Genomic DNA, 72,089 nt, shown 5'->3' on the forward strand with positions numbered 1-72,089 from the left:
CATCTTCTACCCATCAATGATAATTAGGATCAATGAGAGACCCAATCTTAAAAAATAAGCTGGAGAGTGACAAAGAAACACACCATACATTGATCCCCAGCTCCCATATGTACATGCATGGTTGAGTGCACACATGTACACACACACACACACACACACACACACACACACACACACTAATATACACCACATGCACAAAAATCAAATTTGAATTTCTAAAAATGCTAAAACGTTTTTGTAAAACGTATTAAGAAGTAAAAAAGCCATTTCTAGCCAATTACATGATCAGAAAATGATTTCCATCTTCTGAGTCTGATTTCAGCCTTGCCTAACTGATGGAAAATAATGATGCATATACTCTTTACACTAATCTCATTTTATTGCTTGCTACAGATGTCAGTTACTTGAAATCGTCTTATTTGTTGGATGACTTCAGTGTTGTGTGTTTATTGGTAAGAGCTGGAAACATAACCAGTGACAACCTCTGTAGGACTGTAGTGTCCTCAAAAGAGTACACTACATAGGGTTAGCAGTTATGTTTCAGAAAGGCTTGCTTGTTTATTTGCCTCACTACCTTTTTGAGGGGTTTAAATGTCGTCAGTTGATTATAAAAGGGCATCTGGTGTGATGATATTTTATTTGTGCTGAAATGTGGTGATATTTTATTTGTGTGTTAATAAATAAAGTTTGCCTAGAGATCAGAGGACATAGATAGCCAGCCATAAACAAAAGTCAGGCAGTGGTAGCATGCACCTTTAATCAGATGACATGGCAGGCAGAATCTCTGTGCATTCAAAGACACAGCCAAGCGTGGTGACACAAGCCTTTAATCCCAGTACCAACCATAGAGATCTGGAGGTCTGTACAGACAGGCAGTGGTGAGGAAGTGAGGTGCCTGGGCTAAGAGCCAATGAGAAGGCAGAACAGCAAGGCAATAAAGGTGCAGGTTACACAGGAAGAAGCTTGTTTGCTTGGGAAGCTACAGCGGCGTGGTGAGCTAAGGTTAGCTGGTGGCTATTCCTATTTCTCTGATCTCTATGGCTTTCACCCCTGTATTTGGCTCTGTGTTTCTTATTTAATAAGACTGTTTAGAAATTTGTCTACAAAATGGCCTCAGGACACATAAAAGCTTCATTAGCTTTTTGACACTGCAGTTCTAATCATGTATACAGGAAAATGCAATGACTACACAGATCTCCCAACTAGCATCCACTGGGTTAGACTGAAAGGCCATGAAGAGTTTCAAAAGAGACACACTGCCCTGCACCTCAATGGTCAGTAGGAAACAAAGCTGATTCTCCTGATTCTAGGCATAAGTGATTTTAGTGAATGACTTACAAAGCTGTACAATGTTAGTTGTGTGTGTTAGCATATTATGGAAATACACTGTGGAGATGTAGTGCTTAATGGGAAAGCACCTGTGGTTTCTGGCATAGATAATTTAAACCAAGGAAAGGAATCATAATTAATTAACTCTATTGTCCAGGTCTATCACATCTTACACATGGTGAGATGCCACAGTTTAGTGACATTCCACAGTAGGTATAGACTGATGCAGAGATCAATCTCTCTAACTGTTATAAACAGGTGCACCTGTCTGTCAACTCTTCTATGGAGAATTGTGACTTGAACATGGAGTAACTGCTTTCTCAACATCATATGCCTGTGCTGGACAGATTGCTCAGTGGTTAAGAGCATTCACTGCTCTGAAAGAGGACCAGAGTTCGTTACTGGCACCCATATCAGGGGGACTCACAACTGCCTCTAATTCTAGCTCCAGAGATTTCCAATGCCTCTGACTGACCCTGCACTCACATGCACATACTTTGATCCTCATAGTACATATACATGATTAAAAATAAAGTGAATCTTTAAAAAGCTTATACTGCTGAATGTCAACCCCACTCCCCACAGGTATATATTTTTCTATTTTCCCATATGTTTCTTTAGAACAGTCTTCAAAACACCATTCAGTGGCAACGTGGAAATGATGCTCACTCCTCTCAGGTATTGCTACTCCTCTTAGGAACACTGTCATTTTGTATTACCATTGAAGCAGGTGATAGTATTTCTATGGATAAGCTGTCACACTATGCCATTTCTCAGCATTCAGTTGGAGAATGAGTATCTCTTAACTAATGCCATTAATATACTCCTTTATGTTTTTCCAAGTTTTTCCCACCACCCTTCTCTTCTGCATCCCTCCCCCCTTAAGTTCAGGTTCAGGATAAACTGACATAGTGGGTGCTATCATAGTGTTTCAGCTTACAAGCTACCAACCTTTGGATTACATCCCTATCCAGAGCATTTGTCCTTTTGATGGCCTTCTCCAAACATGGATGTCTATATAGGATTATTAGAATGGCTTGCAAGCTGTGGCCCAGCTAGCCCAACAATGGCTGTCTACCAATGGAAGTTCCAAGAATGGTATCCAGTAGAATGTCTCAGCTGGTCTCCAGTATACATGGGAATCCCAAAGAATTAGGCTCTAATGACAGAAAAGGAACAGACTTGCCAGTGAGATGAGAGCAAACAGGCAAAAAGCAGAAATTTCCTTCTTCCATGTCCTTTATATTAGCGGGAGCAGGAGGTATGGCCCAGATTAAACATGTAATTTCCCACTTCAAAAGGTCTAGATCAAAAGTGGATCTTCAGGTTGGGGATTTAGCTCAGTGGTAGAGTGCTTGCCTAGCAAGCGCAAGGCCCTGAGTTCAATCCTCAACTCAAAAAAAAAAAAAAAAAAACAGAGTAAAAGTGGATCTTCACACTTCAAATAATTTAATTAATAAAAGAAATCCATCACTGGTATACCCAGCAACTTGGGTTTTAGTTAATTCCAGATGTAGTCAACTTGTCAACCAAGAATAGCCACCATAGATGGACAGTCTCCTACAAATATAGTCATTTGAAGGAAGGGAAACAGAAAGTCAGCATGACCCCGGGTTAGCATATCCTTTATCTCTGATGTTGTACGTGAATAAAGACTTTTGCACATTCCCGATGATACTCACCCCACAAACCTCACACCTCACACCTCAGAAAAGTTATAACCTGACTCAGAAGCCAGGGAGCACAAGTGTCTGCAAATTTCAATATCTTTCAGGAAAAAAATCTAATGCTAGCATTTCTTGTTCTGAACAGGAAGAGAACCTATGGCAGCCCTGACCTCGGTCCACTTTAGACTGTGAAAGCCCCTTGCTGTAAACACAACACCCAGAATATCAGAGAAATGTGGTGTAAATATTGTTCCCTGGAGAAGGGACAAGGAGAGAAAAATTAGACTAAAAACTCCATCTGTAACTCAATGCTTCACCCAGGCTTCAACGGTCCTGGAGTTAGAGGTTCATCTGCAGAAACAGAGGAGTTGGAAGGAAGACTTCACTTGATAAGGAAGTCTGGCACCCATACAGTATTCCCTCAAACTTGCCTTGATAACCAAAGATTACCAAAAGCATAGAAAAGGTTGTCATTGTCAAAGTGTTTCTAGATTGGAGGTAGGCTAGGGTGGAACTCCAAGGTTCCAAGAAAGGCTACTGTTATCATATCAACTTAGAAATGTTTTAAAAAATAAATGAAATCCATGTTATGGTGGGCCATTCATCACAGATGACCATTCAGACATGAGTTTAAGTCAATAGAAAGTCTTCATTTGTTGGCTGAGGACTACACTGGGTGTTCAGGATCCCAATGTAGTCCCAAGCCTTTCTCAGAGTTTTTTTTTTCTTTTGTGGTTTTTTTTTTTTTGTTTTGTTTGGTTTGGTTTTTTTGGGTTTTTTTTTTTTTTAGCACAAAACCCACATCCTGGGTTGACATACTTAGTTAACAAGAACAATTAGCCAGAAGTGGAACCACAGAAGCAAAAAAGCAAGGTTAGTACATGTAAGGACATTCCCAGCACTATGATTTTGGTAAATAGGCCCTTGTTTTCATTTTGGCATGAAATTTGATGTGCTGCCTATGTGATAAGTTTTGTGGTCTGCATGGTAATTCTGAAATGGCATCAGTCTGGGGGCCTGCTACAAAGTTAAAATATATATGAAGATGGAGAACTTTAAAGACTTGGTGAAGCAAATAAAAATTATAGAAATATTAGCTGTAATTGTTCAAATGTGCACGAGAAATCTAGCAGTGAGCCATGATGCTCTAATTAGAAATAGATGTTCCCCATATTAGTTGAAAAGTACATACGAATCTATGAAACAGTAGGTTTTTAGACCTTAATTTTTTAGCCATATTTTACAAGTAAGTTTGAAATAGTCCTTGAGATTTCTTGTGTGTGGTGTGTGTGCCTGTGTGTATGTATGTGTGTATGTTGTATGAGTGTGGTGTATTTTGTATATGGCATATGTGCAAGTGTGTGTGTGTGTGTGTGTGTGAGTGTGTGTGTGTGTCTGTGTGTGTGTGTGTGTGTGTGTAAGTACGGGTGTGCCTGTTCATGTATAGAAGCCAAAGGAAGATGTCAGGTATCTTACTATTTCATACTGTGCCTTCCTTATTCATTTGACGGAGGGTCTCTCACTGAACCTGGAGCTACGCTCGTGGCCAGAACACCTTGGCATCTCCTGTCTTCACCCCTTCCCCAGTGTGGCCATGCCGGCCTTTCACCTCCTTGTAGTTAGTCTTTGAACTCAGGCCTCATTGTTTTGTGGCAGACACTCTAACCCAATGACCCATTTCTCCATCCCATTTTCTGAGATTTCCGAGGGACATAAAAAGTGTTATTATCACCTCAGCCATAGGAGTGATTAGAGAACAATGAGGACAGTGACAAAATGAAGAGAGGGAGGCAAACGGGAAGCATGATGAGGTGCAGTTGTGACAGGAAAGTCACCAGAAGGCTCAGGATTAAGACACCTGCCTCTATGCCTGAGGCCCTGAGCCATACCCCAGAAGCTACAAGGTGGAAGAAGAGACCCAACTTGTTATGCATTCTTTTTATCCGTAAACAATGTTAGTGATGAGTGTGCTTTGTGAACCCGAGGAATTTTGTAAATGTATAACTGAGAGATAATAAGCCAGAAATGGAAAATAGTATATCCTCATTTAATTAAAAATATGCGAAGAAAGGAGAACAGCCCCCAAAAAGAAGAAGCAAGAAAACAGAAAACAGTAAATTGGCAGACATAAGTATAAACATATCAATAAATATATAAAATGTAAATGGTTTAAGAAGTCCAATTAAAATGTTAACTTTGTTGAAATGTATTAAAGAAAAAAATCAGAACTGTTCTATTCCCAGTCTACAACAGAACCACTTTAAATACAAGTATAGATCAGGCTAAAGTAAATATAGAACAAAAATACTACACAAATATAACAAATAAAAATGTAAAAAGATACCACTGCAGGTATAGAGTGTAATGGATCACAATTGATATGTGTGAAAATCACAATGAATTCCACTATGTTGAAGAATTAATGTGTATTAGTTTTCACTTATCATAACTGCATCGAGTTAAAACAATGCAAGATTATTTCTCAGCAGTTCTGGACATAGAAGTCTGACTCACGTGTCTCTAACGTCAAGTGTTAGAGATTCTCTGGATTCTCTCTCTTTTTAGACATTCTCTCTCAGGAGAATCCATTTGCTTGCTTTGCTACCTTTCAGAAATCATCAAGGTTTGGGGGTTTTGGTTCCTTCCATCATTTTCAAACCGTGAGTGCTCTAATTGTGCAACCATTGTTTAGGATTCAGGCCCCACTCAGACCCCTTCTGTTTCCCTCTTCTACAGGTAGGGGGCATCCTATGGCTGAGCCTAAGGTATTCCCAAAGCAAATCCATTGCTCAGCAGCACAGTGCTGTTGGGACATGGTAGGACCTCTAAGTAGTGGGACAAACTAAGATTTGGGATCATTTTGGGTATGCAGTTGAGGAGACACTGAGACCTAGGCCTATTTCTCTTTCACTCCTCTGGTCCTCACCCATGAGTTGAGTGTGTGTGTGTGTGTGTGTGTGTGTGTGTGTGTACGTACATGTGTGTGTGTGTCTGTTTCTGTGTGTGTGTGGTTTCTGTGTGTGTGTGTGTGTGTTTCTGTGTGTGTGTGTGTGTGTGTGTGTGTGTGTGTGTGTGTTTTCCTTTCATGAGTTCTCCACACTAATGTACTACTGCAGGTTAATAGTAATGGGGCTATCTAATTCAGAGACCACAAACACTGAAACTGTAAGCCAAAAGTAAACCTTTTTTCTTTGTGGGATGATTATCTCTCTGATATTTATTACAGTAACACTAAGCTGATTAACATGAGGCCTCTGGGTTTACAGCATGATAATCCAGAAACTTCTGCTTATTTCAAGGCAATTGATTAACAAATGTAATCACATGGTCACCTTAAAGGTTCTTTTTCATTTGACTGAAAACCTTTACTAGTTTCACAGATCAAAACTGTAGATGTATTTCTTTTAGCGTCCCTACCACAATAGGATAATACGAGAAAATGTCCAGTTCACACATGACAGTAAATTGGACATTAAATCAGCAATTATTTGAGTGGTATACGTTTTCAAAATGACTCTGGAGGAAATAGACTACTCAAACAGTCTTTGGTATAATAAGCAGATTCATTAGTAAAACTCCAGGCCTAGAAATGTTTGCTCCTTGAGATGTGTTTTAATGTTATATTCTCTTGGTTTAATTTTGCTAAGTTATGTATCTAGAAGTTTCTCCATTTCCTTCCAGTTGTCCAATTTTTGGAATATAGATTTCAAAGTACTCCTCAGTTACTCAGCTCTCTCTCTCTCCTTAGTACCTGTTGTAAAGTTCATCTTTTCATTTCTAATTTTACTAATTTCTATCTTCTCTTTTTCTTTTGATTAGTTTGGCTAAAAGATTGTCAATTTGGTTTATCACTCTGAAATACCAAATCTTTGTCTCCTAGGTGTCTCCAACATTTGGTAATATATGTTTACAAATAATTGTTATGTGTTCTTGACAAATTGTTGCTTTATTAACATACAGTAGCTTTCTTCATCTCTTCTGACCTGTTTCAGTTGGAAGTTAATTTTATCACAGAATATCTATGTCAGGTTATTTTCAGTTTCTGTTTGCTTCAATGATATACCACCCTCACCATGTTTTGAATCTGAGTAGGTGGATATCTTTATCAGTTAGGTGTTTCTCGATGACAATAGGAAGTTTTTTAATTAACTGTACTTCTGTGGTCAACCTCAAGGCCTTCTTCCCATGTAACATTTCATACTTACAAGTTCCAAAGACTTAAATGTAGACAAACTTCTAATCATCTGCCTGCCACAAAAGGGTAGTACCAAAAAGAAAAAAAAAATCTTGTTTCCATTTAGGATATCTCCAGCAATCAGTATGGAGTGAAGAGTCTTCATAGCTAGTTGTTTTTTTATGCACTGGCTGGTAGTAGTAAACTTTGTTCATTTCATCTGTGCCCTCCACTGCAGGGCACTTTATCAATTCTCTCGGTATCCATCAACTCCTTTGTGCTTGACCAAGGTGTACAGTGGCATGGAAGGCTCTCTGTCCAGGCAGGTTGTCCTCAGTACAGTTTTTGTTTCGAAGTGTTTGCTCCTGGAGGTCTTGCTTTTCTTTAGATTTAAACCCTAGAACAAGGGAGGAGTGGGGCTGAGGGAGTCTCCCTTCCCTAAGACTTTCTGCAGGGATCTGAACTGACATCTGTTGTTTCCTTATTAATCTAAGCAGTGGTTTCCAGAAAGGTTAGAATCACTCCTGTGTGGGAGGGAGACCCAAGAGGAGAGAATTTACACAACTGTATTGTAGGGATTTCGACAAAGCCTGGGGTCATTTCTACTGAGATTGAATGATATTCTGGACTTATCCTGTGCTGAATAAATTAGAATGTGTCACATGCTACATAGATGGTCATGTGGTGTTCATTGATATTTGTCCAGTTAGGGATGGATACATTTGAAGCTCCCTGATGTGATCTTGGCTCCTCTACTGGCCATTAGCCTGGCTTGTCCTGCTGCTCATCAAGCTTCCAAATGTTGCTGGTCTCAGACCTTGGCACCAGATGCTAGCCATTCATGGCATTATATTCTCTTTGCCTTCAGGTTACATGGCCAAACTGTAGTTTGAGCATGGGCCCTCTTTCCTTCACTGTCCATGGGGAGTTAACTCTTATCACTGTTACCAAGACATAGCTGCAGTTTTCCTCAGTCACCTCACAGTTAGCTCCTTGTCCATGGGGTGGACTGTGAGTGATCTTCCTGGAGTAGATGGAAGTTTTTTGAAAATTATTCTTAATCAAAATTTAGTTAGTTACAATTGCCTTCATTAGAAGGCAGACTTGGTGAGTGGGCAAAGGTGCCTTGCCAATGTTTCTCACTGTTTGTGGCTTCATGGGAGCCAGCCAAAGCCTGCCAAGATGGTAGGAGCCTTGCCTTTTTTTCTTTCTGGCCATCTTGGGCAACTCATGCCCAACTGCAAGCCCTTTTATTTTCCTTCCTAAGTGTTCCAGACCAGCCTTTTGGTCCAAACATTCCTGTCTTTATCATCAACATTTTCCTCTGCTTCCTGATTCTGTTCCTCTTTGCTCTTAGCGGTCCCAGAACCCTCTTCTCCATCCCTAAAGCTCCTCTGTTTGTTTTTCTTTTGTCAGAGTATAGCATATCCTAGATACCCTGACTCTTCGTAAAGAGACACTGAGGAAATGATTCATCTGTTATACTATTCCTGAAGCCTAAATTGAAGTTTTAAATTAATTCAATTTATTTAGATACAGGATTTATGCTTTTTTAATACATAAAGGATAAATAGAAGATATTGTGCTTCTCTGGTGACATAATTTGTCTTCCTTTTTTAATATTCATCGTGTGTGTGTGTGTGTGTGTGTGTGTGTGTGTGTGTGTGTGTGATGTGTATCCTTGTTTGAGCACATTGCACAGCACAGGTTTGGAAGTCAAGGACAACCATGGCTCCTGGTCCATGGGATTTTTCTTGTTTGAGGCAGGGTCTCTTACTGTTTGCACTGCATCTGAAAGGCTAGCTGCCCACAAGCTTCTAGGAATTCTCTTGTCTCTGCCTGCCATCCACTGCTGTGGCACTGGGTTTACAGAAATACAGTACCACATCTGGCTTTACTTGGTACGATGGCTATTCTTGGTTGTCAACGTCATCATATCTGGAATTAACTAAAACCCAAGCATCTAGGACCATCTGTGAGGCATGCTTTGTAATTAAAGCATTTGAAGTTGAAAGACCCACACTAAATCTGGATCTCTTGAGATGGGAAGATCCAGCTAATCTGGACCACACCTTCTGCTAACAGCCAATGTAAAGGACATGGAAGAAGAAAGTTAATTGTTCTTTGCTTGGTTGTCCTCACTCTCACTGGCAAGTTAATTCCTTCACCAGCATTAGAGCCTAGTTCTTCAGTATTCCAGGCTATACTGAAGACCAGATGAGACTTTCAGCTTCATGGACTGAGCAACTGCTAGATTCCTGTTCTTTCCATTGGTAGACAGCTATTGTGAACTAGCTGGGCCACTATTTATAAACCATTCAATATATATCTCTGTCTATATCTGTCTGTCTGTCTGTCTGTCTGTGTAAACTCACGTCTTTGTGTGTGCAGAGCAAACGTTTTGTCTATTAACCTCCCTAGCCCTACAGCATTTTGTAAAAGAAAGATCTCTACTTCATTGATGAATTTCTCATTATTCATACAGTGAATTGTATTAATAGTCTCAGTGTAATCATGCTATATATTCCCTTTATAATCAGGCAATTTCCTTAGAATTACTCTTTTCTTTTTCTGGCATTTACTCAACTTCCTTTACAGTGTTCATTGATAGAAGGTTTTGTGTTTCCTTGGTTGCATCATTTTGCCTTGTGTTTCCATACTGCTTGATCCTCTTTGATACATCTGGTACATCTGGTGTGCCAGTGTCTTACCAATTGGGCAGGAGAATTAATCAGGAAAATAATTTCTACTGAAGACGTTGGGTATTATGTTAGAGGCAACATAGGCTTTGGTTTTGTTTGGATACCTATAGTGTCTCCACAAATTGCAGCTGATGACTCTAAGGACTTAATGAGTGTGGTAACAATCAGACACCCTAATCTGAACCAAGTCACACAGGTGATGGCATTCTAATAGCCAAAGAGGTACATATAATTTTGGGTACAGTGATTGAGACACTAAAGCACCATTTGAGTGTGTGCCATACATGGAAGTTGGGGTGAAGTGTGGATAGATTTGGTCTAAAAATGGCAACATGCACCAATATCTTACAAAGGGGAGGGAGCTATGTAAATAGAGGTACCCACGTGGGACAGTGTGTACTCATTATAACTCCTTGTGGAGCTCGAAACCATGGATGGCTACAGTGTTGCCTTACAGAAAAATCCATGCCTCTGTGGTGCTGATATGGACAACTCAGGCTCTACTCTGTTCATTTTTGAGCTGTAAGAAGACTTATCACATGCAAACAAGCCCAGGCTGGGAATCAAGAGCACTCTATGCAAGGTGCGCTGTAATCTTCTTGACCTGACTATCTGGAGCCTCCATTCTTCATAACTCTCTTTCATGTTCCAGCATTCTCCAAACATTCTCAGCAAACATCATCTGCTTTTTCTATGATTTTTATTTCTTCAGTGGAGAAGGGGTTGTCTAGTGTCTCTAGTTAGTCATCATTTTGGTAAGTCTGCATCTCAATTTATGGTTAAAAATAAATAAATAAAATACTTTGGAGTATTTAGTGTTGGTATTTGAGTGCCATAGCTTCCATTAAAAAAGGAACTTAAGTTTACGCATAATTTGCATAACCTGTTATAGACTGATTGTTTTTTCCTCCTGAAATCATATGTTAATAGCCCAACCCCTCAGTGGGATTGTGTTAGGAGGAAAGGCTAGTCTAGGCATCTATGGTTAGGTAGGTCATGGAAATGGAGTCCAAATGATAGGATCATGAGAAGAAGCGACAAGAGAATCATTCTCTGCACACATACACCATGGAAGGCCATGTGAGGCATTACCAGGAAGAGTGCTTTCACTGAATGTCTGCCCACACTGGCATCTGAATCTCAGACATCAGTCACTAGAAGTATAAGAACAAAATTCTATTGTTAACCCACATACTCTATAGGATTACAGCAGCCCAAACCACTCCTCACCATGAATACTTTTCCCTTACCTCTATGTCTTTCTTTCAGTCTTAGTAACAAATGTACTGGTTATTTGAATTTTATTTCATGGAAGATAAAGTGTCAGCCAGGTAATGGACAATGAGATAATCATCCAAAAATAGTAATACTAAAGACAGTCATTGTGGAGCTATTATGAGTTCGTGGGAATATCAAGTAGCAACAAATGTCTATATTTTAACAAAAGAATTTATTAAATGTTTTTTATTGATATGGAGTAAATCAGTATTTTAGTAATCACAGCATTTAAAATCTATAAAGTAGACGGATCTATTCATCTTCACTGGTTCTGGCACATAATTAGAGAGCTTCTTTAACATATTCTCAAGTATTCTGACTAAATAGTATATTTAGTAATCTTAGGTATTATTAAGACTATTGCAATCTCTATGGTTATTGTTTCTCTTGCGCATATGTTAGCTCTTTATTTAAACATATATTTAAATTTTTTTCTTTACTTACTTTTATTTTATGAATGTTTGCCTTGCATGTATATCTTTTAACACATCTGTGACTGGTCCTTGTTTAGGTTAGGAGAGGGTATTAGATCCCCCGGAACAGGAGATATAGTCTACTGTAGCTACTATGTGGGTCCTATTATGTGGGAATTGAACCTGGGTCCTCTTCAAGATCAGCCAATGTTCTTAACGTCAGAGCCATCTCTCCACTCCACCTTTTACCCATTTTCAGGAGTGGTAGGGATTGAACCCGAGGTCTCATGCATGTGACTCAAGTATGATACCATTGAGCTACTGCCCCAAACCTTCCTTCTTCTTCTAAAGAATAAACTTTTGGTTTGTGTGCATTTACACATGTGATTGCAGACATGAACATGACATGGCATGTGTGCAGAGGTCAAAGGACAACCTCGGTGTTGGCTTTACCTTCACTTCCTTGTGTCAGGGTCTCTGACTCACTGCTGCATGTGGCAGGTTAGCTGGCCTCAGGGATTCCAGGATCCTCTGTCTCTGCCTCCTACCTCACCACAGGAGTGTGTGATTACAGATGCTTAGCTGCCTCTATGTGGGCTCTAGGGATCTGAACAGAGGTCTTCAGACTTGCAAGGTAAGTGCTTTATCTACTGAGCCATGTCTCCAGCCCAGGTATGGTTTCTCCTTGGGTACTGATATCAAGAAAGGACACAAGTATCAAATTGAAGGTTACAGAGGCCATCATTACCAAGAAGTCACAGCAACAGCTGGAGGCGGCTAGTGCCACTCCACCTACAGTGAAAAAGCAGAGACCAATGCATGAATGAAAGCATGCTGCTGATTAGCACCTCTCTCCACATAAACACTCAAAGATACACACTAGCTAGGGAATGATGCTATCCACAGCATGCAGGGCTCCCGACATCAATTAACATAAGCAAAATAATTCCCCGAATCAAGTCCAGAGTTTCATCTCCCGTGTGATCTAGAGTCTGTTCAAAACTATAACCATCACACTGTTAAACTTAAAAACGGATGCTGCTTTATAGTAAACTAATTTAAATAAGTGTGCAATTACTCCATCTGAGGGTTTATTCAAAGTGAGTAGATAGCTTTTAGATCTCAGCTTATTTACATACATCTGATTGATCTTCTTGCTAGAGCTAATGTGGATATATGAACACTAAGGATAGATAAAGCCTGGATGGCATGAATTAAACTCAGTATGTTGTTTTGCAATATCAGTGTCCTATGTTTCTGTCATTGATTCTGATTTTTGACAGCTACAGGATTTCAGCCTAATCAGAAACCAAGTTGTTTCTTGAACATATCTCTTTGAGAAGAGCATTAGCATCATCTGTCACCATGTCAACAAAATATAATTTTAGGTAGTATAATTCCTTAACATAAACATTCTTATTAAACAAATGCCCATTAGCCAAACAGAACTCCTCATAATATCTTGAAAGCCTTTCTTGTACGGTTTCTTTCTTTGTAGTCTCGAACACATTAGGAGATTTCATCTTTGACTTGAGCTGATCCACTGACATTCCCCAGTCCTTAGCCAAACTCTGCAAGGATGCATCATCCACTCCAAACACAGTTCGATAGAAGTTCAGGCATTTCTCAAGATTCTCCACATCACTGCTCATGAAGAGGGTCAGGGAAGGGATGATTCTCAGGAGGTCAGTTGTAAAGGCTTCCAGCCAAATCCTCTGTTTCAGAGATTGTTGCTTCTTTTCAATGGCTGCACCTGAAATATTAGGCAAGGAGAGCATAAAAACATGACGTTTGTGTACAGGGAGAACACTCATAACCTTGTCCATCAGGATTGGGAAATCATAATCAGACAAATTTCTGTTAGAGATCAAGAAGATTGGTGGTTCTTCAATGTTATTCTCCTTAAACGTTTTCACACAGCTGTTGCGGATCTGCTGCAGGACATTTTCTCTGTTAAAGGTGCGTGGTTTGAATTCCTTTTCATTGTTTAAATCAGAGTCCACCTTGGTTCTCACAAAGTAGAAATCCTTCTTCATCATGCTGATTGCTTTGGCGAGGTCTATATCATTTTTCTTAAAGCGTGTGGCAGAAACAATAATGAAGAAGTCATACTCATGGAATTTCATTTTCTCCAGATAATCTTTTGGTGGGAAATTTGTGGTTCCAATCCCAGGCAGGTCCCAAAAAACCACATTGGGAATATTGGGGTGTTTGTATGGACGTCTCTCCATGGTCGTTTCCACCACTCCAATTTCAGCTGCATCTTTCTCTTCATGCCCAATCCCTCTCAGGCCATTGATGAGGGCAGATTTCCCTGCTCCAGACTCCCCAGTCACAGCAACATTGAGTGGGGTACTATCAATTTCTTTTAATGCATCAGTGATTGAAGAGTTTGCGCCATGAATGTTTCCTTTTGTCAGGCTTAACTTAATTGAAGCTATGGTTTCCTGAGGAATGATTTTGTTTTCTGTTTTAAACTTCTTAAAATATTCAGCAAAGCTGGAGGCCAAATCATTGTGGCGATCATCTGTAGATGAAGAGAACAGCTGACCCATGACTGTGTGCAAATAAAGGCCCTGAAAGAAAGAAAGAAAGAAAGAAAGAAAGAAAGAAAGAAAGAAAGAAAGAAAGAAAGAAAGTTGGGAGGATGTGTGTCAAATTGAAATTTTCATTTTAGTAAATTTCAAGTATATTGCTACATCCCATCCTTAATGGTTGTAATTATACATTACATCTCCCACTGAGTTCATATTCACAATTGGGATTTTGTGTCCTTTGACTAGCATCACTCTATTTCCTTCTCCCCACAGCTTTGCCCACCACCCTGTTTTCTACCTCTATGAATCTGGCTACTCTAGATTTCACCTGTAAGTGACACAATAGGGTCATTCTTTCTGCAGGTAGCTGAGACCTTCCCAGGAGATTTTAATGGTTTATTCTCCATTGTCTCTTCACAGATCCATCTTACCTTTTCAGCCTGCTCTGTGCCTCCCTGCTATGTAGACTACATGTCCAGAAGTCCTTCACCATCTAGCTTCCAGTATCATTCAATTGTATGTAATCATGGCCTCGCCTTTGTCCTGCTTGGACTACATGTCTGACTGTGCCTGCATCCATCATTTTTTGTAATCAATACTATTTGGCCTTTCTGAACTGTTCAGTACTCCTGGTATTTTGAAGAAAAATACTTTCTTCTTATTATTCCTTCTGCTTAGATCTGGTAATGACCCCTCCCACTCTCTGGTCTTGGTTTGTCATACATTTCCCTATTTATTTGCTTGACATATCCAACTCTCTGAATTTGTTCTTTTACTGAAGTTTCTTCATTTGAGTATTTATTGATGATTCCTTCCTGATGTGTAGTATATAACACTTTTGCAGTAGAGAGTTGGATTCCAGGCCAATGGCCAAGTCTCTTTCTAAGGTGAAAAGGGACCAAACTTTGCAAAATATAATGCATATTTATATGGAGTGTAGTTTCTGCCAGTCCAGTCACCAGTGCCACACAGATATGTCCTAGATCACTTTCCTTTAAAGACACTTAGTGTCCCTGAACAACTGAATCAACAGCCAAGCCAGATAAAGTACTGTTAGGACATCACCCATCCCAGTTGATGCTTGCTACACAGATGGTCCAAGCAGGGCACCTGCAGCATTTCAAATGAACACAGACAACATGTGCAGGAGACAGGAGAAAGAGTAGTCAGTAGGCTGAGTTGATATAGTTAATAGTAATGTGGATTTGACAATCTGTATTGATACTTCTGTTATATCCATGGGCTTGATATAGGTCATAAGGATGCTAATGTATGTTTTTAGAAATGTTGAAGGAAAATTATTTGTAAATTAGTTTTGTTTTAAGATAGAGAATGGCTGTAGAGTAAAAAAAAGTATATGTGTATCTCTGAGTTAGCTATATCTAAAGGTTATTAAAATTTCTATGGTCAAAGTTCACTACACTGATACAGTTCTAAAATCTGGTGTTATTTATATCAAGGAGGTTCTCTTAGGATACTGATCTGCTTTGGTAGCATTTACAAAAGTAGACTTTAAGTGAAATAACATTCATCAGAACCATAAGATGAAGGTTGTGCTAAGTTACAAAAAACCTTATCCAACAGCAATTCGCGGCTAGTAGACAATACATTTTTATATAATGTTATGGGATTATTTATTTTAATACCTAAATTGGTATGTACATATTTTTGTAAAATTTTCCAAACCTTATGTTTCCTTCAGGTGAGGATTTCCGTTTCCTGGGGACAGCCTGACTGCTGACAGGGACAGGCCCTGTGTCCAGCACTGCCAGCAACAAAACAGAGAACCAAGAACAAAGGCCACAAGCCCAAACCCTGCTCCCCATCCTCAGGAAAATGCTGACCCCCACAGGGTGTTGGGGTGTGGCTCAGCTTCTGGCCTACTGATTAGGCAATTCCTACTAAAATACCAGGGTCCCCTCTGAATTTTGTTACTCATCTTCCATGCTGGATAGACATCCAGGTTCAACTCTGTCAGCCTCACATAAACCTAACAGAGGAGAGGAGGCCAGACCTAAGCTTTTCTGATGGCTACTGAAATTAACTATTTAGTGATAAATTTGGCCAGTCTTAAAAGCTGACTAGACCCTGACGAAAATGAAAATAGTTACATATATTAGGGCAACCATGAGCCTGGATCCACTAGATTTAGCCTGGTGAAAGTTATCAAGACCAAAGTTACTGGAACCTTTTTACAAAGCCTCCCATTCTTTTGGTCTCCATCCTTTGTTCTAATTCTACACACTGTAAAACTATCTTAGGCCAGCAAGATGCCTGAGCAGGTAAGGCCCCTTGTCACTAAGCCAGATGATCTGAGTTCTAGTCCCAAGACTCACATAGTGATGAGAGAGAACTGACTTCTAGAACTTGTCTTTTGACCTCCATATGCACGCTCTAGCATATGGGCACCAAGCCCCAGTACATGAGTACACAGAGAATGAATAAATAAATATAATCAAAATACAAATAAAACTCATTGTACAAAATTCTCAAACTACTTAAAGCAAGAAAAAAATAAGCAACTCTAAAACTTTGTCTTAAAAGTCTCATACTGAGTATGAACACAACAAACTATAGTGATATGAACTATCAGTCATTACAAACAGATACATTTCTTCATTAGAACTGCAACTTTCTAATAAAAACCATGAAGCTAAAGAGAATTCCCTAATTAAAAATGCCCACAGTCTCTACTATTGCTGTTCGATAAATAGCCATGCTGGCCAATTTCCTTCTCAATACTTCTGATTACACCAGAGATTAGTGACACCTTACTCAGACAAGGGATTTGTTGACATTTTTGCTGTTTAGTTACCATTTGTTCTGTTTTTGCAGTGGTAGGTTTTGAATGCACAGTCTCATAACTGGTCAAAGTGGTGAGAACACGTGACTGTTGAGTGCTCATTCCTAAATATAACAGGGGCATCTTTATCAACCCCCACCCTAACCAGGTTCAGGAAACATCATGGAAGAGCCAGAGGATGGGCAGGGGCAGTGGCCTGAAATGATGTCTTCTGAATATGACATGGCATTTGCATGTGTGAACTCGTGGTAACTGGGGTTCCCTGCAGAGACTTCCAAAGATCTAGCCTGTCCACATTTCAGCATGAAGGAAATCGGGGGCACATGAGGGCTTAGCTGAGGAGATATTAGGATTAGTGACTGTTGGGGGAGAGAGAGTCACTGTTCTTTAACATGTGACCACTAGAAAGTTGCCCATGATCAAGTAAATAACCCCACACCAGAACACAAAAGTGATCCTTAGGAAAATTAATGGACTCTTTAAAAACATAAAGACTAGAAATCATAGGGGAAACCATTGGGAAGAAGAAGGATCCCAGAGAGAATAAGAGTAGGAAAACAGAGAGGAATATTGGGTGAAGAGAATAAAAATGCTACATAGATGTATGAAATTGTCATAGTAAATAAAAATGTTTTAAACCAAACAAACCAATCCTAAAATTGTCCCCAGCAGGTTGTAGCAGAAGCATCCTACAGGGGGCGTCATTCACTCCAGTCTAGCTTCCCCTGGAGTTTAGAATAAATATGTTGAGCTGGTAGAAAGAGGCAAGAAAAGAGTACTAGGAAGTCACAGGATTGAGTCACAACAATTTTCATATATTTTGTATGAGCAGCCAGGGAGCATGACAAGGGCCATGACAGGCTCTCCTAATAGCCCTGCCAGGGACCAGCCCTTAGCTTCAGTTTAGAGGAGCTGGCCAGAACTTAGCAAGTAGTTCTCAGGAAAAGCACAACTCATCTGTAACTAAACAGCAGGTGCCCCACAGCCTTCTGCTTGAAAAAGATAGCTTTCCCTACCCCACCTCTGGAAAATCCCTAACCACTAGAGATACCTACCAATCCCATAAACTTTTTGTTTAAACCTACCAATCAGACCCCAGACTAAACTCTCCTCCCTGGAATTTATCTAATCCTGATTAAAAGGAGCCTTCGAGCTTCTCTCCAGGTCACAATTTGCCATTTTTGCAGGTGATTAGATACAAATATGTTGGTAATTTTAATAATTGCTCTTGTTGATTGCATACGTGACTGGTGGCCTTTTATGGGACTTCTCATGGACCTGAACATATGGTGCATTGGCCAAAAAGTCCCCCCAAGACACCTAACATGTTGAGCATTTGAACCAAGCTGGTCATTGAGCACTCTTTGTTTTGGTTGGTCATTGTTCTGGATGTCATTGTTTTGTTTCATTTGTTGATGTTGCTGGGAAGCTTGAGCTAACTGAACCTGGAGGCCTGAGTGCTACCTGGTTGCACTATTAGCACTCACACCACGTGGGTCCAGAGATGTCTCTGACCTACCTGGAAGGGACTATGTCCCTTTGGTTGAATTGGGAAAGAGGATACCTTTGGCTGAATGGAAACACAGGTTGCTCCTGTCACAAAAACAGAACTTGCCCTCCCACCCCACCCCTACTCCACCCCCAGTGAGACAAGCTGTAAGCCCATTCCTGGTTTCTGTTTAATGTGCCCTACTGGCACAGTGTGCTCTGGTGCCCTCTTTTGTTTTGTCTGAACACTACTCTTGTTCTCCTAGAAGGGATGAGGCAAATGGCTTCCACCACCACCACCACCACCACCACCACCACCACCACCACCACCACCACTAACACCTACATCACCATGCCCCCAGAACATTTTCTTGGACCAGTTCAAGGACTTTCAGGCCCAAGCCAGTGACTTGGGGATCATTTTCTGAAAAGAGGGTGGTTGGATGCTCAATAAGGCATGGTAGGGCAGGGACCAGGCTTCAGACCAACAGGATACACTCCCAGGGAGGGCCAGCAAAGAGAAACTTCCTTTCTAAACTAAACTGCTGAGGCCCCGTTGTGACACTGTAGATGGGGCCTGGGGCTGGGGCAGCTTGTAGGTGGAAGACAGACTGGAACAGGACTTCTAACACCAGACCAAGAACCTGGGGTTAATTATTGAGGCCAGGGAAGCTGACCCTCTTTTTTGCAGGATGCTGACTGCCACGTGGGCACTTTGCCCATAAGCTGCCCTTGTACATGTGGATCTCCCCTCCCTTCCTTCCTGAGCCAACTTCTTCACTGTGGACCAAGGTCCTTGCCACAGCTGCTTTCTCTTAATCCCTTCCTGTCCTGACAGTAAGAAACTGCTGAATTGAACCAGCCTATAAAATACTGTGTTTGGGGAAAAGTATGCCTCTGTTTCCACAGGAAAAAATATCTGGTTTTTGCTCATTCTGGTGCAATTGATTGATGGGAGAGGGCCCAGGCCCTTGTGGGTGGTGCCATCCTTGGGATGGTGGTCTTGGGGTCTAAAAGGAAGCAGTTCAAGGAAGCCAGTCAGCAGCACCCCATCCATGGCCTCTACATCAGCAACTGCTTCCAGGTTCCTGCCCTGTTTGAGTTCCAGTCCTGACTTCCTTCCCAGCTTGTTTTGTTGTTGTTGTTGTTTGTTTTGTTTTGTTTTGTTTTGTTTTGTTTTGTTTTGTTTTGTCATGGAGTTTCATCACAGAAATAGAAACCTTAAGGCAAGTTGGTAACATGATCATGGGGTATTGTGAGAGATCTGACCATGTTGTTTTGAGAAGGATTGTGAAAGGACCTTGAAACTTTGGTCTAGAAAGCCATTAAGAGTTCAAAACTTGATGACCTTTTCTGTAGAAGCTTGGAAGATAAGAATGTTGAGAGTAAAGCAATCAATGGAGGCCTGGCTTGTGAAGTTCCAGAGGGAAGTTTGAGAGTCAGTTAAAGACTAAAGATGAAAATCTGTGGTTATGGTTAGCTAGGGCTGAAGAATTAGTTGTAATTAACAAGAGAACAGAGCTACTGAAGAAAGTCTTTGCTTTACTGGGAAACTAAATGCTGGCCAACTGGAGGTAAGAAATTAGCAGTGATTAAGAAGAGACCAACATCACCAAGGCAAACTCTTTTGGGAAGTGTTTCCTCAGAGTCAGTGCACAGAAGCTGTGTTCCCAGGCCACTAAGGTTTTACTTCTCCATGGCAGCCATACTTGGTAATGTGCAAGAGTCTCTCAGGTGGATTTGAAGACATGAAGGAGTGATAGAAAGAAGCTGAGGCTTGGCACTGTGAGAGGCCAGGATTTAGGCCATTAGAGAAGGTTCAGCCTCAGTACTGGTGGAAGCCCCAGGATTGAAGGGTTGAAGGTGAGAAAATGAGGCTTGGTTGGACCATGAAGAGAGCCCAGGAGTGGCTATTGGTGGCAGCCTCATTGCATCAAGGGACTTTATCATTTTTGGAGATGCCAGTGCCATGGAATGACCATCAAGGACAGCTGCAGCAGTAGAGTGGAGACAGTCCAAATCACTGCTGCAGAGGTCAGAACAAGAGAAGTGACCCAATCCCTTTGAGGAATCCTGAAGATTTCGAGTGGATCCCACACATGGATACTGAATTAATTACACAGTTCGAATCTGTTTTTGCTTTGATATGATTGTAACAGTGCCCTGGCTCTTCCTCTTGAAGTAAGAAAGTATTTAAATTATTTGTGATTTTATAGGAGACCACAGGTGAGAGACTGTGAAATAAAAGACTCTGGATTTAAAAAGAGACATTGAGGGCTTTTTTTAATGAGGCTGAATTTTAAAGTGTTTGAATTTGTAAAGAGGTGTGACTTTAATAGTTGTAAAATGTTTTATATTGTGATACTGATATTTGTAGTGGTTTAAATAAAAATGGCCTCCATAGTTCTTAGGGAAAGGCACTATTAGGAAGTGTGGCCTTTTTGGAGGAAGTGTGTCACTGGATGTAGGCTTTGGGATTTAAGATTCTCAGAACAGGCCCTGTGGCTCACTTTCTCTTCCTTCTGCCTATGGGTACCGATATAGAACTCTCAGTTACCTCTTCAAGGCCATGTCTGTCTGCATGCCACCCAACTTCCTGCCATGACAATAATGGACTAAACCTCTAAACTGTAAGCCAGCCCCAATTAAATGTTTCCTTATAAGAGTTGCTGTGGTCATGGTGTCTCTTCAAAGCAATAGAAATCATAACTAACACAGTATTAATTTGTGATATTGGAGATGAACAAGAAAGGAAAGGCTATGGCTAAACAATGATGTGTGTGTGTGTGTGTGTCAAGTTGACAAGGGGTCAATTGTACTAAATAGTTTTTTGTCAGTTTGACACAAGATAAAGTCGTTTGAAAGGAAGGAACCTCAATTAAGAAAAAAACCTACATAATATTGGGCTTCAAGCAACCCTGTAGGATAATTAGTGATTGATGGGGAGAGCCCACTCGATTGTGGGTGGTGCCATGCTTAGGTTAGTGGTCCTGGGGTCAATATAAGGAAGCAGGCTAGCAATCCAATAACCAATATCTCTCCATGATATCTACATCAGCTTCTGCCTCCTGATACCTGCCCTGTTTGAGTAGCTGTCCTGACTTCCTTTGATGATGAACAGTGATGTGGAAGTATAAGTCAAGCAAACCTTTTTCTTTCCAAATTACTGTTGGTCATAGTATTTCATCATAACAATAGCAACCTTAACTAAGACAGCCTCTGATTCCACAAAGCACATCCTCAGTTGAAGTCACACAGCATAATTCCTGTGTGACTGCCAGTTCCAATGTCACCTTAACACCTCCCCATTTGGTCCTCTGATTCTAATCTTATTTCCTCAACTTTATGGTATAGTCATTATCTTTAGTCCTTATGCCCACTGTAGCAGACTGATCGGAGAACTGGAAATGAGCTGTAGATATTTGGGGTGAGAGGAAAATCAGAGTGGGAAAGTCCATGTTAAATCCCATTTCTTCAACAGTGCTTCAGGGTCCTAAAGTCATCTTTTAGATTCACTGTTTTCTTTTAAGTATTTTATTTTATTTTATAAAGGAATTCTAACTGTGCTCTGGAAAAGGGGGTAGAGAATTTCCCAGCATGAATAAGGCCTCAGTTCAATCTACAGCATCTCATCAAATGCAGGAGTTTGCAGCTCTCTGAAATTCTAGGACTCAGGGAGTAGAGGTAAGAGGATCAGGTCATCCTTGGTACATACTGAGTTACAGGCTAGCCTGGGTTACTTGACACCCTGTCTCAAAAAAAATGAATATCAAGTTCAGCAACATGGCTCAGCAGGTAAATACACTTGTTGTCAGACCTAAGGACCTGGGTTTGATTGTTGGGTAATTAATTACCTCAGATCTCATACTGCTGCCCTTTATTCTCCACAAATGTGAACAAGATCTCCTGTGGCAGCACAGTGGACTTCACCATCAGTTAAGGAAACAGTAAACACCCACTGTCACCCTGGAGCTTCCTCTTCCTGTCTCACTCATGTCAAATAAATTCACAGACTTAATCTCTATTTCCAAATCCAATCACACTTGACCATTCCTCCTACAATATCTTCTTCAAGACTTTCTCAATTCCAGCTTTGATTATGTCATTGACATCACTGTATTTCCTATGAGTATTCTTGCAACCACATGGATGATAAAATGGCCAGAGTTATCCTAAGGACACTGAAATCATATCAAGTCAACTCTGAGATGTACCATAAGGATTCCTTTCCCCTCAGGGAAAGTTCATTAGGTATGCAGTGCACATACCTAACTTTGTACAACATAGCTTTGAATATAATTATTACACTTCTGGGGCCTCTGGGGTCTGAATCCCAGACACCCTGCAATCTCAGGCTGTCTTCTCATCTCAGGACTTTGTACTTAGTGACTGAATACTTTCCTTGTTGCTCTCCCCCAGCAGCCACACAGCTGTTAACTTAATCGCCTTTCTCTAGGTTGTGCTTCAGTTAGGCAGGTTTTAGCACTGACACCCCAATTGGGATATAAGATTGTACCGGCTTTAACATTCACCATACTTTCATTATGTTTCAGTTTCTTCACAGCACTTGCTGCCACATAATGTGTATCTGCCTGGGTCTGTTCGCTGTCAACCTCCCACAGTATAATGAACCTCAGGTAGAAGAATGTGTCTTTGTCTTGCTCAGTTCTTCTTCATGAACATACTAGAATATGGTGGGTTATCATCAGGGAGTGATCAGGTGTATTGGAATGCATCTGGACTTTATTACGAAATTTGTGACTATTCTGTAGTTCTAACTGGTATGTATGAAATTGAAGTCCTACTGAATTAATAGACAGTTGGTGTCAAGAGTCTGAAGAGAGCACAAAAACAGTCTAATACAAACTGGATATCTTAGAATCATATTGTGTATGAGCACAAACATACATATACAGACTCACTGTACAGACAGCCCCTGTCCAATCCACAGAACAAATGGGGACAGCTGTGCAGGAAACCAAAGCTGCAGAACTTTGTTCAAACCGACTGCAGACAGGAGCCAGGAAGAGGTGAGTAAAGAGAATGTCCAAAGGGGATGCCAAGCCTGGTTAAATAAACACCACAGTCAGATTTCCTGTTGAAGGGGACAGTCACCCACAGAGCACAGACAGAACGTCCTTGAAATACCCAGGCTGTTCTCTCTTTTCAGTTTTTCCCTCTCATTCCTTCAGTTCCAGCTACTGGATTTGTGATGCAGACTCCAGTGTGACAGTTGCCTGCAAGGTCTGTCCACTGAACGTGAACACAGGGAATGAGAAGGCTGTGACACAGCAAACATTACAAAAGGAAGCCTGCCCAAGTGACAGCTGTCACCACATCCTGACGGAGTTCATGTACCCTACAGAGTCAGAAAACATCCTTTGCACTCCTGCTTTACAATAAAGAAAAACACTGTGAACAAGGTTCTTCAGGCACAGATTTCCACAGCCAGCTATAGCAGAAGTAGCGTGCAGAGAGACATCCTCTCCACAGACCAGAGGCCTTGGGATGCAGGAATTAAATAAATGACCCTGAACTAGACGGCAAGATGAGAGTGAGACACACAACCTCATACACACAGCAGAGATATTCCATTACCTGAAGCATCCCTTGACAGCCATTATAGGGAGAGGAATAAGAGACAAGTCACAACAATTGGATACGTTTACCAAAAAAATACCCATGTCCTATAGGTCTATTTCAGCTTGAAGGATTGGCAAAGACCATCCACAGCTTGCCCAATCCAGAAACTATCAAAGCATCCTAGCTTTGAAACTGAGGATCCCCACTCTCAGGCATGTTCCTAAATATCTTGTTACATATATGTTCCTTAGAGAAAAGAAGATGAGTCTCAGAAGTTAAATTTGAATGCTCCTGTCCTCTTACCAGAAAATCCGGTGTCCAGTGTATGGGCTCAGTTTAGGTCAGCTACAGGAACTGCTGTCCACCGTGCTGCAGGCTCTTCACATGAACCCACCTCTGGTCCCTCTGAGGAAAGCAGCAGGTTTATGTTAGTTTGGAAGAACTTCTACACTCTTCTGAATCTGCTCCTCCTGTCTCAGTGTGTGTTGGCCAATCACGGAGGAGCATTGATCAAGTGGCTTTTCAGAATCCCCTTCATTTCCAAGAAAAGGAAAGTGAAAATAAAACAAAGATTTGTTTTTTCAATCTATAAACACTTCATTTCCTGGCAGAAAAGTTTGGACAGTCCCCAAATAAAAAACGAGGCATTCTAGAGCTTGCAAGCTGAAGGGGAACATGCAGAAGAATTTTAATAATTAGGGTAGAACAAACTGTTGAAAAATAATTTTTGTGATTCCTAACTCTACAAATATAGCCTGAAACTACAAACTGAAGTGGTACAGCACATTGTCTGGGTTCCTGTGCAGATGCCAGCTTTAGTCTCACCCAAGACACAAAACATTTGACCCCCTCTGACTACAACCTTATTTCTTCACAATTGTGGATTCATGTCCTTAATTCTTGTCCTTCTCAACTCCCCTGTCAATGCAGATATTTCCTCTGGTTCTGCTTGACAAGTCTCACACATGATGGTACAACCATGGCCAGTTTATCAGAATAACTGCCCTGCAGTGTCCAGAAGACACTCTTTCCTTGTAGTCATCCACAAATCTGACTCCTACAGTCTTTTCACCCTTTTTTCCATAACTATTCCTATTCCTTTGGAAGTAAAACTATGTATAACCCATTAGTTCTGAACATTTACCAATGTCTTATTCTATACATCTGGGACAGCTGTGGATATCTATATTGATTATAACCTCCTACAAATATGAGCTTCCATGAGAAGGATTAAGTAGTGCCTTAATCTATGGCCATAATGGAAAATCATTAGGACATGCTTTAATATTATGTCCCTTTAGCATAATAGTAGTAGTAGGTTCTGACTAGGGTGTATGTCCAGTATAGCCTTAGGTTATTGTCCAGATATGGTACCAAGTATGGGTTTCATATTGTGGAGTAATATTAAATCCAATCAGGAAGTATATCATTACTACCATCACATTCTTCTCACTATAACATTGGTGGTTATATCTTATCTGATCAGACATTATTGTAGCTCACAGAGTTCACACCTGGATATGATCAATGTTTAATTTTCTCCTCTGCTAGTGTGGCTAGAACCTTCCAGCACTATGAAAGATAACCAGTAGAGGTGGATCTTCTGGGTCAGTATCAGCTTATTTTCTCCATGTTCTATAACTCAGGAATGTGGTGTTTTCACTAACACGATCCCAGCATCAAGTTCTGGAAGGTAACCAGGAGCACTGGCAGTGGCCTATAATGACCAGGGTCATCACTGGCCAACAAATCCAAAAAAGCTAAGTAATTCCTGTGTCTAGGCCTTTTATTTGTTACCCTGTAGTGTGCCTCAAGGACATTGTTGCCCAATAGAGGGAAAAATCCATCTTCTTTTTGGTATGTGTATAGATATACTTTAGAAAGCCTCTACATTTAGAGGTTACATATGACATTTTAGAAATCTGGTAGTGTTATTTACACCTTCTACTTTCACTCCCCTCCCCTATTCTCACCTCCCAGCCCAATTTAACACTTCTTTATCCATATTTCTCTTTTAAATCCCATCTTCCCTCTCTTGTAAGTCTCACTTCATGGTCCCATAGTGTTTCAAAACCCATGTGGGTATCCCAAATAGAGCACACATATCTGAAGGGTGGAAGATAAGGTCTACACATAAGTGGTATTAAATGATGTTTGTCTTTCTGGGCCTCTCTTACCTTACTGAGAATGATTGTATCCTTCTCCATCCAATTCCCCATGAATTTCATAGTTTCCATTTTGTTTAACAGATGAATAATATTCCATTCTGTAAAGTTGCACATTTTCTTTATCCATTCATCAGCAGATGGGCATCCAGATTGTTTCCATTTCTTGGCTATTGTGAATAGAGCAGGAATGAAGGATGTGCAAGTTGCTGAACAGTAGAAGATGAAGCCATTTGGGAATATTTCCAGGAGTAATGAAGCTGGATCATGTAGTAAATCTATGTTCCTTTTTTGTGGAGCTTCCACAAAATTACCCCAGTAACTGAAGGGTCCAGAGATATAATATAGAAATATGGGAATGAGATAGGAATACAGGAATAAACATTTGTAAGATGAAGAGATGGAAGCCGACGGCCATCAGCTTTGCCAGGGAATGGGGATTAACCTTTCACTGGGCCCTTCCTTGTTTTATGATGGGCAGCTCTCTCAGCAACCCAAATGTTAGTGTTTTACTAAAGATTGCTCTCTGCAGCCGCCTGCACTCACTATCAAAAGCCAAGGTTAACTTTTAATGACTTCTATGTGACAACCTGCCTTGCATTGTTTCATATTCCTCCTTCTATGGGAACCCAGCTATGTCAGAAAGAGTTGCAGATTTGGAGCAAACGTCAATTAGCTGTATCAGGAAAGACTTCAGAGTTATACAAATATCAATCAGGTGAAACTCTGTAAAACCATGTTAATGGAAAATGGTTAATCCTTAAAAAGCAATTTGTCTTTAAAAGTTTAAATTAGGAATTGTAAAACAATTTTTGTACATACCTGATGTTTTCTGCTTGCTATAAGAAGGAGATCATAACCCCATCCCCTCCAACTGCCATAGTTACAGAATCCCAAACTCTGGCTGTGGTATCTAGCTCATTAGCTTTTTGTGCCCAATGGTGATTTTTTTTTTTTTTTTGGAATAAAGTTTTGCTTCTGGTTTTAGACTGTGTTTGACCCCATTGTTTTGTGCATAATTGTGCAAATTGGCACTAACACAAGTGGGGAGTGAGTGTTCTCCTTCCCCCACATCCACAGCAGCATTTGCTGCTATTTGTATTTTTGCTTCTAGCTATGCTAACTGAGGTGAGGTGAAATCTCAAAGTAGTTTTGACTTGTGTTTCCCTGATGGACAAGAATGTTGAGCATTAAATAGATATATTTCTCAGGCATTTGCACAACATTTTAAAGAACTCTCTGTTTAGCTTATACTCCTTTTTTGATTGGGTTACTTGTTTTCTTGATGTTTGTGATTTCTTTACAGATTCTAGATACTAACCCCGTATGTACAAAACTGGTAAAGAGATTTCCCATTCTGTAAGATGCCTCATCACTCAACTGATGGTGTCTTTTAAAATTATTTGAGACAGTGTCTTCCTTTGTCCAGTGTAGATCTAGAATCCCTGTAGGACTATGAAGTCCAGACAGACCTGAAGCTGCTAGTGATTCTCCTTACTCAGCCTCCTGACTGCTGAGATTACAGCTCTGAATCACTGTGCCTTGATTGACCCAGGAACATACTTCTTGATTTTGTGAGCCAAATCCACAGATTATGGGCATTGTGTGTATATTAAACAGCCCTCTCTGGGTGACATTGAAAGGATGTAGTGTCCAGCCGAACTCATTTCAATTTCATTGAGTTCTCGTGAGAAATAATACAGAGCTCAGCTATAGCAGCTGTTTTTAGGAACTCAAGTTCATCCTAAGCATCTCTGCTAGGTGAACATTGAGTAGTACAGGGGGCTGTAAGAATATATTACAGAGATTCAGCTGTATATAATAAGCTATACTTTGACCAACCAAGGTGTCCTCAAGAGGAAGTCATTTATCAAGGAATACAATACTTGGTGTTATTTAACTTATTAATATATATCAGCTGTCTTCTGCTATGAAATTCTTGTGTGCTCATATACTACTAGGCCATATGGCAAACAGTTAAGCTTCTCAGACCTTCTGATGATCCACTTGGTGAGACCCCTGCAGGGCTGAGGAGACAAGTGTGCTATAGATGCATAGCTTTGTTTCTTGTGCAAATGAAGCTCTGACCTCCCTTCCCCTGACAGGGAAACCAGCACTGCAAAGCAAGTGACTCAGAACAAAGGACGATTTTGCATACCCAGGTGAAGTAAAGGATGGGGCAGGATTCTTGGTTATGGCAGAGTCATGTGGCCAAACAGAAAGGATAAGACAGTTTCTATAGATGGTAGATACAGGTACATAGATGGAGAGAAGAGAAGAAGGCAGAGTTTCCCAGAGCCAGGGTTAAGAAGCAAGGAAGGAAAGATAGAAGATGAAGGAACAGAGGATGAAGATGAGGTCAAAAGCATAGAAGCTTTGGTTAGTACTATGAGAGGACTATGATGAGTAGGTACAGGGAGGAGCTCAATGTGAGGACTGAGCTGTATTTTATCATAGAGACATAAACAGATGAAAGAGCATGGTGTACATAGATTCTTTTCTCTCAGATAACCCCATGCCAGACATAGCATCTTCCCCAAGACCCTGGGAGGGATTTTCTCAGGGCAGGTCCTTGGGAAAATCCATTAGAGCAGCACCTGGTCACAAGTGGCAGAGATCAGCCAACACCAATGAAGACACCTGCCATGGTCAATGTCATCATCTGAGCCACTGGAGCTCATTTCCAGGATTGTAATTTAGTTAGGTGTTGATGATGTTGTTGTTTTCCCTCAGGCTGGATCAGGCCCTGGAGCATTGTCTGCTCACAGTTCTTAGAGAAAAGTGAGAGCTGTTCTGACCTTGGAAGGAATGCAGGACTCCCAGTGGACAAGGACAGCTGCATTTCCAGTCATTGCCAGGAATGCGAAACTGAAACTCCTTCCCTATGCTGCTTGTTGGTCATAAACAATGCACACTGGGAATGTGGGAAGAAGTGGAAGCAAGAGAGGGGAAGCTGTGGTTGAGCCTCCCTGCTCCATGGAGACTTCTTACTGTTCCTTCTCCCTGCCTTTCTGTTCCCTCTGCCTTTCCCTTTCTTACCAACCCACCATCCTTCAGCCTCACCACAGTACACTCGCCACCATGTTTTTTGTATTTTTCAACACGTTTTTATGCAGCCAGGCTGGCCTTGTGTTGCATTGGAACAGTTGATGAGCTTGAATTTCTGTTTGTTTCATCTCTAGCTCCCCAGGGCTGCCATCACAGGTGTATTGGTGTTGAGGGCTAAATCCAGTGCTTTCTGAAGTCTCCCAGCTGACATACCACAGTCTTACTCTTCATTTTTTTCCAAAAAAATTAAATAATATATATTTATTTATATAAATAGACATGGTGGGATTACAGGCATGTTGTCCTTTGTAGGACCATTAATCTCTAAAAGTGAAATATTGAGGGTTGGAGTGTTGGCTCAGTGATAAGGCACTTGATGACTCAGTGTAAATCATGAGGACTTCACTTTGAATTGTCACACCCACAAAAGCCAAGTGTGGTGAAGTGGGATCACTGTGCAGTCTTCTACCCTGCAATGGTTACTAGGTTCAATAAAGATCCTGTCTTAAAAAATAAGGTGGAGAGTGAGAGAAGAAGACACCATACATTGATACCCTTGCCTTCACATGTATATGCATGGTTGAATGTACACACACACACACACACACACACACACACACACGTCAAATTTGAATTTCTAAAAATGCTAATAAAAGTTTTTGTAAAATGTATTGAAATGTGAAAAGCCATTTCTAGCCAATGACATGATCAGAAAATGATTACCATCTTCTGAGTCTGATTTAAGCCTTGCCTAACTGATGAGAAATAATGATGCATATATTCTATACACTAATCTCATTTTATTGCTTGCTACAGATGTCAGTTACTTGAAATTATCTTATCTGTAGGACAAATTCAGTGTTGCATGTTTATCAGAAAGAGCTGGAAACAGAACCAGTGACAACCTCTGAGTAGTGTACTCAAAAGAGAACTAACTGCCTTACATGGGTTTAGCAGTTTCAGAATGACATACTTGCTTAGTTTCTTCATTACCTTTTTGAGGGGTTTAAATGTCATCAGTTGAATATAAAAGAGTATCTGTTCTCAGGACACACAATCAATCACTTCATTAGCTATTTGACCTTGCAATTATAATCATGTATAGAGAGAAATGCTGTTGTACCCAGAGTCACCCAAAGACCACAAAGAGACCGATCCGAATGCAAAACCAAAGAGTCTTTTTATTTATGAGTTTAAACCCGGGTCTCTTGATCCATCTGATGCAGCAGCTGAGCAGGAAAGATGCCAAGTAGCAATCAAGCAGGACTTTTGTAATGGTTAGGGTAGGGGATCTGGGCAAATTCCAATTCTAAATAGTTACAAACTCAGGATTGGTGCTTACTTTAGGTCAGAGATGCTTGGTTTGAACTGATTGGAGAGTTGCAGCTATAAAAAAATAGCCATATCATCTAACAGTTTATGTCATTGCAGACTCATTTTCCTGACAATTAGACGTTCCATTTCTTTTCTGCAGGAAACTTGCTCCTTCTGACAGCTATGGTATACAATCTATCATATCTTTTATGTTATGGCAGAATATGTCTAGAGAGTGTTGTCTATGTGGTAGTTAACTGTCTGGGTCTAGGGGCAACACATCCTCTGATGAATTTCCCAGGGTCTGCTCCCCCTAGCCCAAACTTCTTATGGGTTCCCCAGGGCATAGGTGGTAGGGGCAGCACATCCTTTGGTGGGTTTCCCAGGGCTTGCTGCCCCCAGTCTGACCCTTCTCTAAGATGGCAGCAAACCTGTCATCTTCTCAATGCAATGATGACAGCGACCTGCCAGCTAGCATCCCTTGGGTTAGAACAGTGAAAGGCCATGAAGAGTTTCAAAAGAGACACACTACCCTTCACCTAACTGGTGAGTAGGAAACAAAGATGATTCTCCTGATTCTAGACATAAGTGTTTGGAGTGAATGACTTACCAAGTTGTACAATGATAGAGTGTGTTAGTGTATTTTATAAATATGCTGTGTAGATTTAGTGCTCAATGGGAAAGCACCTGTGGATTGTGTGGTAGATATTTTAAACCAAGGAGAAAATTGTAATTAACTATAATATATTGTCCAGGACCGTCACATCTTACACATGGTGAGATGCTGCAGTAGAAAGTTAGTGCCATTCCACAGTAGATATAGACAGATGCAGAGATTGACCTCTCTATCTATCATAAACAGATGAACCTGTCTATTAATTCTTATATGGAAAAATCTGACTTGGACATAGGCATAGCTGCTTTCGCAACATTATATGCCCGTGCTGGACAGATGACTCAGTGGTTAAGAGCATGCACTGCTCTGAAAGAGGACTGGAATTTGTTACTGGCACCCATGTCAGGGGGCTCCACTGCCTCTAATTCTAGCCCCAGGAATTTCCAATGCCTCTGACTGCCCCTGCACTTACATGCACATACTTTCATCCCCACAATACATATGCATGATTAAAAACAAAGTGAATCTTTAAAAGATTGCTGAATATCAAACCCACTCCACACAGGTATATATTTTTCTATTTTCTCTGGTGTTTCTGTAGAAGACTCTTCAAAACACCATTCAGTGGCAATGTGGAAATGGTGCTCACTCCTCTGAGGTATTGCCACTTCCTCTTAGAAATACTGTCATTTTGCATTACTACTGGGGCAAGTGACAGTATTTCTATGGATAAGCTGTCACACTATGCCATTTCTCAGCATTTAGTTGGAGAATGAGTACCTCTTAACTAATGCCATTAATTTCTTTATGTTTTTCCAATTTTTTCCCACTACCCTTTTCTTCTCTATTCCCCCCCCCCCTTAAGTTCAGGTTCAGGATTAACTGACATAGTGGGTGCTGTCAATCAAAGCGTGTCTTGGCTTGTAAAATACATACCTTTGCATTACATCGATATCCAGATCACTTGTCCTTTTGATAGCCTTCTCCAAACATGGATGATATATAAGATTATTAGAATATTTTACAGGTGTGGTCCAGGTAGTCCAGCAATGGCTGTCCACCAATGGAGGGTCCAAGAATCCAGTTATATATCTCAGCTGGTCTTGAGTACACACTGGAATCCCGAAGAAGTAGGCTTTAATGGCACAAAAGGAATGGACTTGACAGAGAGGTGAGAGCAAGCAGACAAAGAGCAGAAATTTCCTTCTTCCATGTCCTTTATATTAGCTGGCAGCAGGAGGTGTGGCCCAGATTAAAATTGTGTCTTCCCACTTGAAAAGGTCTAGGTTAAAAGTACATCTTCACATTCAAGTGATTTGAATAATAATAAAAAAAAGTCTGTCATTGGTATACCCAGCAACTTGGATTTTAGTTAATTCCAGACATAGTCAACTTGTCAACCAAGAACAACAACCACAGATGGCCAACCTCCTACAAATAAAGTATTTTAAAGAAGCGAAACAGAAAGTCAGCATGACCCCACGTTAACATATCCTGTATCTGTAATGTGATATGTGAATAAAAACTCTTGAACATTCCCCATGACACTTCTGAGAACTCACCCCACAAACCTCACACCCCAAACCAGTAAGAACCTGACTCAGAAGTCAGAAAGCACAAGTGTCTGAAAATTTTATCTTCTTTCAGGAAAAAACTCTAATGCTAGCATTTCTTGTTCTGAACAGGAAGAGAACCCCTGGCAGTCATGACTCTGGTCATGATCACACAGAATATTAGGGAAACATGGTGTGAATATTGTCCCCCAGGAAAGGGACAAAGAGAGGAAACTGAGCCTGATAACTCATTTATAATCCAATGCTTCACCCAGGTTTCATTAGTCCTGGAATGGACGTCCAATACCCTCACTATCTGCAGGAGCAGAAGGGTTGGAAGGAAGATTCACTCGGTAAGGCAGTCTGGCACCCAAAAATTCCCACAAATCTGTCTTGTCAACCAAAGATTACCAAAACCATAGAAAAGTCTGCCATTGTCAGAGTGTTTCTGGATTGGAGGCAGGCTCGGATGGAACTCCATGGCTGCAAGAAAAGCCTCTGTTAGCATATCAACTTAGAAATGTTTTTTAAAAAATGGTTGAAATTCATGTTGTTGTGGGATGTTCATCGGAGACAACCATTCAGAAATGGGTTTAAGCTAATAGAAAGTCTTTTATTAGCCTGCTGGCGACTACTCTGGGTATTCAATATCCCAATGCAGTCTGGAGTCTTCCTCAGAGTTCCTAATCACAAAACCCACATCTTGGGTTAACATACTTAGTTAACAAGAACAATTAACCAGAAGTGAAACCACAGAAGCAAAAAAAAAAAAAAAAAAAAAAAAAAAAGGCAACGTTAGTACATAAGGACTTTCCTAGCACTATGGATTTTGGTAAATCAGGCCCTTGTTTTCCTTTCAGTATGAAATTTGTTGTGCTGCCTATGTGCTAAGTTGTGTGGCCAGAACGGTACTTCCGTCATGGCATCATTTGTGCTAAGGTCTGGGGGCCTGTTACAATGTTAAAATATATATGAAGACAGAAGGCTTTAAAGACTTGGTGAAGCAAATATAAATTATAGAAATGTTAGCTGTAATTGTTAAAATGTGCACTAGATATCTAGCAATGAGCCATGACACTCTATTTAGAAATGGATGTTCCCCATATTAGTTGAAAAGTACATATGAATCTATGAACCAGTCATTTTTAGGCCTTAATTTTTCAGCCAAATTTTACAAGTAAGTTTGAGATGGTCCCTGAGATTTCTTGTGTGTTGTATGTGTGCCTGTGTGGATGTATGTGTGTGTGTGTTGTATGAGTGTGGTGTATTGTGTATGTCATATGGACAAATGTGTGTGTGTGTGAGTGTGTGTGTGCCTGTGTGTATGTATGTATGTTGTATGAGTGTGGTGTATTCTGTATGTCATATGTGCAAATGTGTGTGTGTGAGTGTGTGTGTGTGTCTGTGTGTGTGTGTGTGTGTGTGTAAGTACGGGTGTGCCTGTTCATGTATAGAAGCCAAAGGAAGATGTCAGGTATCTTACTATTTCATACTATGCCTTATTCATTTGACGGAGGGTCTCTCACTGAACCTGGAGCTACGCTCGTGGCCAGAACACCTTGGCATCTCCTGTCTTCACCCCTTCCCCAGTGTGGCCATGCCGGCCTTTCACCTCCTTGTAGTTAGTCTTTGAACTCAGGCCTCATTGTTTTGTGGCAGACACTGTAACCCAGTGAGCCATTTCTCCATCCCAGTTTCTGAGGTTTCCGAGGGACATAAAAAGTGTTATTATCACCTCATCCCTACGAGTGATTAGAGAACAATGAGGACAGTGACAAAATGATGAGAGGGAGGCAAACGGGAAGCATGATGAGGTGCAGTTGTGACAGGAAAGTCACCAGAAGGCTCAGGATTAAGACACCTGCCTCTATGCCTGATGCCCTGAGCCATACCCCAGAAGCCACATGGTGGAAGAAGAGACCCAACTTGTTATGCATTCTTTTTATCCGTAAACAATGTTAGTGATGAGTGTGCGTTGTGAACCCGAGGACTGTTTTGTAAACGTGTAACTGAGAGATAATAAGCCAGAAATGGAAAATAATATATCCTCATTTAATTAAAAGTATGCAAGGAAAGGAGAACAGCCCCCAAGAAAGAGCAGGCATGAAAATAGAAAACAGCAAATTGCCAGACATAAGTATAACCATATCGATATATATATAAAATGTAAGTGGTTTAAGAAGTCAAGTAAAGCTAGGCGGTGGTGGCATAGGCCTTTAATATCAGCACTCAGGAGGCAGAGGAAGGTGGATCTCTGTGACTTCGAGGCTAGCCTGATCTACAAAGTGAGTTCCAGGAAAGGCACAAAGCTATACAGAGAAACCCTTTCTCAAAAAAACAAAAACAAAAAAGAAATCCAAGTAAAATGTCAACTTTGTTGAAAGGTATTAAAGAAAAAAATCAAAACTGTTCTATTCCCAGTCTACAACAGAACCACTTTAAGTACAAGTGTAGATCAGGCTAAAGTAAAAAAAAGAACAAATATACCACACAAATATAACAAATAAAACGTAAAAAGATACCACTGCAGGTATAGAGTGTAATGGATCACAATTGATATGTGTGAAAATCACAATGAATTCCACTATGTTGAAGAATTAATAAATGTAATAGTTTTCACTTATTAATGCAATTATTTCAAACAATGCAAGCTCATTTCTTCACAGTTCTGAACATAGAAGTCTGACTCACGTGTCTCTAACGTCAAGTGTTGGCTGGATTCTCTCTCTTTTTAGACATTCTCTCTCAGGAGAATCCATTTGCTTGCTTTGCTACCTTTCAGAGATCATCAAGGTTTTGGGGTTTTGTGTTGCTGGAGAATTTCTCTCCAGCTCCCGCCACCAAGTCCCGCCAGTCTCAGAGCCCACTTATAAAATAAACACACAGACTCTTACATTATTTAAACTGCTTGGCCATTAGCTCAGGCCTGTTATTGTCTAGCTCTTACTCTTATATTTAGCCCATTTCTATTAATCTTTACTTTGCCACATGGCTCATGGCTTACTGGTACCTTACATCTTCCTTGTCCTGATGGCGGCTGGCTGTGTCTCTCTCTCAGCCTTCCACTTCCCAGAATTCTTTTCCTTGTCCCGCCTATACTTCCTGCCTAGCCAATGGCCAATCAGTGATTTATTTACTGACCAATCAGCAACACACTTGACATACAGACCATTCCACAGCACTTCCCCTTTTCTTTTCTTAAAAAGGAAGGTTTTAACTTTAACATAGTAAAATTACATATAACAAAACAATTATCAAGCAAGAATTACAGTTACAGTATTAAAGAAGAGATCCTATCTATCTTATATTTGTAAGTTTAAGGTTTTATATCTAACTTATCTTTTATTATAACTAAGGAAAATTGTAAGTATCCAGTCTTTAACCACATCAAAGACCTCAGAAGGATATATTACTACCTGAGAAATGGAGAAGGATGTAAGCAACTTTTAGGAGTCTTGTAGGGTAGACAGAGACAGCTGGCAGCCTGGACAGTCATTCAAATTCTCTTGTAAAGTTGGGGCATCTGTCTTCAGCCCACAGGCCTAGAGTCTCTTATTCACTTTTCTCTGTGTCCTGTAGAATGTCTGGCAGTTTTCTCTGCAAAGCAGGAACCTGAAGGACCATTTTGTCAAGCAAAGTTCAGTGGTCACCTTTGTATGGGTCCTGCATGTCCAGTTGATCAGACAGTCCAGGCAAGAACAGTTTCTTGCCCAAATGGCTATTTTTGTCAAGGTGAAGATAAACTCCATATGGAGTGTCTTCGATGCCCATCCTCCTCTCTGAGGTAAATCGGTGCTGTCAGGAGCAGACATGTCTCACTGTCCAAAAAGTCTAAATTTTTAAAACATTTTAAATGCCATATTCTGTAGGTCTTTGAAGTGTTTGAAGACTACCTATCTATCTGAAATATATCTATGTATACTTAGAAGACTTAACTAACATGGCTACAAATATTATCATAGATGACTAACTATTAATCTATTTTTTAATTATCCATTACAATTTTAAATGAGTTACATAAACATAATACCTCAAACAAGAATAGAAATATATATACAGTATAACAAAATTAAGTTTAAATTTGTGTCAATAAACTAAAATCTGTAGCAATGTAAAACATTTTAAACAAGTTGTTACTCTTTAAAAGTAGGTTCATTAATCTACCCTTTCATCCTATCATATCTAAACTATCCCCTTTTTTTCTTTAGAAAGAGATTGTATTTATAATCAACCTGCTTTAAATAAAAATATTGGTTTTTCTCTGTCCCACACCAGAGGGCTCTTCTGATTTGGGACACAAGAATCTCTTAACAATTTTTTTTTGAGCAATATGTCTGGGTTTAGAGGGGGAGTGAGCCAATTCCATCTCTAAAGCCAGCTTGGTATATTTGGGAATTTGGGCGTAGCTTCTCTTACTACTTCCTGCTGGAGGGGGGCGCTGTATCTTATGGGGACACGAAGAAAATTTTAGGATCATGGAGTAGTCCATGAGGCTGTATCGTCTGAGCCAGTTGCCTTGGAACCATTCTGGATGTTGAGTCATCTGGGCCATGGTGTCATTGGAGACCTTTCAGGGGGTCTTGGCTGGTCAAACCTGATGTATCTTAATCTGGAACAAATCCATAGTCTCTGGCTTTCTGTGGAAACAAGAGCAGAGACTCTTTTCCAAAGCAACATATCCTTATATCCAAATTTTGAAGTCAAGGTACCTTTAAAATATACATTTTGGCATAACTCAACAGCTTTTGTAATCAAATGTTTTTCTTCAGTTATGAATATCAAAGAGAACATAATCCAGATTCTCTGTGTGGTAGCCATCTTTACGTGGCTTATTTTTTTATATTACCTTGAGCCTATTGCTTTAAACTGCAGCCTTCTAAGCCTGAAACGGTGCTGGCGCTATGGCTGCTGGCTCCGCCCACTTCAGCTTCCCAACATGGCGGCGGTCCGCTTTCCGCCAGCTCTGGGAGCCATAACTCTCAGAAATAGTGGGTCTACACTTTTACCAAAATAGCGTGTAGCCCAGAAACCTCTTTTTTTGTTTTGTACTAGCAAAGGCTAAATTCACCACACAGTTTAATGTGCTACTTGCAGAGGCCTCATTCCCACCATACTGCAGGTCGAGAGCGCACGCTAGGAACCCGCCAGTAGCTCAAACCGGCAGCTGCCGCTTATTTGAGAGAGACAATTAGGAAGCTGTTTTTAGTTCCGTTTTAGAATCTTTTTTCTAAGTTTTTAGGTGGAAACTCTTGCCACCACGTTGGACGCCATTTGTTGCTGGAGAATTTCTCTCCAGCTCCCGCCACCAAGTCCCGCCAGTCTCAGAGCCCACTTATAAAATAAACACACAGACTCTTACATTATTTAAACTGCTTAGCCATTAGCTCAGGCCTGTTATTGTCTAGCTCTTACTCTTATATTTAGCCCATTTCTATTAATCTTTACTTTGCCACATGGCTCATGGCTTACTGGTACCTTACATCTTCCTTGTCCTGATGGCGGCTGGCTGTGTCTCTCTCTCAGCCTTCCACTTCCCAGAATTCTTTTCCTTGTCCCGCCTATACTTCCTGCCTAGCCAATGGCCAATCAGTGATTTATTTACTGACCAATCAGCAACACACTTGACATACAGACCATTCCACAGCAGTTTTGGTTCCTTCCATCATCTTCAAACCGTGAGTGCTATAATGGTGCAACCATTGTTTAGGATTCAGGCCCCACTCAGACCCCTTCTGTTTCCCTCTTCTACAGGTAGGGGGCATCCTATGGCTGAGCCTAAGGTATTCCCAAAGCAAATCCATTGCTCAGCAGCACGGTGCTGTTGGGACATGGTAGGACCTCTAAGTAGTGGGACAAACTAAGTTTTGGGATCATTTTGGGTACGCAGTTGAGGAGACACTGAGACCTAGGCCTATTTCTCTTTCACTCCTCTGGTCCTCACCCATGAGTTGAGTGTGTGTGTGTGTGTGTGTGTGTGTGTGTGTGTGTGTGTGTTTTCCTTTCATGAGTTCTCCCCTCTGGTGTACTACTGAAGGTTAACAGTAATGGGGCCATCTAATCACAGATCACAGACACTGAAACTGTAAGCCAAAAGTAAACCTTTTTTCTTTGTGGGATGATTATCTCTCTGATATTTATTACAGTAACACTAAGTTGATTAACATGAGGCCTCTAGGTTTACAGCATGATAATCCAGAAACTTCTGCTTATTTCAAGGCAATTGATTAACAAATGTAATCCCATGGTCACCTTAAAGGTTCTTTTTCATTTGACTGAAAAGCCTTACTAGTTTCACAGATCAAAACTGTAGATGTATTTCTTTTAGTGTCCCTACCACAATAGGATAATACAGGAAAATGTCCTATTCACACCTGACAATAAATTGGACAACTTGATTAAATCAGCAATTCTTTGAGTGGTATCCATTTTTAAAATGACTCCTGAGGAAATAGACTACCTAAACAGCCTTTTGTATAATAAGCAGATTCATTAGTAAAATTTCAGGCCCAGAAATGTTTGCTCCTTATGATGTGTTTTAATGTTATAGTCTCTTGGTTTAATTTTGGTAAGTTATATATCTAGAAGTTTCCCCATTTTCCTTCCAGTTTTCCAGTTTTTGAAATGTAGGTTTCAAAGTACTCCTCAGTTACTCAACTCTCTATAGCTTGAGAGTTTCTCTCCAGCTCCCGCCAAGAACCGCCAGTCCTGGAGCCCACTTATAAAATAAACACATCGACTTCTATATTATTTAAACTGCTTGGCCATTAGCTCAGGCCTACCATTGTCTAGCTCTTACTCTTATAGTAAGCCCATATTTGTTAATCTATATGTCGCCACATGTTCCATGGCTTTACCTGTTGTCTCTACATGATGCTCCCTGGACGGCAGGTGGTGTCTCCCCTCTCTGTCTTCCTGTCCTCTCCTTTTTCCTCTCTGTTAGTCCCGCCTATATTTCCTGCCTGGCTACTGGCCAATCAGTGTTTTCTTTATCAAATAATCATCCACAGCAACTCTCTCTCTCTCCTTAGTACCTGTAGAAAGGTTCATCTTTTCATCTCTAATTTTACTAATTTCTATCTTCTTTTTTTTTTTTTTTGTTAGTTTGGCTAAAAGATTGTCAATTTGGTTTATCACTCTGAAATACCAAATCTTTGTCTCCTAGGTATCTCCAACATTTGGTAATATATGCTGACAAATAATGGTTATGTGTTCTTGACAAATTGTTGCTTTATTAAAATACAGTAGCTTTCGTCATCTCTTCTGACTAGTTTTGGTTGGAAGTTAATTTTATCACGGAATATCTATGTCAGGTTATTTTCAGTTTCTGTTTGCTTCAAAGATATACCACCCTCACCATGTTTTGACTCTGAGTAGGTGGATATCTTTATCAGTTAGGTGTTTCTCGATGACAATAGGAAGTTATTTAGTTAACTTTAATTCTGTGGTCAACCTCAAGGCCTTCTTCCCATGTAACATTTCATACTTACAAGTTCCAAAGTCTTAAATGTACACAAACTTCTAATCATATGCCTGCCACAAAAGGGTAGTACCAAAAAGAAGAAAAAAATCTTGTTTCCATTTAGGATCTCTCCAGCCATCAGTATGGAGTGAGGAGTCTTCATAGCTAATTATTTTGTTATGCACTGGCTGGTAGCAGTAAACTTTGTTCACTTCCTCTGTGCCCTCCACTGCAGGGCACTTTGTCAATTCTCTCAATATCCATCACCTCCTCTGTGCTTGCCCAAGGTGTACAGTGGCATGGAAGGTTCTCTGTCCAGGCAGGTTGTCCTCGGTTCACTTTCTGTTTCGCAGCTTTTGCTCCTGGAGGTCTTGCTTTTCTTTAGATTTAAACCCTAGAACAAGGGAGGAGTGGGCCTAGGGAGTCTACCTTCCCTACGACTTTCTGCAGGGTTCTGAACTGACATCTGCTGTTTCCTTATTAATCTAAGCAGTGGTTTCCAGAAAGGTTAGAATCACTCCTGTGTGGGAGGGAGACCCAAGAGGAGAGAATTTACACAACTGTATTGTAGGGATTTCGACAAAGCCTGGGGTCATTTCTACTGAGATTGAATGATATTCTGGACTTATCCTGTGCTGAATAAATTAGGATGTGTCACATGCTACATAGATGGTCATGTGGTGTTCATTGATATTTGTCCAGTTAGGGGTGGACACATTTGAAGCTCCCTGATGTGATCTTGGCTCCTCTACTGGCCATTAGCCTGGCTTGTCCTGCTGCTCATCAAGCTTCCAAGTGTTGCTAGTCTCAGACCTTGGCACTGGATGCTAGCCATTCATGGCATTATGCTCTTTTTGACTTCAGGTTACATGGCCAAATTGTAGTTTTAGCATAGGCCCTCTTTCCTCCAATGTCCATGAGGAGTTAACTCTTATCACTGTTACCAAGACATAGCTGCAGTTTTCCTCAGTCACCTCACAGTTAGCTCCTTGTCCGTGGGGTGGGCTGTGGGTGATCTTCCTGGAGTAGGTGGAGGATTTTTCGAAATTGTTCTAAATCAAAATTTAGTTGCTTACAATTGCTTTCATTAGAAGACAGACTTGGTGAGTGGGCAGAGGTGCCTTGCCAATGTTTCTCACTGTATGTGTCTTAATGGGAGCAGGACAAGGCCTGCCACGATGGTCAGAGCCTTGCCTTTTTTTCTTTCTGGCCATCTTGGGCAACTCATGCCCAACTGCAAGCTCTTTTATTTTCCTTCCTAAGTGTTCCAGACCAGCCTTTTGGTCCAAACATTCCTGTCTTTACCATCAACACTTTCCTCTGCTTCCTGGTTCTGTTCCTCTTTGCTCTTAGCAGTCCCAGAACCCTCTTCTCCATCCCTAAAGCCCCTCTGTTTGTTCTTTTGTCAGAGTGTAGCATATCCTGGATACCCTGACTCTTCATAAAGAGACACTGAGGAAATTACTCATCTGCTATACTATTCCTGAAGCCTAAATTGTAGTTTTAAATTAATTCAATTTATTTAGATACAGGATTTATGCTTTTTTAATACATAAAGGATAAATAGAAGATATTGTGCTTCTCTGGTGACATAATTTGTCTTCCTTTTTTAATATTCATCGTGTGTGTGTGTGTGTGTGTGTGTGTGTGTGTGTGTGTGTGATGTGTATCCTCCTTGTTTGAGCACATTGCACAGCACAGGTTTGGAAGTCAAGGACAACCATGGCTCCTGGTCCATGGGATTTTTCTTGTTTGAGGCAGGGTCTCTTACTATTTGCACTGCATCTGCAAGCTAGCTGGCCCACAAGCTTCTAGGAATTCTCTTGTTTCTGCCTGCCATCCACTGCTGTGGCACCGGGTTTACAGAAATACAGTACCATATCTGACTTTACTTGGTACAATGGCTATTCTTGGTTGTCAATGTCATCATATCTGGAATTAACTAAAACCCAAGCATCTAGGCCCATTTGTGAGGCATGCTTTGTAATTAAAGCATTTGAAGTTGGAAGGCTCACACTAAATCTGGATCTCTTGAGGTGGGAAGATCCAGCTAATCTGGACCACACCTTCTGCTAACAGCCAATGTAAAGGACATGGAAGAAGGAAGTTAATTGTTCTTTGCCTGGTTGTCCTCACTCTCACTGGCAAGTTAATTCCTTCACCAGCATTAGAGCCTAGTTCTTCAGGATTCCAGCCTATACTGAAGACCAGAGGAGACTTTCAGCTTCGTGGACGGAGCAACTGCTGGATTTCTGCTCTTTCCATTGGTAGACAGTTATTGTGAACTAGCTGGACCACAATTTGTAAACCATTCTAATCTATATCTCTATCTCTATCTGTCTGTCTGTCTGTCTGTCTGTCTAAACTCATGCCTTCGTGCGTGCAGAGCAAATGTTTTGTCCATTAACCTCCCTAGCCCTACAGCATTTTGTAAAAGAAAGATCTCTACTTCACTGATGAATTTCTCATTATTCATACAATGAATTGTGTTAATAGTCTCAGTATAATTATGCTATACTCAGGCAATTTCCTTAGAATTACTCTTTTCTTTTTCTGGCATTTACTCAACTTCTCTTGCAGTGTTCATTGACAGAAGTTTTTGTGTTTCCTTGGTTGCATCATTTTGCCTTGAGTTTCCATACTTCTTGATCCTCTTTGATACATCTGGTACATCTGGTGTGCCAGTGTCTTACCAATTGGGCAGGAATTAATCAGGAAAATAGTTTCCCCTGAAGATGTTGGGTATTATGTTAGAGGCAACATAGGCTTTGGTTTTGTTTGGATACCTATGGTGTCTCCACAAATTGCAACTGATGACCCTAAGGACTTAATGAGTGTGGTAACAATGTCAAACACCCTAATCTGAAGCAAGTCACACAGGTGATGGTATTCTAATAGCCAAAGAGGTACATATAATTTGGGGTACAGTGATTGAAACACTCAAACAGCATTTGAGTGTGTGCCATACATGGAAGTTGGGGTGAAGTGTGGATAGATTTGGTCTAAAAGTGGCAACATGAACCAATATCTTACAAAGGGGAGGGAGCTATGTAAATAGAGGTACCCATGTGGGACAGTGTGTACTCATTATAACTCCTTGTGGAGCTCAAAACCATGGGTGGCTACAGTATTGCCTTACAGAAAAATCCATGCCTCTGTGGTGCTGATATGGACAACTCAGGCTCTACTCTGTTCATTTTTGAGCTGTAAGAAGACTTATCACATGCAAACAAGCCCAGGCTGGGAATCAAGAGCACTCTATGCAAGGTGCTCTGTTATCTTCTTGACCTGACTATCTGGAGCCTCCATTCTTCATAACTCTCTTTCATGTTCCAGCATGCTACAGATATTCTCAGCAAACATCATCTGCTTGTTCTTTGATTTTATTTCTTCAGTGGAGAAGGGGTTGTCTAGTGTCTCTAGTTAGTCATCATTTTGGTAAGTCTGCATCTCAATTTATGGTAAAAAAAAAAAATACTTTGGAGTATTTGGTGTTGGTATTTGAGTGGCATAGCTTCCATTAAGAAAGGAACTTAAGTTTATGCATACTTTGCATAACCTGTTATAGACTGATTGTTTTTCCCTCCTGAAATCATATGTTAATAGCCCAACCCCTCAGTGGGATCATGTTAGGAGGAAAGACTTTGGGAGGCATCTATGGTTAGACTAGGTCACAGAAATGGAGTCCAACTGATAGGATCGTGAGAAGAAGCGACAAGAGAGTCATTCTCTGCACACATACACCATGGAAGGCCATGTGAGGCATTACCAGGAAGAGTGCTTTCACTGAATGTCTGCCCACACTGGCATCTGAATCTCAGACATCAGTCACTAGAAGTGTAAGAACAAAATTCTATTGTTAACCCACATAGTCTATAGGATTATATAGCCCAAACTTTAAAAAACCACTCCTCACCAAGAATAATTTTCTCTTTCTTCTGTGTCTTTTTCAGTCTTAATAAAAAAAAAATGTACAGTTTATTTGTATTTTATTTCATGGAAGATAAAGTGTCTGCTAGGGATTGGGCAATGAGATAATCATCCAAAAATAGTAATACTAAGGACAGTCATTGTGGAGGTATTATAGGTTCGTGGGAATATCAAGTAGCAACAAATGTCTATATTTTTACAAAAGAACTTATTAAATGGTTTTTTATTGATAAGGAGTAAGTCAGTCATTTAGTTATCACAGCATTTAAAATCTATAAAGTAGACAAATCTTTTCATCTTCACTGGTTCTGACACATAATTAGAGAGCTCCTTTAACATTTTCTCAAGCATTCTGATTAAATAAGATTTTTAGTAATCTTAGGTATTATTAAGGCTATTGCAATCTCTATGGTTATTGTTTCTCTTGCGCACATGTTAGCTCTTTATTTAAACATATATATTTAATTTTTTTCTTTACTTTTATTTTATGAATGTTTGCATTGCACAAATATCTTTTAACATATCTGTGACTGGTCTCTTTTTAGTTTAGGGTATCAGATCCCCTGGAACAGGACATATAGTCTACTGCAGCTACTATGTGGGTCCTATTATGTGGGAATTGAACCGGAGTCTTCTGCAAGAACAGCCAATGTTCTTAATCTTGGAGCCATCTCTCCACTCCTGCTTTTACCCTTTCTCAGGAATGCTAGAGATTGAAGCCGAGGTCTCATACATGTGAGACAATTACTATACCATTTTGCTACTGCCCCAAACCTTCCTACTTTTTTAACAAATAAACTTTTTGGTTTTGTGCATTTATATATGTGATTGAAGGCATGAACATGACGTGGTGTATATGCAGAGGTCAAAGGACAACCCTGAGTGTTGGATTTTACTTTCCACTTCCTTGTGTCAGGGTCTCTTATTCACTGCTACATGTAGAAGGTTAACTGCCCCCCACCCGAGCTTCTAGGATTCTCTGTCTCTGCCTGATATCTCAAGCAGGAGTGTGTGGATTACAGATGATTAGCTGGCCCTATGTGGGCTCTAGGGTTCTCAACTCAGGTCCTCAGGCTTGCAAGGCAAATGTTTTATCTACTGAGCCATCTCTCCCTCTCCAGCCCAGTTATGGTTTCTCCTTGGGTACTGATATCAAGAGAGGATATAAGTATCAAATTGAAGGTTACAGAGGCCATCATTACCAAGAAGTCACAGCAGCAGCTGGAGGCAGCTAGTGCCACTCCACCACAGTGAAAAAGCAAAGAGCAATGGATGAATGAAAGCATGCTGCTGCTTATCCCCTCTCTCCTCATACACAGTCAGAGATTAACAGCTAGGAATGGTGCCACTCACAATTGGCAGGGCTTCATCTCCTATGTGATTCTAGAGTCAGTCCACAACACTAACCATTACAATGTTAAACCTAAAAATGGATGCTGCTTTATATTAAAATAATTCAAATAAAAGTGCAATTGCTCCATCTGAGGGTTTAATCAAAGTGAGTAGATGGTTTTAAGCTCTCAGCTTGTTTACACATATCTGATCCCCTTGCTACAGCTAATGTAGATATATGATCACTAATGTGGATAAAGACTGGATGGCATGAATAAACTCAGTATGTTGTTTTGCAATATCAGTGTCCTATGTTTCTGTAATTGATTCTGATGTTTGACAGCTACAGGATTTCAGCCTAATCAGAAACCAAGTTGTTTCTTGAACATATCTCTTTGAGAAGAGCATTAGCATCATCTGTCACCATGTCAACAAAATATAATTTTAGGTAATATAATTCTTTAACATAAACATTCTTATTAAACAAATGCCCATGAGCCAAACAGAACTCCTCATAGTATCTTGAAAGCCGTTCTTGTATTGTTTCTTCTTTTGTAGTCTCAAACACATTAGGAGATTTCATCTTTGCCTTGAGCTGATCCACTGACATTTGCCAGTCCATAGCCAAACTCTGCAAGGATGCATCATCCACTCCAAACACAGTTCGATAGAAGTTCAGGCTTTTCTCAAGATTCTCCACATCACTGTCCATTAAGAGGTGGGCCAGTGAAGGAATGGCACTTAGGAGGTCAGTTGTAAAGGCTTCTAGCAAAATCCGCTGCATCAGGAATTGTCGCTTCCTTTCAATGGCTGTACCTGTAATATTAGGCAAGGAGAGCATAAAAGTGTGTTGTTTGTATACAGGGAGAACACTCATAACCTTGTCCATCAGGATTGGAAAATCATAATCAGATAAATTTCTGTTAGAGATCAAGAAGATTGGTGGTTCTTCAATGTTATTCTCCTTAAACGTTTTCACACAGCTGTTGCGGATCTGCTGCAGGACCTTTTCTCTGTTAAAGGTGCGTGGTTTGAATTCCTTTTCATTGTTTAAGTCAGAGTCCACCTTGGTTCTCACAAAGTAGAAATCCTTCTTCATCATGCTGATTGCTTTGGCAAGGTCTATATCATTTTTCTTAAAGCGTGTGGCAGAAACAATAATGAAGAAGTCATACTCATGGAATTTCATTTTCTCCAGATAATCTTTTGGTGGGAAATTTGTGGTTCCAATCCCAGGCAGGTCCCAAATAACCACATTGGGAACATTGGGGTGTTTGTATGGATGTCTCTTCATGGTCGTTTCCACCACTCCAGTTTCAGCTGCATCTTTCTCTTCATGCCCAATCCCTCTCAGGCCATTGATGAGGGCAGATTTCCCTGCTCCAGACTCCCCGGTCATAGCAACATTGAGTGGGGTACTATCAATTTTTTTTAATGCATCAGTGATTGAAGAGTTTGCTCCCTGAATGTTTCCTTTTTTCAGGTTTAACTCAATTGAAGCTATGGTTTCCTGAGGAATGATTTTGTTTTCTGTCTTAAACTTCTTAAAATATTCGGTAAAGGTGGAGGCCAAATCTTGGTAGCGTTCATCCTTAGATGAAGAGAACAGCTGACCCATGACTGTGAGCAAATAAAGGCACTGAAAGAAAGAAAGAAAGAAAGTTGGGAGGATGTGTGTCAAATTGAAAATTTACATTTTAGTAAATTTCAAGTATATTGCTACATCCCATCCTTAATGGTTGTAATTATACATTACATCTCCCACTGAGTTCATATTCACAATTGGGATTTAGTGTCCTTTGACTAACATCACTCTATTTCCTTCTCCCCACAGCTTTGCCCACCACCCTGTTTTCTACCTCTATGAATCTGGCTACTCTAGATTTCACCTGTAAGTGACACAATAGGGTCATTCTTACTGCAGGTATATGAGACCTTCCCAGGAGATTTTAATGGTTTATTCTCCATTGTCTCTTCACAGATCCATCTCACCTTTTCAGCCTGCTCTGTACCTCCCTGCTATGTAGACTCCATGAGCACAGGTCCCTCACTTTCTGGCTTCCAGTATCATTCAGCTGTATGTGATCATGGCCTCGCATTTTCCCTGCTTGGGCTGCGTGTCTGACTGTGCCTGCACCCATCATTCTTTGTAATCAATACTATTTGGCCTTTCTGAACTGTTCAGTACTCCTGGTATTTTGAAGGAAAATATTTTCTTATTATTATTTTTTCTGCTTAGATCTGATATGGCCCCTCACACTCTCTAGTCTCCAGTTGTCATACAGTTCCCTATTTATCTGCTTGGCATATCCAACTCTCTGAATTTGTTCTTTTACTGAAGTTTCTTCATTTGAGTGTTTATTGACGACTCCTTCCTGATGTGTAGTATATAACACTTTTGCAATAGAGTTGGATTCCAGGCCAATGGCCAAGTCTCTTTCTAAGGTGAAAAGGGACCAAACTTTGCAAAATATAATGCATATTTATATGGGGTGTAGTGTCTGTCAGTCCAGTCACCAGTGACACACAGATATGTCCTAGATCACTTTCCTTTAAAGACACTTAGTGTCCCTGAACAACTGAATCAACAGCCAAGCCAGATAAAGTACTGTTAGGACATCACCCATCCCAGTTGATGCTTGCTACACAGATGGTCCAAGAGGGCACCTGCAGCATTTCAAATGAACACAGACAATATGTGCAGGAGACAGGAGAAAGAGTAGTCAGTAGGCTGAGTTGATATAGTTAATAGTAATGTGGATTTGACAATCTGTATTGATACTTCTGTTATATCCATGGGCTTGATATAGGTCATAAGGATGCTAATATATGTTTTTAGAAATGTTGAAGGAAAATTATTTGTAAATTAGTTTTGTTTTAAGATAGAGAATGGCTATAGAGTAAAAAAAGTATATATGTATCTCTGAGTTAGCTATATCTAAAAGTTATTAAAATATCTAAGGTTAAAGTTCACTACACTGATACAGTTCTAAAATCTGGTGTTATTTATATCAAGGAGGCTCTCTTAAGACACTGATCTGCTTTGGTAACACTTACAAAAGTAGACTGTAATGAAAGTAACATTCATCAGAACCATAAGATGAAGGTTGTGCTAAGTTGCAAAAAACCGTATCCACACCAATTCATGGCTAGTGGACATAACATTTTTATATAATGTTATGAGATTAGATATTTTAATACCTAAATTGGTATGTACATTTCTTTGTAAAAAAACCTTATGTTTCCTTCAGGTAAGTATTTCTGTTTCTTGCTGACAGCCTGACTGCTGACAGGGACAGGACCTGTGTCCCAGCACTGCCAGCAACAAAACAGAAAACCAAGAGCAGTGGCCACAATGCCCAAACCCTGCTCCCCATCCTCAGGAAAATGCTGGCCCCACAGGGTGTTGGGGGTGCGGCTCAGCTTTTGGCCTCCTGTCTAGGCAATTCCTACTAAAATACCAGGGTCCCCTCTGCATTTTGTTACTTGTGTCCCAAGCTGGACATACATCCAGGTTCAACTCACATAAACCTAACAGAGAAAGGGAGGCCAGACCTAAGCTTTTCTGATAGCTACTGAAATTAACTATTCGGTAATAAATTTGGCCAATCACAAATGCTGTTGGACCTTGATAAAAATGAAAGTAGTTATGTCTATCAGGGCAACCATCAGCCTGGATCCACTGGATTTAGCCTGGTGAAAGTTATCAAGACAAAAGTTCATGGAATCTTTTTACAAAGCCTCCCATCCTTGTGGTCCTCATCCCTTGTTTTAATTATGCACAATGTAAAGCAGTCTTGGGCCAGCAAGATGCCTGAGCAGGTAAGGCCACTTGTCACTAAGCCAGATGATCTGAGTTCTAGTCCCAAGACTCACATAGTGATGAAGGAGAACTGACTTCCAGAACTTTTATTTGACCTCCACATGCATGTGCTAGCATGTGGGCACCTGTCCCAAGTACATGAGTACACAGAGAATGAATAAATATGATCAAAATACAAACAAAATACATTGTACAAAATTCTCAAAGAAGTACTAAAAACAAGAAAAAAATAAGCAACAATAAAACTTTGTCTTAAATGTCTTGCACTGAGTATGAACACAACAAACTATAGTGATATGAAATATCAATCATTACAAATAGATATATTTCTTTATTAGAACTACAACTTTCCAATAAAAATAGTGAAGCTAAAGAGGATTCCCTAATTAAAAATGCCCACAGTTTCTACTATTGCTGTTTGAGAAATGGCCATGCTGGCCAATTTCCTTCTCAATATTACTGATTCTTCCAGAAATTAGTGACACCTTTCTCAGACAAGGGATTTGTTGTTGTTGTTGTTGTTGTTGTTACTGTTTAGTTACCATTTGTTCTATTTCTGCAGTGGGTAGTGTTTGAATGCACAGTCTCATAACTGGTCAAAGTCGTGAGAACACGTGACAGTTGAGTGCTCATTGCTAAATATAACAGGGACATCTTTATCAACCCCCACCCTACCCAGGTTCAGGAAACATCCTGGAAGAGCCAGAGGATGGGCAGGGGCAGTGGCCTGAAATAATGTCTTCTGAATATGACATGGCATTTGCATGTGTAAACTCGTGGCAACTGGGGTTCCCTGCAGAGACTTCCAAAGATCTAGCCTGTCCACATTTCAGCATGAAGGAGATCGGGGGCACATGAGGGCTTAGCTGAGGAGATATTAGGATTAGTGACTGTTGGGGGAGAGAGAGTCACTGTTCTTTAACATGTGACCACTAGAAAGTTGCCCATGATCAAGTAAATAACCTCACACCAGAACATAAAGTGACCCTAAGAAAACTCAGTGGAGTATTTAAAAACATAAAGACAAGAAAACATAGGGGCAACCATTGGGAAGAGGAAGGATCCCTGAGAGAATAAGAGTGGGAAAAGAGAGAGGAATATTGGGTGAAGAGGATATAAATGCAACATAGAAGTGTGAAAATTATCACACAGTATATAAAAATATTTTTAAACCAAACAAACCAATCCTAACATTGTCCCCAGCAGGTTGTAGCAGAAGCATCCTACAGGGGGCGTCATTCACTCCAGTCTAGCTTCCCCTGGAGTTTAGAATAAATATGCTGAGCTGGTAGAAAGAGGCAAGAAAAGAATACTAGGAAGTCACAGGATTGAGACACAACAATTTTCATATATTTTGTATGAGCAGCCAGGGAGCATGACAAGGGCCATGACAGGCTCTCCTAATAGCCCTGCCAGGGACCAGCCCTTAGCTTCAGTTTAGAGGAGCTGGCCAGAACTTAGCAAGTAGTTCTCAGGAAAAGCACAACTCATCTGCAACTAATCAGCAGGTGCCCCACAGCCTTCTGCTTGAAAAAGATAGCTTTCCCTACCCCACCTCTGGAAAGACCCTAACCACTAGAGATACCCACCAATCCTATGAACTTTTTGTTTAAACCTACCAGTCAGCCCCCAGGCTAAACTCTCCTCCCTGGAATTTATCTAACCCTGATTAAAAGGAGCCTTCGAGCTTCTCTCCAGGTCACAATTTGCCATTTTTGCAGGTGATTAGATACAAATATGTTGGTAATTTTAATAATTGCTCTTGATGATTGCATACGTGACTGGTGGCCTTTTATGGGACTTCTCATGGACCTGAACATATGGTGCATTGGCCAAGAAGTCCCCCCAAGACTCCTGACATGTTGAGCATTTGAACCAAGCTGGTAATTGAGCACTCTTTGTTTTGGTTGGTCATTATTCTGACTGTCATTGTTTTGTTCCATTTGTTGATGTTGCTGGGAAGCTTGAGCTAACTGAATCTGGAGGCCTGAGTGCTACCTGGTTGCACTATTAGCACTCACACCACATGGTTCCAGAGATGTCTCTGACCTACCTGGAAGGGACTATGTCCCTTTGGTTGAACTGGGACAGAGGATTCCTTTGGTTGAATGGAAACCCAGATTGCTCCTGTCACAAAAACAGAACTTGCCCTCCCACCCCAACCCCACTCCACCCCCAGTGAGACAAGCTGTAAGCCCATTCCTGGTTTCTGTTTAATGTGCCCTACTGGCACAGTGTGCTCTGGTGCCCTCTTTTGTTTTTCTCTGAACACTACTCTTGTTCTCCTAGAAGGGATGAGACAAATGGCTTCCACCACCACCACCACCACCACCACCACGTCCCCTGAACATTTTCTTGGACCAGTTCAAGGACTTTCAGGCCCAAGCCGGTGACTTGGGGCTCATTTTCTGAAAAGGGGGGTGGTTGGATGCTCAATAAGGCATGGTATGGCAGGGACCAGGCTTCAGACCAACAGGATACACTCCCAGGGAGGGCCAGCAAAGAGAAACTTCCTGTGGTTGCTAAGCTGCTGAAGCCCTGTTGTGACACTGTAGATGGGGCCTGGGGCTGAGGCAGCTTGTAAGGGGAAGACAGACTGGGACAGGACTTCAAACACCAGACCAAGAACCTGGGGTTAATTATTGAGGACAGGGAAGCTGACCCTCTTTTTTGCAGGATGCTGACTGCCATGTGGGCACTCTGCCCACAAGCTGCCCTTGTACATGTGGATCTCCCCTCCCTTCCTTCCTGAGCCAACTTCTTCACTGTGGACCAAGGTCCTTGCCACAGCTGCTTTGTCTTAATCCCTTCCTGTCCTGACAGTAAGAAACTGCTTAATTGAACCAGCCTATAAAATACTATGTTTGGGGAAAAGTATGCCTCTGTTTCCACAGGAAAAATAAACATCTGGTTTTTGGTCATTCAGGTGCAATTATTGATTGATGGGAAGGGGCCCAGGCCCTTGTGGGTGGTGCCATCCTTGGAATGGTGGTCTTGGGGTCTAAAAGGAAGCAGTTCAAGCAATCCAGTCAGCAGCACCCCATCCATGGCCTCTACATCAGCAACTGCTTCCAGGTTCCTGCCCTATTTGAGTTCCAGTCCTGACTTCCTTTGATGATGGAAGTGTAAGCCAAATAAAGCAGTTCCTTCCCAGCTTGGTTTTTGTTGTTGTTGTTGTTGTTTTTTGTTTGTTTGTTTTATTTTTTTTTTGTCATGGAGTTTCATCACAAAAATATAAACCTTAAGACAAGATGGTAACAGGATCATGGAGTATTGTGAGAGATCCGACCATGTTGTTTTGAGAAGGATTGTGAAAGGACCTTGAAACTTTGGTCTAGAAAGCCATTAAGAGTTCAAAACTTAATGACCTTTTCTGTGGAAGCTTGGAAGATAAAAATGTTGAGAGTAAAGCAATCAATGGAGGCCTGGCTTGTGAAGTTCCAGAGGGAAGTTTGAGAGTCAGTTAAAGACTAAAGATGAAAATCTGTGGTTATGGTTAGCTAGGGCTGAAGAATTAGTTGTAATTAACAAGAGAACAGAGCTACTGAAGAAAGTCTTTGCTTTACTGGGAAACTAAATGCTGGCCAACTGGAGGTAAGAAATTAGCAGTGATTAAGAAGAGACCAACATCACCAAGGCAAACTCTTTTGGGAAGTGTTTCCTCAGAGTCAGTGCACAGAAGCTGTGTTCCCAGGCCACTAAGGTTTTACTTCTCCATGGCAGCCATACTTGGTAATGTGCAAGAGTCTCTCAGGTGGATTTGAAGACATGAAGGAGTGATAGAAAGAAGCTGAGGCTTGGCACTGTGAGAGGCCAGGATTTAGGCCATTAGAGAAGGTTCAGCCTCAGTATTGGTGGAAGCCCCAGGATTGAAGGGTTGAAGGTGAGAAGATGAGGCTTGGTTGGCACCATGAAGAGAGCCCAGGAGTGGCTATTGGTGGCAGCCTCATTGCATCAAGGGACTTTATCATTTTTGGAGATGCCAATGCCATGGAATGACCATCAAGGACAGCTGCAGCAGTAGAGTAGAGCCAATCCAAGTCACTGCTGAGAGGTCAGAGCAAGAGAAGTGACCCAATCCCTTTGAAGGAGCCCTGAAGATTTCACACAGCATATATCCTGTGTGACTGCCAGTTCCAATATCACCTTAACACCTCCCCTTTGGGTCCTACGACTCTAATCTTATTTCCTCAAATTTATGGCATAATCATTATCTTTAGTCCTTATCCCCACTATAGAAAACTGATGGGAGAACTGGAAATGGGTTGTAGATATTTGGGGTGAGAGGAAAATCAGAGTGGAAAAGTCCATGTTAAATCCCATGTATTCAGTACAGTACTTCAGTGTCCTCAAGTCATCTTTTAGATTCACTGTTTTCTTTTAAGTATTTTATTTTATAAAAGAATTCTAACTGTGCACTGGAGAAAAGGGTAGAGAACTTTCCCAGTGTGAATAAGGCCTCAGTTCAATCCCCAGCATCTCATCAAATGCAGGAGTTTGCAGCTCTCTGAAATTCTGCGACTCAGGGAGTAAGGTAAGAGAATCAGCACTTCCAGGTTATCCTTGGTACATAGTGAGTTAGAGGCTAGCCTGGGCTACTTGACACCTATCTCAAAAAAAAAATAAATATCAAGTTCAGCAAGATGGCTCAGCAGGTAAATATAATTGATGCCAGACCTAAGAATCTGGGTTTGATTGTTTGGTAATTAATTACTTCAGATCTCATATTGCTGCCCTTTATTCTCCACAAATGTGAACAAGATCTCCTGTGGCAGCACAGTGGACTTCACCATCAGTTAAGGAACCAGTAAACACCCACTGTCACCCTGGAGCCTCCTCTTCCTGTCTCACTCATGTCAAATCAATTCACAGACTTAATCTCTGTTTCCAAATTCAATCACACTTGACCATTCCTCCTACAAAATCTTCTTCAAGACTTTCTCAATTCCAGCTTTGATTATGTCATTGACATCACTGTATTTCCTATGAGTATTCTTGCAACCACATGGATGATAAAATGGCCAGAGTTATCCTAAGGACACTGAAATCATGTCAAGTCAACTCTGAGATGCACCATAAGGATTCCTTTCCCCTCAGGGAAAGTTCATTAGGTATGCAGTGCACATGCTATGTACAACATAACTTTGAATATAATTATTGCACTTCTGGGGACTCTGGGGTCTGAATCCCAGTCATGCTGCTCTCTCAGGCTGTCTTCTCATCTCAGGATTTTGTATTTAGTGACTGAATCCTGTAGCAATGATCTTAAAAGGTCTTATTAATAAAAACACAGGAGCCTGATATTTGAGTGAATGCTGAAAGCTCAGAGAGACAGAACAGGCCACAGCTAACCTCACCTCACCATTTCCTCAGCTGATACTGTTACCTCAGACTGGAAGCCTCTGAGTCCTCATCCGGAATGAATCTCAGCTGAACTGCTGCTCAAAAGCCTAAAAGCTTAACCAGGCTCTAGTTCCTGGTCCTCACGTCTTATATACCTTTCTGCTTCCTGCCAAAACTTCCTGGGATTAAAGGCGTGTGTCACCGGGCCTGGCTGTTTCCAGTGTGGCTTTGAACTCACAGAGTTCACTTTCCACTGCCTTTGGAAAGCTAAGATGAAAAGTGTGAGTGCCACCATTTTCTGGCCTCTATATCTAGTGGCTGTTCTGTTCTCTGACCCCAGGTAAGTGTACAATTAGAATGTACAATATATTGGGGAAAACAATATCACCACAGAATCCTTTCCTTGTTGCTCTCCCCCAGCAGCCACACAGCTATTACCTTAACCACCTTTCTCTAGGTTGTGCTTCGACCAGGTAGGCTTTAGCACTGACACCCAAATTGGGAGATAAGAATGTACCCGGCTTTATCATTCACCATGCTTTCATTATGTTTCAGTTTCTTCACAGCACTTGCTGCCACATAATGTGTATCTGTCTGGGTCCATTCGCTGTCAGCCTCCCACAGTATAATGAACCTCAGGTAGCAGAATGTGCCTTTGTCTTGCTCAGTTCTTCTTCATGAACACACTAGAATATGGTGGTTTATCATCAGGGAGTGAACGGGTGTATTGGAATGCATCTGGACTTTATTACGAACATTTGTGACTATTCTGTAGTTCTAACTGGTGTGTATGAAATTGAAGTCCCACTAAATTAATAGACAGTTGGGTTAAGAGTCTGAAGAGAGCAATAAAACAGTCTAATACAAACTGGATATCTTAGAATCACACTGTGTATGAGCACAAACATACATATACAGACTCACTGTACAGGCAGACCCTGTCCAATCCACAGGACAAATGGGGACAGCTGTGCAGGAAACCAGAGCTGCAGAACTTTGTTCAAACTGACTGCAGACATGAGTCTGGAAGAGGTGAGTAAAGAGGATGTCCAAAGGGGGATGTTAAGCCTGGTTAAATAAACACCACAGCCAGATTTCCTGTTGAGGGAGAGTCACCCACAGGGCACAGAGAGAACGTCCCTGAAGAACCCAGGCTGTTCTCTCTTTTCAGTTTATCTCTCTCATTCTTTCAGTTCCAGCTCCTGGATTTGTGATGCAGACTCCAGTGTGACAGTTGCCTGCAAGGTCTGTCCACTAATGTGAACACAGGGAATGAGAAGGCTGTGACACAGCAAACATTACAAAAGGAAGCCTGCCCAAGTGACAGCTGTCATCACATCCTGATGGAGCTCATGTACCCTACAGAGTCAGAAAACATCCTTTGCACTCCTGCTTTACAATAAAGAAAAACACTGTGAACAAGGTTCTTCAGGAAAAGATTTCCACAGCCAGCTACAGCAGAAGTAGCGTGCAGAGAGACCTCTTCTCCATAGGCCAGAGGCCTTGGGATGCAGGAATTAAATAACTAACCCTGAACTAGACAGCAAGATCAGAGTGAGACACAACAACCTCATGCACACAGCAGAGATATTCCATTACCTGAAGCATCCCTTGACAGCCATTATAGGGAGAGGAATAAGAGGCAAACCACAACAATTGAATACGTTTACCAAAAACAATACCCATGTCCTATAGGTCTATTTCAGCTTGAAGGATTGGCAAAGGCCATCCACAAGCCTGCCCAATTCAGAAACTGTCAAAGCATCCTAGCTTTGAAACTGAGGATCCCCACTCTCAGGCATGTTCCTAAATATCTTGTTACCTATGTGTTCCTTAGAGAAAAGAAGATGAGTCTCAGAAGTTAAATATGAATGCTCCTGTCCACTTACCAGAAAATCCCGTGTCCAGTGTATGGGCTCAGTTTAGGTCAGCTACAGGAACCGCTGTCCACTGTGCTGCAGGCTCTTCACATGAACCCACCCCTGGTCCCTCTATGGAAAGCAGCAGGTTTATGTTAGTTTGGAAGAACTTCTACACTCTTCTGGCTCTGCTCCTCCTGTCTCAGTGTGTGTTGGCCAATAAAGGACGAGCATTGATCAAGTGGCTTTTCAGAATCCCCTTCATTTCCAAGAAAAGGAAAGTGAAAATAAAACAAAGAGTTGTTTTTTCAATCTATAAACACTTCATTTCCTGGCAGAAAAATTTGGACAGTCCCCAAATAAAAAACGAGGCACTCTAGAGCTTGCAAGCTGAGGTAGAACATGCAGAAGGATTTTAATAACTTGGCTAGAACAAACTGTTGAAAAACAATTATTGTGATTTCTGACTCTACAAATATAGCTTAAACTGAAGTGGTACAGCACTTTGTCTGGGATCCTGTGCAGATGTCAATTTTAGTCTCACCTAAGACTCAAACCATTTGACCCCTTCTGACTACAACCTTATTTCTTCACAATTGTGGATTCATGTCCTTCATTCTTATCCTTCTCAACTCACCTGACAATGCAAAGATTTCCTCTGGTTCTGCTTGACAAGTCTCACACATGATGGTACAACCATGGCGAGTTTATCGGAAAAACTGCCCTGCAGTGTCCAGAAGACACTCTTTCCTAGTAGTCAACCACAAATCTGACTCCTACAGTCTTTTCACCCTTTTTACCATAATTATTCCTATTCCTTTGGAAGTAAAAATATGTATATCCCATTAGTTCTGAACATTTACCAATGTCTTATTCTATACATCTGGGACAGCTGTGGATATCTATATTGATTATAACCTCCTAAAAATATGAGCTTCCATGAGAAAGATTAAGCAATGCCTTAAGCTATGGCCATAACAGAAAATCATTAGGACATGCTTTAATACTATGTCCCTTTAGCATAATAGTAGTAGTAGGTTCTGACTAGGTTGTATGTCCAGTATAGCCTTAGGTTATTGTCCAGATATGGTACCAAGTATGGGTTTCATATTGTGGAGAAATATTAAATCAGGAAGTAGTTCATTACTACCATGACGTTCTTCTCGTAACATTGGTGGTTATGTCTTATCTGACCATTCATTATTGTAGCTCACAGAGTTCACACCTAGATATGATCAATGTTTCATTTTCTCCTCTGCTAGTGTGACTAGAACCTTCCAGCACTATAAAAGATAACCAGTAGGGATGGATCTTCTGGGTCAGTATCAGCTTATTTTCTCCATGTTCTATAACTCAGGAAATTGGTGATTTCACTAACAGAATCTTGCCATCAGTATCTGGAAAGTAACCAGGGGCACTGACAATGCCCTGTAATGACCAGGGTCATCACTGGCTAACAAGTCCAAGAAAGCTAAGTAATTCCTGTGTCTAGGCCTTTTATTTGTTACCCTGTAGTGTGCCTAAAGGACATTGTTGCCCAATAGAGGGAAAATCCATTTTCTTTTTCGTATGTGTATAGATATATTTTAGAAAGCCTCTACATTTGGAGGTTACATATGAGATTTTGGAAACCCTTTAGTGTTATTTATACCTTCTACTTTCACTCCCCTCCCCTATTCTCACCTCCCAGCCCAATTTAACACCTCTTTATATTTCTCTTTTAAATCCCATCTTCCCTCTCTTGTAAGTCTCACTTCATGGTCCCATAGTGTTTCAAAACCCCTGTGGGTATCCCAAATAGAACTCACATATCTGAAGGGTGGAAGATAAGGTCTACACATCAGTGGGATTAAATGATGTTTGTCTTTCTGGGCCTCACTTACCTTCCTGAGAATGATTGTATCCTTCTCCACTCAATTCCCCATGAATTTCATAGTTTCCATTTTGTTTAACAGATGAATAATATTCCATTCTGTAAATTTGCACATTTTCTTTATCCATTCATCAGCAGATGGGCATCCAGATTGTTTCCGTTTCTTGGCTATTGTGAATAGAGAAGGAATGAAGGATGTGCAAGTAGCTGAACAGTAGAAGATGAAGCCATTTGGGAATATTTCCAGGAGTAATGCAGCTGGATCTTGTAGTAAATCTATGTTCCTTTTTTGTGGCGCTTCCACAAAATTACCCCAGTAGCTGAAGGGTCCAGGGATACAGGAATAAGATAGAAATATGGGAATGAGATAGGAATACAGGAATAAACATTTGTAAGATGAAGAGATGGAAGCCGACGGCCATCAGCTTTGCCAGGGAATGGGGATTAACCTTTCACTGGGCCCTTCCTTGTTTTATGATGGGCAGCGCTCTCAGCAACCCAAATGTTAGTGTTTTACTAAAGATTGCTCTCTGCAGCTGCCTGAACTCACTATCAAAAACCAAGGTTAACTTTTAATGAGTTCTATGTGACAACCTGCCTTGCATTGTTTCATATTCTTCCATCTATGGGAACCCAGCTTTGTCAGAAAGAGTTGCAGATTTGGAGCAAACATCAATTAGCTTTGTCAGGAAAGACTTCAGGGTTATACAAATATTAATCAGGTGAAACTCTGTAAAACCATGTTAAAGAAAAATGGTTAATCCTTAAAAAGTAATTTGTCTTTAAAAGTTTAAATTAGGAATTGTAAAAAAATTTTTGTCCATGCCTGATGCTTTCTGCTTGCTATAAGAAGGGGATCATAACCCCATCCCCTCCAACTGCCATAGTTACAGAATCCCAAACTCTGGCTGTGGTATTAGCTTTTTGTGCCTGATGGTGATTTTTTTTTTTTTGGAATAAAGTTTTTGCTTCTGGTTTTAGACTGTGTTTGACCCCATTGTTTTGTGCATAATTTTGCAAATTGGCACTAACACAAGTGGGGAGTGAGTGTTCTCCTTCCCCCACATCCACAGCAGCATTTGCTGCTATTTGTATTTTTGTTTCCAGCTATGCTGACTGAAGTGAGGTGAAATCTCAAAGTAGTTTTGATTTGTGTTTCCCTGATGGACAAGAATGTTGAGCATTAAATAGATATATTTCTCAGGCATTTGCACAACATTTTAAAGAACTCTCTGTTTAGCTTATACTCCTTTTTAGATTGGGTTACTTGTTTTCTTGATGTTTGAGATTTCTTTACAGATTCTAGATACTAACCCCGTATGTACAAAACTGGTAAAGAGATTTCCCATTCTGTAAGATGCCTCATCACTCAACTGATGGTGTCTTTTAAAATTATTTGAGACAGTGTCTTCCTTTGTCCAGTGTAGATCTAGAATCCCTGTAGGACTATGAAGTCCAGACAGACCTGAAGCTGCTAGTGATTCTCCTTACTCAGCCTCCTGACTGCTGAGATTACAGCTCTGAATCACTGTGCCTTGATTGACTCAGGAACATACTTCTTGATTTTGTGAGCCAAATCCACAGATTATGGGCATTGTGTATATATTAAACAGCCCTTTCTAGGTGACATTGAAAGGATGTAGTGTCCAGCCTAACTCATTTCAATTTCATTGAGTTCTCGTGAGAAATAATACAGAGCTCAGCTATAGCAGCTGTTCTTAGGAACTCAAGTTCATCCTAAGCATCTCTGCTGGGTGAACATTGAGTAGTACAGGGGGCTGTAAGAATATATTACAGAGATTCAGCTGTATATAATAAACTATACTTTGACCAACCAAGGTGTCCTCAAGAGGAAGTCATTTATCAAGGAATACTTGGTGTTATTTAACTTATTAATATATATCAGTTGTCTTCTGCTATGAAATTCTTGTGTGCCCATATACTACTAGGCCATATGGCAAACAGTTAAGCTTCTCAGACCTACTGATGATCCACTAGTTGACACCCCTGCAGGGCCTAGGAGACAAGTGTGCTATAGATGCATAGCTTTGTTTCTTGTGCAAATGAAGCTCTGACCTCCCTTCCCCTGACAGGGAAACCAGCACTGCAAAGCAAGTGACTCAGAACAAAGGACATTTTTGCATACCCAGGTGAAGTAAAGAATGGGGCAGGATTTTTGGTTATGGCAGAGTCATGTGGCCAAACAGAAAGGATAAGGCAGTTTCTATAGATGGTGGATACAGGTACATAGATGGAGAGAAGAGAAGAAGGCAGAGTTTCTCAGAACCAGGGGTAAGAAGCAAGGAAGGAAAGATGGAAGATGAAGGAACAGAGGATGAAGATGAGGTCAAAAGCATAGGAGCTTTGGTTAGTACTATGAGAGGACTATGATGAGTAGGTACAGGGAGGAGCTCAATGTGAGGACTGAGCTTTATTTCATCATAGAGACATAAACAGACGAAAGAGCATGGTGTACATAGGTTCTTTTCTCTCAGATAACCCCATGCCAGACATAGCATCTTCCCCAGGACCCTGGGAGGGATTTTCTCAGGGCAGGTCCTTGGAAAATCCATTAGAGCAGCACCTGGTCACAAGTGGCAGAGATCAGCCAACACCAATGAAGACACCTGCCATGGTCAATATCATCATCTGAGCCACTGGAGCTCATTTGCAGGGTTGCAATTTAGTTAGGATTTGATGATGATGTTGTTTTCCCTCAGGCTGGGTCAGGCCCTGGAGCATTGTCTGCTCACAGTTCTTAGAGAAAAGTGAGAGCTGTTCTGACCTTGGAAGGAATGCAGGACTCCCAGTGGACAAGGATAGCTGCATTTCCAGTCATTGCTGGGAATGCGAAACTGAAACTCCTTCCCTATGCTGCTTGCTAGTCATAAACAATGCACACTGGGAATGTGGGAAGAAGTGGAAGCAAGAGAGTGGAAGCTGTGGTTGAGACTCTCTGCTCCATGGAGACTTCTTACTGTTCCTTCTCCCTGCCTTTTTGTTCCCTCTGCCTTTCCCTTTCTTACCAACCCACCATCCTTCAGCCTCACCACAGTACACTTACCACCATGTTTTTGTATTTTTCAACACGTTTTTATGCAGCCAGGCTAGCCTTGTTTTGCACTGGAACAGTTGATGAGCTTGAATTTCTGTTTGTTTCATCTCTAGCTCCCTAGGGCTGCCATCACAGATGTAATTGGTGGTGAGGGCTAAATCCAGTCCTTTCTGAACCACATCCACAGTCTTACCCTTCATTTTTTTCCAAAAAAAATAAATAATATATATTTATTTATATAAATAGACATGGTGGGATTACAGGCATGTTGTCCTTTGTAGGACCATTAATCTCTAAAAGTGAAATATTGAGGGTTGGAGTGTTGGCTCAGTGATAAGGCACTTGATAACTCAGTGGTAAAGCATGAGGACCTCACTTTGGATTGTCACACTTACAAAAGCCAAGTGTGGTGAAGTGGGATCACTGTGGAGTCTCCTGCCCATCAATGGTTACTAGGTTCAATGAGAGACCCTGTCTTAAAAAATAAGTTGGAGAGTGAGAGAAGAAGACACCATGCATTGAAACACCCCACCTTCTTATGTACATGCATGGTTGAATGTACACACAAACACACACACACACACACACACACACACACACACACACACACACGTCAAATTTGAATTTCTAAAAACGCTAAAAAGTTTTTGTAAAATGTATTCAGTAGTAAAAAGCCATTTCTAGCCAATGGCATGATCAGAAAATGATTACCATCTTAGGAGTCTGATTTAAGTTAAGCCTTGCCTAACTGATGAGGAATAATGATGCATATACTCTATACACTAATTTCATTTTATTATTTGCTACAGACGTCAGTTACTTGAAATCATCTTATCTGTAGGACAAATTCAGTGTTGCATGTTTATCAGAAAGAGCTGGAAACAGAACCAGTGACAACCTCTGAGTAGTGTACTCAAAAGAGAACTAACTGCCTTACATGGGTTTAGCAGTTTCAGAATGACATACTTGCTTAGTTTCTTCATTACCTTTTTGAGGGGTTTAAATGTCATCAGTTGAATATAAAAGAGTATCTGTTCTCAGGACACACAATCAATCACTTCATTAGCTATTTGACCTTGCAATTATAATCATGTATAGAGAGAAATGCTGTTGTACTCAGAGTCACCCAAAGACCACCAAGAGACCGATCCGAATGCAAAACCAAAGAGTCTTTTTATTTATGAGTTTAAACCCGGGTCTCTTGATCCATCTGATGCAGCAGCTGAGCAGGAAAGATGCCAAGTAGCAATCAAGCAGGACTTTTGTAATGGTTAGGGTAGGGGATCTGGGCAAATTCCAATTCTAAATAGTTACAAACTCAGGATTGGTGCTTACTTTAGGTCAGAGATGCTTGGTTTGAACTGATTGGAGAGTTGCAGCTATAAGAAAATAGCCATATCATCTAACAGTTTATGTCATTGCAGACTCATTTTCCTGACAATTAGACGTTCCATTTCTTATCTGCAGGAAACTTGCTCCTTCTGACAGCTATGGTATACAATCTATCATATCCTTTATGTTATGGCAGAATATGTCTAGAGAGTGTTGTCTATGTGGTTGTTAACTGTCTGGGTCTAGGGGCAACACATCCTCTGATGAATTTCCCAGGGTCTGCTCCCCCTAGCCCAAACTTCTTATGGGTTCCCCAGGGCATAGGTGGTAGGGGCAGCACATCCTTTGGTGGGTTTCCCAGGGCTTGCTGCCCCCAGTCTGACCCTTCTCTAAGATGGCTACAAACCTGTCATCTTCTCAATGCAATGATGACAGCGACCTGCCAGCTAGCATCCCTTGGGTTAGAACAGTGAAAGGCCATGAAGAGTTTCAAAAGAGACACACTACCCTTCACCTAACTGGTGAGTAGGAAACAAAGATGATTCTCCTGATTCTAGACATAAGTGTTTGGAGTGAATGACTTACAAAGTTGTACAATGATAGAGTGTGTTAGCGTATTTTATAAATACGCTGTGTAGATTTAGTGCTCAATGGGAAAGCACCTGTGGATTGTGTGGTAGATATTTTAAACCAAGGAGAAAATTGTAATTAACTACAATATATTGTCCAGGACCGTCACATCTTACACATGGCGAGATGCTGCAGTAGAAAGTTAGTGCCATTCCACAGTAGATACAGACAGATGCAGAGATTGACCTCTCTATCTGCCATAAACAGAGGCACCTGTCTATTAATTCTTATATGGAAAAATCTGACTTGGACATAGGCATAGCTGCTTTCTCAACATTATATGCCCGTGCTGGACAGATGACTCAGTGGTTAAGAGCATGCACTGCTCTGAAAGAGGACTGGAATTTGTTACTGGCACCCATGTCAGGGGGCTCCACTGCCTCTAATTCTAGCCCCAGGAATTTCCAATGCCTCTGACTGCCCCTGCACTTACATGCACATACTTTCATCCCCACAATACATATGCATGATTAAAAACAAAGTGAATCTTTAAAAGATTGCTGAATATCAAACCCACTCCACACAGGTATATGTTTTTATATTTTCTCTGGCTGAATATCAAACCCACTCCACACAGGTATATGTTTTTATATTTTCTCTGGTGTTTCTGTAGAAGACTCTTCAAAACACCATTCAGTGGCAATGTGGAAATGGTGCTCACTCCTCTGAGGTATTGCCACTTCCTCTTAGAAATACTGTCATTTTGCATTACTACTGGGGCAAGTGACAGTATTTTTATGGATAAGCTGTCACACTATGCCATTTCTCAGCATTTAGTTGGAGAATGAGTACCTCTTAACTAATGCCATTAATTTCTTTATGTTTTTCCAATTTTTTCCCACTACCCTTTTCTTCTCTATTCCCCCCCCTTAAGTTCAGGTTCAGGATTAACTGACATAGTGGGTGCTGTCAATCAAAGCGTGTCTTGGCTTGTAAAATACATACCTTTGCATTACATCGATATCCAGATCACTTGTCCTTTTGATAGCCTTCTCCAAACATGGATGATATATAAGATTATTAGAATATCTTACAGGTGTGGTCCAGGTAGTCCAGCAATGGCTGTCCACCAATGGAGGGTCCAAGAATCCAGTTATATATCTCAGCTGGTCTTGAGTACACACTGGAATCCCGAAGAAGTAGGCTTTAATGGCACAAAAGGAATGGACTTGACAGAGAGGTGAGAGCAAGCAGACAAAGAGCAGAAATTTCCTTCTTCCATGTCCTTTATATTAGCTGGCAGCAGGAGGTGTGGCCCAGATTAAAATTGTGTCTTCCCACTTGAAAAGGTCTAGGTTAAAAGTACATCTTCACATTCAAGTGATTTGAATAATAATAAAAAAATCCGTCATTGGTATACCCAGCAACTTGGATTTTAGTTAATTCCAGACATAGTCAACTTGTCAACCAAGAACAACAACCACAGATGGCCAACCTCCTACAAATAAAGTATTTTAAAGAAGCGAAACAGAAAGTCAGCATGACCCCACGTTATCATATCCTGTATCTATGATGTGATATGTGAATAAAAACTCTTGAACATTCCCCATGATACTTCTGGGAACTCACCCCACAAACCTCACACCCCAAACCAGTAAGAACCTGACTCAGAAGTCAGAAAGCACAAGTGTCTGAAAATTTTATCTTCTTTCAGGAAAAAACTCTAATGCTAGCATTTCTTGTTCTGAATAGGAAGAGAACCACTGGCAGTCATGACTCTGGTCATGATCACACAGAATATTAGGGAAACATGGTGTGAATATTGTCCCCCAGGAAAGGGACAAAGAGAGGAAACTGAGCCTGATAACTCATTTATAATCCAATGCTTCACCCAGGTTTCATTAGTCCTGGAATGGACGTCCAATACCCTCACTATCTGCAGGAGCAGAAGGGTTGGAAGGAAGATTCACTCGGTAAGGCAGTCTGGCACCCATAAATTCCCACAAATCTGTCTTGTCAACCAAAGATTACCAAAACCATAGAAAAGTCTGCCATTGTCAGAGTGTTTCTGGATTGGAGGCAGGCTCGGATGGAACTCCATGGCTGCAAGAAAAGCCTCTGTTAGCATATCAACTTAGAAATGTTTTTTAAAAAATGGATGAAATTCATGTTGTTGTGGGATGTTCATCGGAGACAACCACTCAGAAATGGGTTTAAGCTAATAGAAAGTCTTTTATTAGCCTGCTGGCAACTACTCTGGGTATTCAATATCCCAATGCAGTCTGGAGTCTTCCTCAGAGTTCCTAATCACAAAACCCACATCTTGGGTTAACATACTTAGTTAACAAGAACAATTAACCAGAAGTGAAACCACAGAAGAAAAAAAAAAAAAAAAAAAAAAGCAACGTTAGTAGTTAGTACATAAGGACTTTCCTAGCACTATGGATTTTGGTAAATCAGGCCCTTGTTTTCCTTTCAGTATGAAATTTTTTTGTGCTGCCTATGTGCTAAGTTGTGTGGCCAGAACGGTACTTCAGTCATGGCGTCATTTGTGCTGAGGTTTGGGGGCCTGTTACAATGTTAAAATATGTATGAAGACAAAAGGCTTTAAAGACTTGGTGAAGCAAATATAAATCATAGAAATGTTAGCTGTAATTGTTAAAATGAGCACTAGATATCTAGCAATGAGCCATGACACTCTATTTAGAAATGGATGTTCCCCATATTAGTTGAAAAGTACATATGAATCTATGAACCAGTCATTTTTAGACCTTAATTTTTCAGCCAAATTTTACAAGTAAGTTTGAGATGGTCCCTGAGATTTCTTGTGTGTGGTGTGTGTGTGCCTGTGTGTATGTATGTATGTATGTTGTATGAGTGTGGTGTATTCTGTATGTCATATGTGCAAATGTGTGTGTGTGTGAGTGTGTGTGTGTGTGTGTGTGTGTGTGTGTGTGTGTGTGTGTAAGTACGGGTGTGCCTGTTCATGTATAGAAGCCAAAGGAAGATGTCAGGTATCTTACTATTTCATACTATGCCTTATTCATTTGACGGAGGGTCTCTCACTGAATCTGGAGCTATGCTCGTGGCCAGAAAGCCTTGGCATCTCCTGTCTTCACCCCTTCCCCAGTGTGGCCATGCTGGCCTTTCACCTCCTTGTAGTTAGTCTTTGAACTCAGGCCTCATTGTTTTGTGGCAGACACTCTAACCCAATGACCCATTTCTCCAGCCCAGTTTTTGAGGTTTCCGAGGGACATAAAAAGTGTTATTATCACCTCAGCCATAGGAGTGATTAGAGAACAATGAGGACAGTGACAAAATGAAGAGAGGGAGGCAAACAGGAAGCATGATGAAGTGCAGTTGTGACAGGAAAGTCACCAGAAGGCTCAGGATTAAGACACCTGCCTCTATGCCTGAGGCCCTGAGCCATACCCCAGAAGCCACGTGGTGAAAGAAGAGACCAACTTGTTATGCATTCTTTTTATCCGCAAACAATGTTAGTGATGAGTGTGCGTTGTGAACCTGAGGACAGTTTTGTAAACGTATAGCTGAGAGATAAGCCAGAAATGGAAAATAGTTATATATTCCCTTTATACTCAGTCAATTTCCTTAGAATTACTCTTTTCTTTTTCTGGCATTTACTCAACTTCCCTTGCAGTGTTCATTGATAGAAGATTTTGTGTTTTCTTGGTTGCATCATTTTGCCTTGAATTTCTATACTTCTTGATCCTCTTTGATACATCTGGTACATCTGGTGTGCCAGTGTCTTACCAATTGGGCAGGAGTATTAATTAGGAAAATAGTTTCCCCTGAAGGTATTGGGTATTATTTTAGAGGCAACATAGTCTTTGGTTTTGTTTGGATACCTATAGTGTCTCCACAAATTGCAACTGATGACTCTAAGGACTTAATGAGTGTGGTAACAATCAGACACCCTAATCTGAACCAAGTCACACAGGTGATGGCATTCTAATAGCCAAAGAGGAACATATAATTTGGGGTACAGTGATTGAAACACTCAAACAGCATTTGAGTGTGTGCCATACCAATGGAAGTTGGTGTGAAGTGTGGATAGATTTGGTCTAAAAATGGCACCACGCACCAATAGCTTACATGGGGAGGGAGCTATGTAAATAGAGGTACCCATGTGGGACAGTGTGTACTCATTATAACTCCTTGTGGAGCTCGAAACCATGGGTGGCTACAGTATTGCCTTACAGAAAAATCCATGCCTCTGTGGTGCTGATATGGACAACTCAGGCTCTACTCTGTTCATTTTTGAGCTGTAAGAAGACTTATCACATGCAAACAAGCCCAGGCTGGGAATCAAGAGCACTCTATGCAAGGTGCTCTGTTATCTTCTTGACCTGACTATCTGGAGCCTCCATTCTTCATAACTCTCTTTCATGTTCCAGCATTCTCCAAACATTCTCAGCAAACATCATCTGCTTGTTCTATGATTTTTATTTCTTCAGTGGAGAAGGGGTTGTCTAGTGTCTCTAGTTAGTAATCTTTTTGGTAAGTCTGCATCTCAATTTATGGTAAAAAAAAAATACTTTGGAGTATTTGGTGTTGGTATTTGAGTGGCATAACTTCCATTAAGAAAGCAACTTAAGTTTATGCATAATTTGCATAACCTATTATACACTGATTGTTTTTCCCTCCTGAAATCATATGTTAATAGCCCAACCCCTCAGTGGGATCATGTTAGGAGGAAAGGCTAGGCGAGGCATCTATGGTTAGGTAGGTCATGGAAATGGAGTCCAATTGATAGGATCATGAGAAGAAGCGACAAGAGAATCATTCTCTGCACACATACACCATGGAAGGCCATGTGAGGCATTACCAGGAAGAGTGCTTTCACTGAATGTCTGCCCACACTGGCATCTGAATCTCAGACATCAGTCACTAGAAGTATAAGAACAAAATCCTATTGTTAACCCACATAGTCTATAGGATTATAGGAGCCCAAACCTTAAGAAACCACTCCTCACCATGAATACTTTTTCCCTTAACTCTATGTCTTTCTTTGAGTCTTAGTAACAAATGTACAGTTTATTTGTATTTTATTTCATGGAAGATAAAGTGTCAGCCAGGGAATGGGCAATGAGATAATCATCCAAAAATAGTAATACTAAGGATAGTCATTGTGGAGCTATTATGAGTTCGTGGGAATATCAAGTAGCAACAAATGTCTATATTTTTACAAAAGAATTTATTAAATGGTTTTTATTGATATGGAGTAAATCAGTATTTTAGTAATCACAGCATTTAAAATCTATAAAGTAGACGGATCTATTCATCTTCACTGGTTCTGGCACATAATTAGAGAGCTCCTTTAACATTTTCTCAAGAATTCTGATTAAATAGAATATTTAGTAATCTTTGGTATTATTAAGATTATTGTAATCTCTATAGTTATTGTTTCTCTTGTGCACATGTTAGCTCTATATTTAAACATATATATTTAAATTTTTTTCTTTACTTACTTTTATTTTATGAATGTTTGCCTTGCATGTATATCTTTTAACACATCTGTGACTGGTCCTTGTTTAGGTTAGGAGAGGGTATTAGATCCCCCGGAACAGGAGATATAGTCTACTGTAGCTACTATGTGGGTCCTATTATGTGGGAACTGAACCAGTGTCCTCTTCAAGATCAGCCAATGTTCTTAACCTGGGAGTCATCTCTCCACCCTCCTTTTACCCTTTCTCAGGAATGCTAGAGATTGAACCCGAGGTCTCAAGCATGTTAGGCAAGTATGATACCATTGAGCTACTGCCCCGAATCTTCCTTCTTCTTCTAAAGAATAAACTTTTGGTTTGTGTGCATTTGCACATGTGATTGCAGACATGAACATGACATGGCATATGTGCAGAGGTCAAAGGACAGCCTTGGTGTTGGCTTTTACTTTCACTTGCTTGTGTCAGGGTCTCTTACTCACTGCTGCATGTGGCAGGTTAGCTGGCCTCAGGGCTTCCAGGATCCTCTGTCTCTGCCTCCTACCTCACCACAGGAGTGTGTGATTACAGATGCTTAGCTGGCTCTTTGAGAGCTCTAGAGATCTGAACAGAGGTCTTCAGACTTGCAAGGTAAGTTCTTTATCTACTGAGCCATGTCTCCAGCCCAGTTATGGTTTCTCCCTGGGTATCTCTATCTAAAGAGAAAACACAAGTATCAAATTCAAGGTTACAGAGGCCATCATTACCAAGAAGTCACAGCAGCAGCTGGAGGTGGCTAGTGCTACTCCACCCACAGTGAAAAAATAGAGAACAATGGATGAATGAAAGCATGCTGCTGATTATCCCCTCTCTCCACATAAACACCCAGAGATACACACTAGCTAGGGAATGATGCTACCCACAGCAGGCAGGGCTTCCCACCTCAATTCACATAAGCAAAATATTTCCCCAAATCAAGCCCCGAGGTTCATCTCCCATGTGATCTAGAGTCTGTCCAAAACTATAATCATCACAATGTTAAGCCTAAAAATGGATGCTGCTTTATAGTGAACTAATTCAATTAAATGTGCAATTACTCCATCTGAGGGTTTATTCAAAGTGAGTAGATAGCTTTTAGATCTCAGCTTATTTACACACATCTGATTGATTCCCCTTGCTACAGCTAATGAGGATATATGAACACTAAGTATGGATAAAGCCTGGATGGCATGAATTAAACTCAGTATGTTGTTTTGCAATATCAGTGTCCTATGTTTCTGTCATTGATTCTGATGTTTGACAGCTACAGGATTTCAGCCTAATCAGAAACCAAGTTGTTTCTTGAACATATCTCTTTGAGAAGAGCATTAGCATCATCTGTCACCATGTCAACAAAATATAATTTTAGGTAATATAATTCCTTAACATAAACATTCTTATTAAACAAATGCCCATTAGCCAAACAGAACTCCTCATAATATCTTGAAAGCCTTTCTTGTACGGTTTCTTTCTTTGTAGTCTCGAACACATTAGGAGATTTCATCTTTGCCTTGAGCTGATCCACTGACATTCCCCAGTCCTTAGCCAAACTCTGCAAGGATGCATCATCCACTCCAAACACAGTTCGATAGAAGTTCAGGCTTTTCTCAAGATTCTCCACATCACTGCTCATGAAGAGGTGGGCCAGTGAAGGAATGGTACTCAGGAGGTCAGTTGTAAAGGCTTCCAGCCAAATCCTCTGCTTCAGGGATTGTTGCTTCCTTTCAATGGCTATACCTGTAATATTAGGCAAGGAAAGCATAAAAATGTGTCGTTTGTATACAGGGAGAGCATTCATAACCTTGTCCATCAGGATTGGGAAATCATAACCAGACAAATTTCTGTTAGAGATCAAGAAGATTGGTGGTTCTTCAATGTTATTCTCCTTAAACGTTTTCACACAGCTGTTGCGGATCTGCTGCAGGACATTTTCTCTGTTAAAGGTGCGTGGTTTGAATTCCTTTTCATTGTTTAAGTCAGAGTCCACCTTGGTTCTTACAAAGTAGAAATCCTTCTTCATCATGCGGATTGCTTTGGCAAGGTCTATATCATTTTTCTTAAAGCGTGTGGCAGAAACAATAATGAAGAAGTCATACTCATGGAATTTCATTTTCTCCAGATAATCTTTTGCTGGGAAATTTGTGGTTCCAATCCCAGGCAGGTCCCAAATAACCACATTGGGAATATTGGGGTGTTTGTATGGATGTCTCTTCATGGTTGTTTCCACCACTCCAATTTCAGCTGCATCTTCATCTTCATGTCCAACTCCTCTCAGGGCATTGATCAGGGTAGATTTCCCTGCTCCAGACTCCCCGGTCACAGCAACATTGAGTGGGCTACTGTCATTTTTTTTTAATGCATCAGTGATTGAAGTGTTTGCCCCCTGTAAGTTTCCTTGTGTCAGGCTTAACTCAATTGAAGCTATGGTTTCCTGAGAAATGATTTTGTTTCCTGTCTTAAAATTTTTAAAATATTCAGCAAAGCTGGAGGCCAAATCTTTGTAGTGTTCATCCTTAGATGAAGAGAACAGCTGACCCATGACTGTGAGCAAATAAAGGCCCTGAAAGAAAGAAGGAAAAGTCAGGAAGGTGTGTATCAAATTTAAAATCTACATTATAGCAAATTTCAAGTATATTGCTACATACCCTCCTTAATGGTTGTAATTATACATTAGATCTCCCATTGAGTTCCATTTTACACAGTTGGGATTTAGTGTCCTTTGACTAACATCACTCTATTTCCCCCTCCCCAGAGCTCTTCTCAGTACCCTGTTTTCTACCTCTATGAATCTGGCTACTCTAGATTTCACCTGTAAGTGACACAATAGGGCCATTCTTTCTGCAGGTAGCTGAGCCCTTTGCTCGAGAATTTAATGGTTTATTCTCCATTGTCTCTTCACAGATCATCTCATCTTTTCAGCCTGCTCTGTGCCTCCCTGCTATGTAGACTTCATGAGCACAGGTCCCTCACCTTCTGGCCTCCAGTATCATTCAGCTGTATGTGATCATGGCCTCGCATTTTCCCTGCTTGGGCTGCGTGTCTGACTGTGCCTGCACCCATCATTCTTTGTAATCAATACTATTTGGCCTTTCTGAACTGTTCAGTACTCCTGGTATTTTGAAGGAAAATATTTTCTTCTTATTATTTTTTCTGCTTAGATCTGATATGGCCCCTCACACTCTCTAGTCTCCAGTTGTCATACAGTTCCCTATTTATCTGCTTGGCATATCCAACTCTCTGAATTTGTTCTTTTACTGAAGTTTCTTCATTTGAGTATTTATTGGTGACTCCTTCCTGATGTGTAGTATATAACTCTTTTGCAATAGAGAGTTGCATTCCAGGCCAATCGCCAAGTCTCTTTCT

The 72,089-nt window shown here is 40.7% G+C and overlaps 3 protein-coding genes across 3 annotated transcripts; all 3 read right to left on the reverse strand.

Moving 5' to 3' along the window:
* Positions 1-11,209: 11,209 nt before the first annotated feature.
* On the reverse strand, positions 11,210-24,500 carry LOC131895811 (interferon-inducible GTPase 1-like). The gene is made up of 2 exons (XM_059246344.1): positions 24,278-24,500; positions 11,210-14,139 (listed from the first exon to the last, which is right to left on the reverse strand). The coding sequence occupies exon 2, from the start codon at positions 14,116-14,118 to the stop codon at positions 12,862-12,864; it is 1,257 nt and encodes a 418-aa protein (XP_059102327.1). The 5' UTR covers positions 14,119-14,139; positions 24,278-24,500; the 3' UTR covers positions 11,210-12,861.
* Positions 24,501-45,651: 21,151 nt separating this feature from the next.
* LOC131895966 (interferon-inducible GTPase 1-like) lies at positions 45,652-47,009 on the reverse strand. Its single transcript, XM_059246518.1, has one exon. It carries the CDS (start codon positions 47,007-47,009, stop codon positions 45,750-45,752), a length of 1,260 nt encoding a protein of 419 aa, XP_059102501.1. The 3' UTR covers positions 45,652-45,749.
* Positions 47,010-69,861: 22,852 nt separating this feature from the next.
* On the reverse strand, positions 69,862-71,265 carry LOC131896065 (interferon-inducible GTPase 1-like). Its single transcript, XM_059246646.1, has one exon. The coding sequence runs from the start codon at positions 71,263-71,265 to the stop codon at positions 70,006-70,008; it is 1,260 nt and encodes a 419-aa protein (XP_059102629.1). The 3' UTR covers positions 69,862-70,005.
* Positions 71,266-72,089: the final 824 nt, after the last annotated feature.

This window comes from Peromyscus eremicus, chromosome 19 (assembly GCF_949786415.1).
Source record: "Peromyscus eremicus chromosome 19, PerEre_H2_v1, whole genome shotgun sequence".
NCBI lineage: Eukaryota > Metazoa > Chordata > Mammalia > Rodentia > Cricetidae > Peromyscus > Peromyscus eremicus.

What these genes read in the sequence shown, in the direction of transcription:
- LOC131895811 (XM_059246344.1), bottom strand. Translation starts at nt 14,118, where the DNA reads ATGGGTCAGCTGTTCTCTTCATCTACAGATGATCGCCACAATGATTTG.
- LOC131895966 (XM_059246518.1), bottom strand. Translation starts at nt 47,009, where the DNA reads ATGGGTCAGCTGTTCTCTTCATCTAAGGATGAACGCTACCAAGATTTG.
- LOC131896065 (XM_059246646.1), bottom strand. Translation starts at nt 71,265, where the DNA reads ATGGGTCAGCTGTTCTCTTCATCTAAGGATGAACACTACAAAGATTTG.